The sequence below is a fragment of the Arachis hypogaea genome, chromosome 13 (genome assembly GCF_003086295.3).
Source record: "Arachis hypogaea cultivar Tifrunner chromosome 13, arahy.Tifrunner.gnm2.J5K5, whole genome shotgun sequence".
Classification (NCBI taxonomy): Eukaryota; Viridiplantae; Streptophyta; class Magnoliopsida; order Fabales; family Fabaceae; genus Arachis; species Arachis hypogaea.
The window spans coordinates 83,483,699-83,555,787 of NC_092048.1; the positions used below are offsets into that span (position 1 = coordinate 83,483,699).

The 72,089-nt window shown below is 39.7% G+C and overlaps 1 protein-coding gene and 4 non-coding genes across 5 annotated transcripts; 2 read left to right on the top strand and 3 right to left on the bottom strand.

Moving 5' to 3' along the window:
• Positions 1-8,308: 8,308 nt before the first annotated feature.
• Positions 8,309-8,416, bottom strand: LOC112738835 (small nucleolar RNA R71). Its single transcript, XR_003169790.1, has one exon. It is a non-coding gene; the product is annotated as a small nucleolar RNA R71 (small nucleolar RNA).
• An 11,006-nt stretch (positions 8,417-19,422) lies between these two features.
• On the top strand, positions 19,423-20,434 carry LOC112735076 (uncharacterized). The gene is made up of 2 exons (XM_025784646.1): positions 19,423-19,822; positions 20,169-20,434. Exons 1-2 carry the CDS (start codon positions 19,423-19,425, stop codon positions 20,432-20,434), a joined length of 666 nt encoding a protein of 221 aa, XP_025640431.1.
• Positions 20,435-29,819: 9,385 nt separating this feature from the next.
• LOC112739841 (small nucleolar RNA R71) lies at positions 29,820-29,926 on the top strand. Its single transcript, XR_003170777.1, has one exon. It is a non-coding gene; the product is annotated as a small nucleolar RNA R71 (small nucleolar RNA).
• A 7,969-nt stretch (positions 29,927-37,895) lies between these two features.
• On the bottom strand, positions 37,896-37,999 carry LOC112739554 (small nucleolar RNA R71). The gene has a single exon (XR_003170487.1). It is a non-coding gene; the product is annotated as a small nucleolar RNA R71 (small nucleolar RNA).
• An 8,990-nt stretch (positions 38,000-46,989) lies between these two features.
• On the bottom strand, positions 46,990-47,093 carry LOC112740045 (small nucleolar RNA R71). Its single transcript, XR_003170980.1, has one exon. It is a non-coding gene; the product is annotated as a small nucleolar RNA R71 (small nucleolar RNA).
• Between the last annotated feature and the right edge of the window lie 24,996 nt (positions 47,094-72,089).

Genomic DNA, 72,089 nt, shown 5'->3' on the forward strand with positions numbered 1-72,089 from the left:
CCATCTGTGGGTCTGGGAATTTCCTCAGAGAGATACCCTACTTGAGATTCCAACCTCTTGATTGTGTCTCCCTGGTTCTTGAAACTGGCTCGCACTTCCTCCTTGAACACCTTGTTGTCTTGAATCTCCTTGCCTATGCCTTCAAGTAGATTCTCAATCCTTGAGAGTCTGTCATCAAATGATTGTAGATCGTGATTAGAGGTGGAAGGATGAGGTAAGTTATTTTGGTTTTGATGTGGATATGGAGAGGTGTTGTTATTGGGGTGTTGATATGGTCTAGATGTGAAATGTTGGTGGCTTGCATTGTTGGGATTTGGGCGTCTTTGATCAAGGCTTTGGTCTTGTTGATTTCTCCTCCAAAAGTTTGGGTGATTCCTCCATCCAGGGTTGTAGGTCTTGGAGTATGGATCATGGTTTTGCCTAGGTGAATTCCCAATGTAGTTGGCTTGCTCCTGACTACCCTCTGCTTCTTCATTCACTCCCTATTGGGTTGTCGATGAAGTGGCGATTGCTGCTACTTGGTTCCTCTCTATCTTCTTGGTGAGGTCAGCCAGCTGCTGGGTAATGAGCTTGTTTTGGGCCAACAGAGCATCAACATTGTTTAGCTCCATTACTCCTCTTGTGTTCCCTCTTTCGGAAGCATAGAAGTAGTCATTCTTTGCTACAGTTTCAATGACATCTATGGCCTCCTCAATGGTCTTCTTCTTGTTCAAAGATCCTCCGGATGAATGGTCTACGGCCTTCTTTGACTCATAAGAGAGCCCTTCATAGAAAATGTGCAGCTGCACCCATTCATTGAACATATCTGGTGGGTACCTCCTTGTTAGGTCTTTAAACCTCTCCCATGCTTCATATAGAGTCTCACTATCTTGTTGCCTGAAAGTTTGGACCTCAGCTCTCAGCCTATTGATTCGTTGAGGGGGGTAAAATCTTGCTAAGAATTTGTTCACCACATCTTCCCAAGTTGTCAAGCTCTCCTTTGGAAAAGACTCCAGCCACATGGCTGCTTTATCCTTGAGTGAGAATGGAAATAAGAGCAGTCTATAGGCATCAAGATGAACACCATTAAACTTCACTGTGTCACATATTCTCAGGAAGGTGGTTAGATGTTGATTGGGGTCTTCTTGGACACTTCCTCCGAACGAACAGTTGTTCTGCACAAGGGTGATGAGCTGTGGTTTTAGTTCAAAATTGTTGGCATGGATGGTTGGCTTTTGAATGTTACTTCCACAGTTTCCTGGGTTTGGATTGATGTAAGAGCCTAAAACTCTTCTATCCTCCCCAGCATGATTTGCTCGTCCTCTTCTGCCATGGTTGTGAGCTTCTTCTTCACGATGGTTTTCCATGTTTTCTTCCTTGTTTGGTTCAAAGTATTTCTCAAAGTGTTCCTCCTCTTCTTCAACACCAACTACACGTTTTTCTCTTGCCTCCCTCCTTAGTCTAAGGAAGGTTCTCTCAGGTTCAGAATCAAAGGAAGTTGAAGCCCCGCTTCTTCTCCCTGTCATACAACCAACAAGGACAAGCAAAGAGGATAGGTGCAGAAAGTATATCTGTCAGAATTACTATTAGTGTGAGTAATGCAATATATCAAATAGTTAGTGGGTTAGTGAAATCAATGGTAAATAACAAAGAAAAAGTAGGGGGAGGGGAAGAAATTAACTAAAATAGAAAATAAATTACTCAAACAGAAAATTAAATCAAATAAAAATAAAATGCTCAATCTAGTTATACTCCAATTTAATCATTGTTGATGCACAATCAATCTCCGGCAACGGCGCCATAAACTTGATGCACGGAAAACTTGTCTCTCAACAAATTCCCCTTCGGCAAGTGTACCAAATTTGTTGTCAAGTAAAAACTCACAATAGAGTGAGGTCGAATCCCACAGGGATTGATTGATCAAGCAACTTTAATTAGAGGAATGTTCTAGTTGAGCGAATCCAGAATTTGAGTTGAGAATTGCAGAAAATTTAATGGCGGGAAAGTAAATAACAGAAAAGTAAATGCTAGAAATAAAAAGCTGAATGTAAATGACGAAAAGTAAATTGCAGAATCTTAAATGGGGATGGGGTAATTGCTCATAAAAGTAGATGACAGAAATTAAAGAAAATGGGTAAGATCAGAAATGGGGAGTTCATTGGGCTTAGGAGATGTTGCATTCTCCGGATCAATTTTATTTTCATCTCTTCCTCAATCAATGCACTCATTGATCTCCTTGGCAATCTTAAGTGATTGAATTACAAATTCTTGTAATTCAATCTCTCAAATCTTGATCAATAGCCAATTCCTTAGTCAATTGCTCATGAGAAGAGATGAAGTATGGTCACTGATTATACCACAAACATTTCCCAAATCAAGTGTTGAGAGGATTATAGTCACATATCCATCCAAACCCAATTTGGTCCAGCATGAGAAAGCATTTCTAGCATAATCTCTTCATTCCTCTTTCAAGGTTCAAAAGAGATCCAAGTATGAATAGCTTCTTTTCCAAGATAACTACCCAATTGGATGAAGATCGAAAGCTTTCAAGTAAAATCAAGAGAAAAGATAGAAGAAGAATAATGAAAACTAGTATTGATCCATCAAATTACAACAGAGTTCCCTAACCCAATGAAAGGGGTTTAGTTGATCATAGCTCTGGAAAATGAAAACAAAGATAGAGAATACATGATGAAACTAGAAGTGCAGAGAAAGTAAATACAGAGAGTAATTCTATGCCCTAGAGGCTCCCTATAATTTCTCCCTTTTCTATTTAATTCAAAGCTACTCCTATATATACTACTCTTCTGTTCTTCTAGTTGGCTCTTCAAGTCTTGGGTATGGGCCTTTGGATCTTGAGATTGAAGCAGTTCTCTTCTTCATTGGGCTTGGCTTTACTTGCAAAGAGAAAGTGTGAAGTGGGCAGAGACTTTAGCTCAGGACGTTAGTGGTGTTAACGTTCAGTGAAAATATGGGTTCGAGAACGTTAGTGACAATCACCTTTTTTACTAACGTTCCTCACCCAAGTAAGAGCCACGTTATCTTCAACGTTAGTGGCACAAACGTTGCCACTAACGTTGCCTCTTTGTCCTTCGCACACGTTATTGGGACTTGCCTTTCCCAATAACGTTGAGAAGTCTCCCCCTTCCCTACGTTAGAGTCCACGTTAACTTAGTTAACGTGGCTCTTTTAACGTAGGCTTGCCAACCTTCGAGAACGTTAGTGACACTTACCATTGTCACTAACGTTCCAATGTGCCCCTATTTCTCACGTTAGAGTCCACGTTAACTAGGTTAACGTGGCTTCTAATGTGGCCATGCTAGCCATCTCCAACGTTAGTGACAAAGTTGAGTGTCACTAATGTTGGCTCATCATTCCCTTATCCACGTTAGTTTCCACGTTAACTAAGTTAACGTGGGAGTTAACGTGGCTCATAGTGGCTTATGTGGGCTAATTCCAACGTTAGTGACAATGTTGGGTGTCACTAACGTTGGCGATCACCTCCCTTCTTCACGTTAACTTCCACGTTAACTAAGTTAACGTGGGAGTTAACGTGGCTTATTGGGGCTTGTGTGGGTTCCTTCCAACGTTTGTGACAATGTTTGGTGTCACTAACGTTGTCGACCACTTTGTCTCCTCACGTTAGCTTCCACGTTAACTAGGTTAACGTGGAAGTTAACGTGGCTTATTGTGACTTGGCCAAATTTAGTGACAAAGTTGAATGTCACTAACGTTGGCTTCCCCTTTACTTCTTAACGTTAGAGATCATGTTAACTAAGTTAACGTGGCAACTAACGTGGCCACTTATGAGCTTGGTCCAACGTTAGTGATAATGTTAAGTGTCACTAACGTTGGCTCCATTTCCTTTCTTCCACGTTAGAGTTCACGTTAACTTAGTTAGCGTGACTCTTAACGTGGGCAATGATGGCTTCGAGAGCATTATTGGCAATTACTTTTCTCATTAACTTTGCAAGTTACTCCCATTCCACGTTAGTGTTAACGTTAGTGTAACTAACGTAGCCACTAATGTGGTTCTTCTTTGCTTCCTTTGTCCTTAAATCAAGCAATAAAGTGCATCAAAGTTCTAGTCCAAGTCATGGGAAATGCAACATCCAATTTGTCATCAAATTCATACAAAATCCTTATAAAATCATGTAAAGTACACAATGTATGCTTGAATCAAGATGTAAGTGAATATCTATCCAAAACTAGCTTATTTCCTAAGGAAATGCATGAAATTACCCTAAAAACAGTAAAGAAAAGGTCAGTGAAACTGGCCAAAATGCCCTGGCATCAATGTGAGCCTTGGCTGAAGCAGTTGGATGAAGATAGGTGCCAATTGTGCATTCTGGGCTTAAAGTTGGAGTCAATATTTTTGGTTAAACATTGAGCCAAACGTTCCCTTGAGAAAATCAGTTCTGTTGCTGTCATTGGCGTTTGACTCAACGTTGGAGTGCCAACGTTTCCGTAATCACGCGTACACATGGCCCACGCGTACGTGTGAATGGTCAAATTTTCCAATCCACGCGTGCGCGTGTGATGAGCGGATAATTTATACGCTTTTTGATATTGTTTTTAGTATATTTTTAGTAGGATCTAGTTACTTTTAAGGATGTTTTCATTAGTTTTTATGTTAAATTCACATTTCTGGACTTTACTATGAGTTTGTGTGTTTTTCTGTGATTTCAGGTATTTTCTGGCTGAAATTGAGGGACTTGAGCAAAAATCAGATTCAGAGGTTGAAGAAGGACTGCTGATGCTGTTGGATTCTGACCTCCCTGCACTCAGGCTCAGTCCAAACACACACCAAGTGGGCCCAGGAAGTGGATTTATGCATCAATTACTTACTCATGTAAACCCTAGTAGCTAGTTTATTATAAATAGGACCTTTTACTATTGTATTAGGCATCTTTGGTCTCAGTTTTATTCCATAGTTCATCTTAGGAGACTATTGATCACGTTTTAGGGGGCTGGCCATCTCGGCCATGCCTGGACCTTTCACTTATGTATTTTCAACGGTAGAGTTTCTACACTCCATAGATTAAGGTGTGGAGCTCTGCTATTCCTCAAAGATTAATGCAAAGTACTTCTGTTTTCTATTCAATTCATCTTATTTCGCTTCTAAGATATCCATTCGCACCCAAGAACGTGATGAAGGTGATGATTATGTGTGACGCTCATCATCCTTCTCCCCTATGAACGCGTGCCTGACAAACTCGCGAGTCTGTGGTATTCTGAGTAGGATTCAATGATTGAATGACTGTGACGAGCTTCAAACTCGCGATTGTTGGGCGTTAGTGACAGACGCAAAAGGAGGGTGAATCCTATTCCAGCATGATCGAGAACCGACAGATGAATAGCCGTGCTGTGACAGGGTGCGTGAGCATATTATTCACTGATAGGAGGGGATGTAGCCACTGACAACGGTGATGCCCTTGCCTAAAGCCAGCCATGGAAAGGAGTAAGAATGATTGGATGAAGATAGCAGGAAAGCAGAGGTTCAGAGGAACGAAAGCATCTCCATTCGCTTATCTGAAACTCTCACCAATGAATTACATAAGTATTTCTATCCCTATTCTATTATTTAGTATTCGAAAACATCATTATCAATTTATATCTGCCTAACTGAGATTTGTAAGGTGACCATAGCTTGCTTCATACCAACAATCTCCGTGGGATTCGACCCTTACTCACGTAAGGTATTACTTGGACGACCCAGTGCACTTGCTGGTTAGTTGTATCGAAGTTGTGAACCGTGGTACTGGTACCAAGTTTTTGGCGCCGTTGCCGGGGACTTAATTGTTCCTGTTTGGCGCCAAGAATCGTCTGAGATCCCAATCCCGGCAACAACACCAAGTTTTTGGCGCCGTTGCCGGGGATTGTTCGAGTTTGGACAACTGACGGTTCATTTTGTTGCTCAGATTAGGTAATTTTCTTTTTGTTTTCTTTTCAAAAATTTTTCAAAAATATTTCTAAAAATTTTCTCATCTGTTTTCGAAAAAAAATAAAAATATTTTCAAAAATATATTTTTATTCAAAATTTTTAAAGAATGAATTCTAGTGTTTCATGAAGCATGTGAAGCCTGGCTGGCTGTAAAGCCATGTCTAAATTCTTTTGGACTGAAGCTTCCAAAAGATCAGTTCATGAAATTGGATGAGGAATCAACTGTTACATGTCTGAATTTACATGCTGAAGCTTGGCTGGCCATTGGCCATGTCTAGTGTTTTGGACCGGAGCTTTCATTGAAAGCTTGGCTGGCTAGTGAGCCATGTCTAATTCCTGGACTAAAGCTTTAGACTAACAATGCAAGATTCCTGGAATTCATGTTAAAAATTTTGGAATCCTTATTTTTTCTTTCATATAATTTTCGAAAAAAATCCAAAAAAATTTAGAAAATCATAAAAATCAAAAATATTTTTCTGTTTCTTGTTTGAGTCTTGAGTCATATCATAAGTTTGGTGTCAATTGCATATGCATCTTGCATTTTTCGAAAATTTCATGCATTCATGGTGTTCTTCATGATCTTCAAGTTGTTCTTGGTAAGTCTTCTTGTTTGATCTTGATGATTTTTTGTTTTGTGTCTTTTATTGTTTATCATATGCATTCTTGAATTCTTAGTGCTTAAGCATTAAAGAATTCTAAGTTTGGTGTCTTGCATGTTTTCTTTGCATTAAAAATTTTTCAAAATTGTGTCTATGATGTTCATCTTGACATTCATAGTGTTCTTGGTGTTCATCTTGACATTCATAGCATTCTTGCATGCATTCATTGTTTTGATCTAAAAATTTCATGCATTGCCTCATTTTTCTTGTTTTTCTCTTGCATCATAAAAATTCAAAAATCAAAAAAAAAAAAATATCTTTCCCTTTTTCTCTCATCAAATTTGAAAATTTGAGTTGACTTTTTCAAAAATTTTTGAAATCAAATTGTTTCTCATGAGTCAAATCAAATTTTCAATTTGAAAATCTTATCTTTTTTTAAAATCTTTTTCAAAAATCATACCTTTTTCATTATTTTCGAAAAATTCAAAAAAATCATTTTCAAAATATTTTTCAAAAATCTTTTTCTTATCTTTATCAAAATTTTCGAAAATAATATTAACAATTAATGTTTTGATTCAAAAATTTCAAGTTTGTTACTTGCTTGTTAAGAAAGATTCAAACTTTAAGTTCTAGAATCATATCTTGTGATTTCTTATGAATCAAGTCATTAATTGTGATTTTAAAAAAATCAAATCTTTTTCAAAACTAATTTCAATCATATCTTTTCAAAAATATCTTCTCATCTTATCTTTTTCAAAAATATCTTTTCAAAATATCTTTCCTAACCTCCTAACTTCTTATCTTTTCAAAATTTGTTTCAACTAACTAACTAACTTTTTGCTTGTTTCTTAACTTTTTCAAAACTACCTAACTAACTCTCTCTCTCTAATTTTCGAAAATATCTTCCCTCTTTTTCAAAAATTTCCTTTTAATTAACTAATTATTCTTATTTTTATTTTTAATTTTAAAAAAAAAAATTTTTTTTGAAAAAAAAATACTAACAATTTTCAAAAACCATTTTTCAAAAATCAGTAACTCCTTTTCAAAAATAATTTTCGAAAATTTCCTCCTTCTCTCTCATCTTATTCTATTTATTCATCTACTAACATCTCTTCCTCACATCATCACCAAATTCGAACCCCCTCCTCTATCTGTGTTCGAATTTCTTCTTCTTTTCTTCTACTAACAATAAGGAACCTCTTTACTGTGACATAGAGGATTCCTCTTCTTTTCTTTTTCTCTCCTCTTTCTTATGAGCAGGGACAGAGAAAAAGGCATTCTTGTTGAAGCTGATCCAGAACCTGAAAGGACTCTGAAGAGAAAATTAAGAGAAGCTAAATTACAACAATCCAGAGACAACTTGATTGAAAATTTCGAACAAGTAAAGGAGATGGCAGCCGAACCCAACAACAATGCAAGGAGAATGCTTGGTGACTTTACTGCACCTAATTCTAATTTACATGGAAGAAGCATCTCCATTCCTGCCATTGGAGCAAATAACTTTGAGCTGAAACCTCAATTAGTTTTTCTGATGCAGCAGAACTGCAAGTTTCATGGACTTCCATCTGAAGATCCTTTTCAGTTCTTAACTGAATTCTTGCAGATATGTGATACTGTTAAGACTAATGGAGTAGATCCTGAAGTCTACAGGCTCATGCTTTTCCCTTTTTCTGTAAGAGACAGAGCTAGATTATGGTTGGATTCTCAACCCAAAGACAGCCTGAACTCTTGGGATAAGCTGGTCACGGCTTTCTTAGCCAAGTACTTTCCTCCTCAAAAGCTGAGCAAGCTTAGAGCTGATGTTCAAACCTTCAGACAGAAAGAAGGTGAATCCCTCTATGAAGCTTGGGAAAGATACAAACAGTTGACCAAAAAGTGTCCTTCTGACATGCTTTCAGAATGGACCATCCTGGATATATTCTATGATGGTTTATCTGAGCTATCAAAGATGTCACTGGACACTTCTGCAGATGGATCCATTCACCTAAAGAAAATGCCTGCAGAAGCTCAAGAACTCATTGACATGGTTGCTAATAACCAGTTCATGTACACTTCTGAGAGGAATCCTGTGAATAATGGGACGCCTATGAAGAAGGGAGTTCTTGAAGTTGATACACTGAATGCCATATTGGCTCAGAATAAAATATTGACTCAGCAAGTCAATATGATCTCTCAGAGTCTGCATGGAATGCAAGCTGCATCCAACAGTACTCAAGAGGCTTCTTATGAAGAAGAAGCTTATGATCCTGAAAACCCTGCAATAGCAGAGGTAAATTACTTAGGTGAACCTTATGGAAACACCTATAACTCATCATGGAGAAATCATCCAAATTTCTCATGGAAGAATCAAAAGCCCCAACAAGGCTTTAATAATGGTGGAAGAAACAGGTTTAACAATAATAAACCTTATCCATCATCCACTCAGCAACAGACAGAGAACTCTAAATAAAATACTTCTAATTTAACAAACTTAGTCTCTGATCTGTCTAAGGCCACTGTAAGTTTCATGAATGAAACAAGATCTTCCATTAGAAATCTGGAAGCACAAGTGGGCCAGCTGAGTAAAAGGATCACTGAAATCCCTCCCACTACTCTCCCAAGCAATACAGAAGAGAACCCAAAAGGAGAGTGCAATGCCATTGACATAAGCACCATGGCCGAACCTGTGAGGAGAGGAGAGGACGTGAATCCCAAGGAGGAAGACCTCCTGGGACGTCCAGTGATCAATAAGGAGCTTCCCTCTGAGGAACCAAAGGACTCTGAGGCTCATCTAGAGACCATAGAGATTCCATGGAACCTCCTTATGCCCTTCCTGAGCTCTGATGAGTATTCCTCTTCTGAAGAGAATGAGGATGTTACTGAAGAGCAAACTGCCAAGTTTCTTGGTGCAATCATGAAGCTGAATGCCAAATTATTTAGCATTGATACTTGGGACGTTGAACCTCCCTTGTTCATCAATGAACTAAGTGATCTGGATCAACTGACATTGCCTCAGAAGAGACAGGATCCTGGAAAGTTCATAATACCTTGTACCATAGGCACCATGATCTTTAAGGCTCTGTGTGACCTTGGTTCAGGAATAAACCTCATGCCCCTCTCTGTAATAGAGAAACTGGGAATCTATGGGGTGCAAGCTGCTAAAATCTCATTAGAGATGGCAGACAGTTCAAGAAAATAGGCTTATGGACAAGTAGAGGACGTGTTAGTAAAGGTTGAAGGCCTTTACATCCCTACTGATTTCATAGTCCTGGATACTGGAAAGGAAGAGGATGAATCCATCATCCTAGGAAGACCTTTCCTGGCCACAGCAAGAGCTGTGATTGATGTTGACAGAGGTGAAATAGTCCTTCAATGGAATGAGGACTCCCTTGTGTTTAAAACTCAAGGATCTCCCTCTGCAACCATGGGGAGGAAGCAGAAAAAGCTTCTCTCAAAGCAGAGTCAACCAGAGCCCCCACAGTCAAACTCTAAGTTTGGTGTTGGAGAGTTTCAACAATGCTCTGAACATCTGTGAGGCTCCATGAGAGCCCACTGTCAAGCTATTGACATTAAAGAAGCACTTGTTGGGAGGCAACCCAATTTTTATTTATCTAACTATATTTTTCTTAGTTATATGTATTTATAGGTTCATGATCATGTGGAGTCACAAAATAAACAAAAAAATCAAAAACAGAATCAAAAACAGTAGAAGAAAAATCACACCCTGGAGGAGCATCTGTCTGGCATTCAAACACCAGAACAGAGCATGGTTCTGGCGCTGAACGCCCAGAACAAGCATGGTTCTGGCGTTCAACGCCAGAAATGGCAGCAAATGGGCGTTGAACGCCCAAAATGGGCACCAACCTGGCGCTGAACGCCCAGAGTTGTGTGCAAGGGCATTTTACATGCCTAATTTGGTGCAGGGATGTAAATGCCTTGACACCTCAGGATCTGTGGACCCCACAGGATCATCTCAGGATCTGTGGACCCCACAGGATCCCCACCTACCTCATCATCTCTCTTTCCATTCATGATCATCCCTTCTGTTTTCCATTCACCACTCACATCCATACACCCACTACCTTCAAAATTCAACATCTCTCTCCCACCCAATCCCACCCATATGGCCGAATACACACTCCCATCCATCTCCTCCATATCTTCTTCATTCTTTCTTCTTTTGCTCGAGGGCGAGCAACATTCTAAGTTTGGTGTGGTAAAAGCATAGCTTTTTTGTTTTTTCCATAACCATTGATGGCACCTAAGGCCAGAGAAACCTCTAGAAAGAGGAAAGGCAAGACAACAGCTTCCATCAAGGGTCTATAGCTCAGTGGTAGAACATTTGACTGCAATTCAAGAAATCCCTGAGATACCTCAGGGGATACATTTTCTTCCACACAATTATTGGAAGCAACTAAGGGTGGAACATCAAGAGCACTCCATCATCCTTCATGAAATCAGAGAAGATCTAAAAGCAATGAAGGAGGAGCAACAAAGGCAAGGAAGAGACATAGAAGAGCTCAAGGACATCATTGGTTCCTCAAGAAGGAAACGCCACCATCACTAAGGTGGATTCATTCCTTGCTCTTATTTCTTCTGTCTTTCGTTTTCTATGATATGTGCTTATCTATGTTTGTGTCTTCACTACATGATCATTAGTAGTTAGTAACTTTGTCTTAAAGTTATAAATGTCCTATGAATCCATCACCTCTCTTAAATGAAAAATGTTATAATTCAAAAGAACAAGAAGTACATGAGTTTCGAATTTATCCTTGAACTTAGCTTAATTATATTGATGTGGTGGCAATGCTTCTTGTTTTCTGAATGAATGCTTGAACAGTGCATATGTCTTTTGAAGTTGTTGTTTAAGAATGTTAAATATGTTGGCTCTTGAAAGAATGATGACTAGGAGACATGTTATTTGATAATCTGAAAAATCATAAAAATGATTCTTGAAGCAAGAAAAAGCAGCAAAGAACAAAGCTTGCAGAAAAAAAAAAGGGGCGAAAAAAAATAAAAAAAAAAATAGAAAGAAAAAGAAAAAGCAAGCAGAAAAAGCCAATAACCCTTAAAACCAAAAGGCAAGGGCAAATAAAAAGGATCCCAAGGCTTTGAGCATCAGTGGATAGGAGGGCCTAAAGGAATAAAATCCTGGTCTAAGCGGCTAAACCAAGCTGTCCCTAATCATGTGCTTGTGGCGTGTAGGTGTCAAGTGAAAACTTGAGACTGAGCGGTTAAAGTCAAGGTCCAAAGCAAAAAAAGAGTGTGCTTAAGAACCCTGGACACCTCTAATTGGGGACTTTAGCAAAGCTGAGTCACAATCTGAAAAGGTTCACCCAATTATGTGTCTGTGGCATTTATGTATCCGGTGGTAATACTGGAAAACAAAGTGCTTAGGGCCATGGCCAAGACTCATAAAGAAGCTGTGTTCAAGAATCATCATACTGAACTAGGAGAGTCAATAACACGATTCGAAATCTAAAGTTCCTATAGATGCCAATCATTCTGAACCTCAATGGATAATGTGAGATGCCAAAACTATTCAAGAGGCAAAAAGCTATAAGTCCCGCTCATATGATTGAAGCTCTGTTTCATTGATAGTTCGGAATTTATAGTATATTCTCTTCTTTTTATCCTATTTGATTTTTAGTTGCTCGGGGACAATCAACAATTTAAGTTTGGTGTTGTGATGAGCGGATAATTTATACGCTTTTTGACATTGTTTTTAGTATATTTTTAGTAGGATCTAGTTACTTTTAGGGATGTTTTCATTAGTTTTTATGTTAAATTCACATTTCTGGACTTTACTATGAGTTTGTGTGTTTTTCTGTGATTTCAGGTATTTTCTGGCTGAAATTGAGGGACTTGAGCAAAAATCAGATTCAGAGGTTGAAAAAGGACTGCTGATGCTGTTGGATTCTGACCTCCCTGCACTCAAAGTGGATTTTCTGGAGCTACAGAACTTGAAATGGCGCGTTTTCAATTGCGTTGGAAAGTAGACATCCAGGGCTTTCCAGAAATATATAGTAGTCCATACTTTGGCCAAGAATAGACGACGTAAACTGGCGTTTAACGCCAGCTTTCTACCCAAATCTGGCGTCCAACGCCAGAAAAGGATCCAAAACCAGAGTTGAATGCCCAAATTGGCACAGAAGCTGGCGTTCAACTCCACAAATGGCCTCTGCACGTGCAACACTCAGGCTCAGCCCAAACACACACCAAGTGGGCCCAGGAAGTGGATTTATGCATCAATTACTTACTCATGTAAACCCTAGTAGCTAGTTTATTATAAATAGGAACTTTTACTATTGTGTTAGGCATCTTTGGTCTCAGTTTTATTCCATAGTTCATCTTAGGAGACTATTGATCACGTTTTAGGGGGCTGGCCATCTCGGCCATGCCTGGACCTTTCACTTATGTATTTTCAACGGTAGAGTTTCTACACTCCATAGATTAAGGTGTGGAGCTCTGCTGTTCCTCAAAGATTAATGCAAAGTACTTCTGTTTTCAATTCAATTCATCTTATTTCGCTTCTAAGATATCCATTCGCACCCAAGAACGTGATGAAGGTGATGATTATGTGTGACGCTCATCATCCTTCTCCCTTATGAACGCGTGCCTGACAAACACTTCTGTTCTACATGAAATAAGCTAGAATGAATATCTCTTAGATCTCCTAACCAGAATCTTCGTGGCGTAAGCTAGAATGATGGCGGCATTCAAGAGAATCCAGAAAGTCTAAACCTTGTCTGTGGTATTCCGAGTAGGATTCAATGATTGAATGACTGTAACGAGCTTCAAACTCGCGATTGTTCGGCATTAGTGACAGACGCAAAAGGAGGGTGAATCCTATTCCAGCATGATCGAGAACCGACAGATGAATAGCCGTGCCGTGACAGGGTGCGTGAGCATATTATTCACTGAGAGGAGGGGATGTATCCACTGACAACGGTGATGCCCTTGCATAAAGCCAGCCATGGAAAGGAGTAAGACTGATTGGATGAAGATAGCAGGAAAGCAGAGGTTCAGAGGAACGAAAGCATCTCCATTCGCTTATCTGAAACTCTCACCAATGAATTACATAAGTATTTCTATCCCTATTCTATTATTTAGTATTCGAAAACATCATTATCAATTTATATCTGCCTAACTGAGATTTGCAAGGTGACCATAGCTTGCTTCATACCAACAATCTCCGTGGGATTCGACCCTTACTCACGTAAGGTATTACTTGGACGACCCAGTGCACTTGCTGGTTAGTTGTATTGAAGTTGTGAACCGTGGTACTGGTACCATGTTCTTGGCGCCATTGCCAAGGAAAGAGAGAGCCATGAATTCTACATAATTAAAGTGTAATCACGATTACGCGTACCAAGTTGCTCACATTGCCAGGGATTGTTCGAGCCTGGACATCACAATTTCATGCACCAGTGTGCCGTACGTGTGCGCGTGGTTGGGCTGAAAAAGTATATCCACGCATACGCGTCATTGACGCGTACACGTCGATGCAAAGTTCCCAACTCCAATTTTTGAAAGCTTATCGCAGATGTTGGCCTTAGCGTTGGACTACAAATTCTCCCTCCACGTTGGCATATCCACGCGTGCGCGTCACCTACACGTGCGTGTCACCTACGCATGCGCGTTGATGCCAAATTTTCAAATTCCAAAACTGAATGTTGCACATCAAGCCTTAGGATGTCACTTTGTCCTCTTGTCAACGTTGCCAATTTCATGCCCACTATAGACTATTATATATGGTTGGAAAGCTATGAATGTCAGCTTTCTAACCTAACTAGAATTACCTCAATTGAACATCTGCAACTCAAGTTATGCTCCTTTGAAGGGGACATGGTTGCTGGCATCGCTGTGCAACGTTGGAGGCAACGTTGGCACACCAACGTGGTCGAAATCGCCAGATTCTGGAGCTCAAATGCATTGTCCATCCCATACTATTATATATTGTTGGAAAGCCCTGAATGTCTACGTTCTAATTTCGTTGGGAGCGCGTAGTTTGGAGCTCTATAACTCGAGTTATAATCCATGGAAGATGTCGAGGACAGCTGGCCTTACTACATGTTGATACTATGTTCATCTTTGCACTTTCGGGGCAAGTTTTCTCCCTCAAATTAAGTACCCACCATGCAGTGCCATATATTCTTGGAAATCTCTAGATTCATACTTTTCGATGCTCTTAGAATCACCTCATTTGGAGCTCTGTAGCTCACGTTATTCTTGTTTGAAGTATACCCCTTCATGCTGTAAGAAACAACGTTTCCAGCAACGTTGGATCACCAACTATGGCTCCAACGTTGCTTCTCTTTGCTTCCTTTCATGGCTTTCTTGTTGCTTCTTTGCCTTCTATTTTCTTAGCTTCTTCTTACCTATCATCAACCAAACAAAATTCATCAAAGTATTGCCTTAATCACAAGATAATGCCTTATTCATAGCATTAAACAATTCTTTGCATAAATCTCATGAAAATGTACAAAATTAACAATGTTTGATTGAATCAAGACAAACATGAATTTCTCATCTAAATACTTACTTATTGCCTAAGAAATGCATAAAACTACTCTAAAACAAACTAAAAATGGCTTGTAAAACTAGCTGAGATGCCCTGGCATCAAATACCATGGAGTCAAATACTGCTACGACTCTGCAAGCTGTGCAGAGGTTAGGCCAATCGGCTGGAAACGGAAACGGAGATGGAAATAGGAATGATAATGCAGAAGGAAATGGTGATAACATGGGAGCTGCTCCGATGACCTTGGCTACTTTTCTCAAGGTTCATCTGCCAAGTTTCAGAGGTTCAATCAACCCTGCAGAAGCGGATAATTGGTTTCAGGCCATGGAGTGTGCTTTACAAGCACAACATGTTCTGAATAACCAGTATGTAGAGTTTTCTGCATATCAGCTTTTGGGAGAGGCCCAGCATTGGTGGCATGGAGAATGCTGCGTGTTACAACTTCAGAATGCCGACATCCCTTGGGATGTATTCCAAACAGCTTTTTATAAGAAGTACTTTCCTGAATCTGCAAGGGAAGCGAAGGAGATGGAACCTACGCAGCTGAAATAATATTCCTTGTTTGTGGCAGAATATACTAGCTGATTTGAGGAGCTCTGTAGGTTCTCTAGGGTGTGTCAAGGTGCCTCGAAAACCTACGAAAGCTGGAAGCACATCAAGCATCAAAGGGACTTGAAGGATAACATCATGACTGCTGTGGCTCCTTTGGAGATTCGTATTTTCTCCGATCTGGTGAACAACGCGAGAGTTGTTGAGGAATATGCAAAGACGGTAGCCTCGTCAAAGGACACTCATGGAGGAAACACTAGTCGGGGACGTGGCAAGTACTTTCAGCCAAGAGGTCAGAATTTCAAGAAAGGAGGACACGCACCTCAAGGTCAAGGAGGCTTCAGAAAGAACACTTATAATCAGTACTAACGTGGCAAAGGGGGGGGGGATTAGAGTAAGGTTTCTCCGGATTTAATTTGTGATCGTTGTGGACGTTTTCATCCATATGACTCTTGCAAGATTGGTATAGGTGCTTGCTTCAACTGTGGATTGCCTGGTCATATTGCGAGAGATTGTACTCATGGAAGGAACCCGAATGCGAGTCAGAGTCAACACGAAGGGCAAGTATTTACAGTGAACACCAAGGATACTGCTAAGGCGGATCCTCTGATGAAAGGTAACTGTTTAATTGGTGACAAGATCTTGGTTGCATTATATGATACTGGAGCTTAGTATTCCTTTATTTCATTTGCTAAAGTTGAGGAACTAGGCTTGAAAGTGTCCGAAATAGCATTTGAATTGCATGTACATACTCTGCATCAGACGGTGGTGACTAGGTCAGGTTGTAGGCAAGTAGGTTTCAAGCTAGAGGGTAGAGATTTTGTGCATTACTTGATTTGTTTACCAATAGTTGGGTTGGAGATGATTTTGGGATTTGATTGGTTGTCAAAGAACCAAGTTTTGTTGGATTGCTTTGAGCAGTCAATTCAGTTTATGCCGGAAGGAGAAAATGGAGTAGTGGTAGCTGAGGGTTATTACCTGAACTCTGTAATGGTGCACTGTAGTGGGGAAGAGTGTCAGAGTTACATACTGTTAGCTGCAAATGTGTTAGGTGATAATCAAAGGCTAGATTAAATCCCGGTAGTTAGAGACTTTTTGGAGGTTTTACCGGAAGATATTCCTGAGTTTTCACCTCAGAGGGAGATTGAATTTGCGATTGAATTGGTGCCGGGGGTGTCGATTGTGCCGTATCGAATGGCTCCGATAGAGTTGGCTGAACTAAAGGCTCAGTTGGAAGAGCTTATGAACAAAAGGTTCATTCGACCGAGTGTATCTCCGTGGGGAGCACCAGTTTTATTGGTGAAGAAGAAGGATGGAGGGATGCGACTTTGTGTGGATTACCGACAGTTGAACAAAGGGACTGTGAAGAACAAGTATCCGTTGCCTAGAATCGATGACTTAATGGATCAATTGCAAGGAGTTGGGGTGTTTTCAAAGATTGACTTAAGATCCAGTTATCATGAGATAAGGGTGAAAGAGGATGACAATCCGAAAACTGCATTTAGGATGACCTATGGACACTACGAGTTTGCGGTGATGTCCTTTGTGTTAACGAATGCACCTGCTGTGTTCATGGATTACATGAACAGAGTATTTTGTCCCTTTTTGGACAAATTCGTGGTGGTTTTCATAGACGACATCTTAGTTTATTCTAAGACAGTGAAGGAGCATGAGGAACACTTGAGAATTGTGTTGCAAATCTTAAAGGAGCGGAAATTGTATATTAAGTTGTCCAAGTGTGAGTTTTGGAAGGAGAAAGTGAAGTTCCTAGGTCACGTGGTGAGCAAATGATGAATAGCCATAGATCCTTCGAAAGTAGAGGCGGTGATGGAATGGGAAAGACCAACAACGGTGACGGAAGTTAGGAGTTTCTTGGGCTTAGCCGGGTATTACCGGAGATTTATTGAAGGATTTTTCCAGATTGCACTTCTGATGATTAAGTTGACAAGGAAGGAGGTGCCGTTTGTGTGGACGTCGGAGTGTGAAGAAAGTTTTCAGACCTTGAAACAAAAGTTAACTTCAGCACCTGTTTTGATTTTACCGGAACTGCATGAACCGTTTAAAGTATATTGTGATGCGTCACTGAAGGGTTTGGGTTGCGTGTTGATGCAACACCGGAATGTGGTGGCTTACGCATCGCGTCAGCTAAGACCGCATGAGGTAAATTACCCAACTCATGACTTATAATTAGTGGTGATTGTGTTTGCGTTGAAGATTTGGAGACACCACTTGTATGGAGTGAAGTTTAGCATCTTTTCTGATTATAAGAGTCTCAAGTACATCTTTGATCAGAAAGAGCTTAATATGCATCAAAAGAGGTTGATGGAGTTGCTAAAGGATTATGATTTTGAATTGAGTTACCACCCTAATAAACCCCATTTGTAGGGTTTATCTTGTGCTTGATTTAGGGGGTTTTATAACCTTTTACCCGCATTTATCCAATGAAATAGCATGTTTTATAACTTCTCCTTTAATTGTGCTTAAGAGTGAAAACATGTTTTGAGGACATAAAATAGCTAAATTTAATTCACCTTGATTCCATTAGATGCCTTGATATGTTTGTCAAGTGATTTCAGATTTAGGAGACAAAGATTGGATCAAGGGAATGAAGGAAAAGCATGTAAAAATGGAGAACTCATGAAGAAATGAAGGAATCGCAAAAGCTGTCAAGCCGACCTCTTCACACTTAAACGACCATAACTTGAGCTACAGAGGTCCAAATGATGCAGTTCTAGTTGTGTTGGAAAGCTTACATCCGGGGCTTCGAAATGATATAAGATTTTCCATAGTTGTATTCGCGAATAGGGGCGCGCACGGTGCGCGGACACGCCGATGGTGGCACATGCTTCACTTGATGCAACCCGTGGCCAGCGATTTTAGAAGCCTTGTGGGCCCAATCCAACTCATTTCTGATGCTATTTAAGCCAAGGATTGAAGGGGAATCAACATAATTTACGGACTTTAGATACTTTCACACATTAGTTTAGTTTAGTTTAATTTTTGGAGGGAAAGTTAGTTTTAGAGAGAGAAGCTCTCACTTCTCTCTAGGATTAGGAGTAGGTTAGATCTAGATTAGAATTTCTTAGATCTATGTTTAATTCATGCTTTGATTTACTTTTCCTTTACAATTTCTAGTTCCTCTTCTTCTCTTCTCTCTAATTTTGTATTTCATTCTTGTGATTCTCTACTTTTATGTTCATGCACTTTTGTTTCTTCTATTTTCATTTCAATGCAATTTATGTTTTCATGTTCCTTTATTGTTCATTTGATTTGTTGTTGCTTAATTTTTTGCAATTGAGTAGTGTAGATTTACTTTCCTTGCACTTTTTACTAATGCTAGATCTCACTAATTGATTTGGTGGAGAACTAGGACTTATGGTCTTGGATTGACATAGCTCACTTGACTTTCCTTTACTATTAGTTAGAGGTTAACTTAGTGGGGTTGATCCTTGCCAATTCTCATGTTGTAGTTAGTGATAAGGATAGAGATCCTTGACCACCAAACCTTGCCAAGACCTTTTGTTATTTGAATTTCATTTTCATTTACTTTTCATGTTTCTTATCCAAAAAAAACCCCAAAATACCTCATAACCAATAACAAGACACTACATTGTAATTCCTAGGGAGAACAACCCGAGGTTCAATACTTCGGTTTATAGATTTTAGGGGTTTGTTACTTGTGACAAACAAATTTTTGTATGAAAGGACTATTGTTTGGTTTAGAAACTATACTTGCAACGAGATTTCAATTGTGAATTCTAGACCATGCAAAAGTCTAATCATCACACCCTAGAAAGGCGAACGTGGTGGCGGATGCGTTAAGTCGAAAGTCTTTAACGATAGCTTGGATGAGAATAAAGGAAGAGGAGTTAGTGGATAAGTTTGTGGATATTAAATTAGATATTGGTGAAGTTGCCAGAAGAGCTTGTTTGAACCAGTTACAGATTTCAAGTACGTTTAAATCAGAGATACAGAGGGCTCAGCAAGATGAGCAAAAGCTTCAGCAATTATTTCAACCAGTTGGCAAGAAGAGGCATGGAGAGTTTACTAAGGATGATGAAGGGTTGTGGAGATATAAAGGGAGAATTTGTATGCCGAATGTCAGGGGTTTGAGACAAGACTTGTTGTCAGAAGCTCACAACAGTGGGTTTTCTATTCATCCCAGAAGTACGAAGATGTATTATGACTTAAAGAAGATGTTCTGGTGGCCTGGGATAAAGAATGATGTAGCTACAGTTGTATCCAACTGTTTGACATGCCATAAGGTGAAGATAGAGCATCAGAAACCATTGGGAATGTTACAGCCACTTGAGATTCCTCAGTGGAAGTGGGAAGGAATTGCAATGGACTTTGTGACCAGTTTGGGTGATCGTGGATCGCTTAACCAAGTTCGCTCATTTTCTACCTATCCGAGTAAACTATTCTATGGAAGAGTTGGCGAGGTTGTACATCAAGGAGATAGTAAGGTTGCACGGTGTACCATCAAGCATAGTGTTGGACCGTGATCCCTAATTCACATCAAGGTTTTGGGGAGCTTTCCAAAGAGCTTTCGGTACGAAGCTATGTCTCAATACCGCATATCATCCATAAACAGATGGACAGTCGGAAAGGACTATTCAGACGTTGGAAGATATGTTGAGGGCGTGTGTTTTGGATCAACCTGGAAGTTGGGACCGTTATATGCCATTGGTGGAGTTTGCGTACAACAACAGCTTTCATGCAAGCATTGGGACGGCTCCGTATGAGGCCCTGTATAGACGGAAGTGCCAATCTCCACTTTTTTGTTATGAGTCTGGTGAAGTAAGTGTATTGGGTCCTGACTTGGTAGCAGAGACTACTGAGAAGATTAAGAAGATTTGAGAGAGAATTCTAACTGCACAGAGTCGACAGAAGAGTTATGCGGATCAGAGAAGGAAATCGTTGGAATTTGAAGTGGGAGAACATGTATTCATTGGACCGTTTGAGATTCTGAGGCGATTCGGGCTGGTGGCGTATCAAGTAGCTTTGCCGCCTCACTTATCTAACTTGCATGACGTATTCTACGTGTCACAACTCCGTAAGTACACATCGGATGCGGCTTGTGTATTAGAGCTCGAGTAAGTCGAGTTGAGGGAGAACTTGATGTTTCAAGTATCACCAGTGCGAATTGATGACACTAGTGCGAGGAAGCTACGAGGAAAGGAAGTTCAGCTGGTCAAAGTAGCTTGGAAGAGAGCAGGAGTGGAAGAGCATACTTGGGAATTGGAGTCTGAGATGCGGAAGGAATACCCCGAGCTATTCTCAGGTAATCACTAAATTTTGAGGACAAAATTTCTTATTTGGTGGGGAGAATGTAAGAACCGAGACAAACTAATCGTCTAATTAAATAATTAATATTGCCCAAAATAGGATCCGAAAATTTAGAATGAGAATTTGAGGATTTAAATATGATTTTTAGACTCAGTAGATTTTTCTTAGTCAAAAAATGTATTTTCTGCAAACTGAACTGGTCGAACTGGTTTAAGTCTGTCCAGTACTGCGCGAGAATAATTAAAAACAATAGAAAACCATAGAAAAATATTAGAAGTAAAAAATCGGGCTATTATTTTAAAGGTTTGGCCCAAAGTTGGGCCAAACGGACTAAAAACACTAATGGGTTAGACCGGATCCAAGTTGGGCCCAAGCCCAACATATATAAACACTTAAATGCACCCCACTTCAGCTCATTACAAATTTCAAGAGAGGGAGAGCAGCTGAAGTGAGAAAAGAGTGAGGGTTTACAAGAAATACTATTCACCTCATCAATCAATTGACCATAACTCGAGCTACGGTACTCCGATTTATGTGCCGTCGGCGGCTACGCAAAGCTCTTGTCAAGCCCATCACTTCTAAACAAGCCTTGTGGTAAGTTTCTCGAAATTCCTTGCCCAGTTTCCTGCCCTAAGAAATTGGAGCTTTTGGGTTTTGTATTGAGTGAAATTTTATGATTTTAGGTGTTTAGGTACACTCTAGCACTTGATTACTATTGGGTTTTGCCCTAATCATCATTGGGTAAGGTGAGAAATTTAAATCTCTTGTGGTTTTGTGGATTGATGAATCCTAGGTTGAATTTGTTGTAAATTATGTGTATATAGATTGAGATTGTGATTTTTGGCACTTAATTGGAGCTTTGGAGTAATTGTTGATGCTTGTTGGAGTTGAAATGATGGCTTGATTGAGTTTGAGAACTTTTGGAAGCTTAGTTGAGGTCCAATTGGTGATTTAGTGCATATTGGGAATCGGCCAAGGTATGGTTTCGGTTTCCTCTATGTAATATATAATATTTCTGGACACTTAAGCTAGTGACTCATAAGATAGAATTGAACTAAATTGGTTGTTGGAATTGTTTAATGATTGATGCGGGTGGAAACTGTCTCTCAACAAATTTCCTTCGGCAAGTGTACCGAATTTGTCGTCAAGTAAAAACTCACAATAGAGTGAGGTCGAATCCCACAGGGATTGATTGATCAAGCAACTTTAATTAGAAGAATGTTCTAGTTGAGCGAATCCAGAATTTAGGTTGAGAGTTGCAGAAAATAAAATGGCGGGAATGTAAATAACAAAAAAGTAAATGCTAGAATTAAAGGACTGGAAGTAAATGACTGAAAGTAAATTGCAGAATTGTAAATGGGAGTGGGGGATTTGCTCATAAAAGTAAATGGCAGAAATTAAAGAGAATGGGTAAGATCAGAGATGGGGAGTTCATTGGGCTCAGGAGATGTTGCAATTCTCCGGATCAAGTTCATTTTCTCTCTTCCTCAATCAATGCACTCATTGATCTCCTTGGCAATCTTAATTGATTGAATTACAATTTCTTGCAATTCAATCTCTCAAATCTTGATCAATAGCCAATTCCTTAGTCAATTGCTCATGAGAAGATATGAAGTATGGTCACTGATTATACCACATGCATTTCCCAAATCAAGTATTGAGAGGGTTATAGTCACATACCCATCCAAACCCAATTTGGTCCAGCATGAGAAAGCATTTCTAGCTTGATCTCTTCATTCCTCTTTCAAGGTTCAGAAGAGATCCAAGTTTGAATAGCTTCTTTTCCAAGATAACTACCCAATTGGATGAAGATCGAAAGCTTTCAAGTAAAATCAAGAGAAAAGATAGAAGAAGAATAATGAAAATTAGTATTGATCCATCAAATTACAACAGAGCTCCCTAACCCAATGAAAGGGGTTTAGTTGTTCATAGCTCTAGAAAATGAAAACAAAGATGGAGAATACATAATAAAACTAGAAAAATGCAGAGAAGGTAAAATACAGAGAGTAGTTCTCTTTTCCAACCTCCAGAACTCCTAAACAATTCAAAGCTACTCCTATAAATACTACTTTTCTCAGCTTCTAGTTGGCTCTTCAAGTCTTGGGCCTTTGGATCTTGAGTTTGAAGCAGTTCTCTTCTTCATTTGGGCTTGGCTTTACTTGCAGAGAGAAAGTGTGAAGTGGGCAGAGACTTTAGCTCAGGACGTTAAGGGTGTTAACGTTTAGTGAAAATATGAGTTCGAGAACGTTAGTGACAATCAACTTTCTCACTAACGTTCCTAAGTAAAAGCCACGTTAACTTCAACGTTAGTGGCACAAACGTTGCCACTAACGTTGCCTCTAAGTCCTTCGCACACGTTATTGAGACTTAACATTCCCAATAAGTTTGAAAAGCCCCCTTTGTTCCCACGTTAGAGCCCACGTTAGCATAGTTAACGTGGCTCTTTAACGTGGGCTTGCCATCCTTCGAGAACGTTAGTGACACTCAACATTGTCACTAACGTTCCAAGGTGCCCCCATGTCTCACATTAGAGTTCACGTTAACTAGGTTAAAGTGGCTTCTAACGTGGCCATGCTTAGCCATCCTCAACGTTAGTGACAATGTTGAATGTCACTAATGTTGGCATTTCTTTCACTCATCAACGTTAGCTTCCACGTTAACTAAGTTAACGTGGAAGTTAACGTGGCTCCTTGGGGGGTTGTGTGGTTGCTTCCAACGTTAGTGACCATGTTGGGTGTCACTAACGTTGTCGACCACTCTTGCTTCTTACGTTAGCTCCCTCGTTAACCAAGTTAACGTGGGAGTTAACGTGGTATGTTTCTCCTTAGGCCAGCGTTAGTAACAATGTTGAGTGTCACTAACATTGGTGTTTCTTCCCCCTTTTTAACGTTAGAGGCCACGTTAACTAAGTTAACGTGGACTCTAACGTGGCCACTTATGAGCATTTGCTAACGTTAGTGACAATGTTAAGTGTCACTAACGTTGGCTCAACTTCCCCTCTCCACGTTAGATTTCACGTTAGCTTATTTAACGTGACTCTTAACGTGGTCAATGATGACTTCGAGAGCGTTATTGGCAATCACTTTTCTCATTAACTTTGCAAGTTACCTCCCATTCCTTGCTTCCTTTGGTCCTGCAATCAAGCAATAGAGCGCATCAAAGTTCTAGTCCGAGTCATGGGCAATGCAACATATAATTTGTCACTAAACTCATGCAAAATCCTCATGAAATAATGTAAAATGCACAATGTATGCTTGAATTAATGTGTAAGTGAATATCTACCCAAAACTAGCTTATTTCCTAAGGGAATGCATAAAACTAACCTAAAAACAGTAAAGAAAAGGTCAGTGAAACTGGCCAAGATGCCCTGGCATCACAACACCAAACTTAAAGCTTGCTTGTCCCTAAGCAAGTACTGGAACAAGAGAATGATGTATGGAATGCCAAGAGAGATGAGTCATTCTTGTGGAAGTCATATCACTGATTTTATGGTGGTTTCATGCATAGCAACTTAGGTTCATTCCTTTACTGGCTTTCAGACCTTTATCATGTCCTAAAACACTCACTTTGCTTACATCCCATGAGACTTTTATTCATTGATCCCTTTATTGTCTTTTCGGAGCTTATTGGTGTTCTTAGGCTAAGTGCTCTGTGAGGGGACAACTTTTTAAGGTAAGCTTTCAGCCAACACTCCCGAACCAGTTGGTTCAAGGTGTTAGGTGTTGAAGCACCCCTAAGGACTTACTCCCTCAAGTCTCTCCCCCATACATACACACCACAGGCATATAGTTCATTTATTTTCCTTCTTGAGACCTTGGTGTCCAGCACCTCTTTGGGTTACTAAATGCTCTGTGGTGAGGGTTACTCTTGATAATGGACTTTCAGCTGATAATCCCGGGTTAGTTAACCCAAGTTACCAAGTGATAAAGCACCCCTAAGAGCTTATTCATCCAAGTAGATCCCTCACACAGGAACACCACAGACACATATCTTAAGATCAAAACCATTGGTGCCTAGCCTTATTGCTTACTCTTTTTCTTTTGTTTTTCCACTTTCATTATTCTTTTCTCTTTCTCTTATTAGGGTCTTGTCATATACTTAGTCTCATGAGTATATTCAAAGCAAAGTATTCAGGCCAGATAGTTGTCATCCCACTTTATGGTTGAACCAACTTAGCTAACTTATGATCATACCACAAACTCATGAATGTACTCCATAGTATGAACTCCACTCTAGTCTTTTGAAACATAAACATTCTCTCTTCATTTGATTTAAAGAGACAAGCATACAAGTAAGTTAAGGAGGATGCAGTGACATAAAGACTAGCACACAGACACCTATTCAGAAAGAAAACTTAAAAGACAGAATTTAAAAAGATTCAAACTAATCATGGAAGCATGTTCTATTTCATACAAGATCTTCCTTATTTAAAGCATAAAAAAACGATGGACTAAAAAGAACTCCACCACCTGTCATTCATGTGGATGCCCATGCTCCCATCCTTGCTTGTCCTTATTGTGTCTCTCTTGAGTGCTTGTACTTCCACTTCCCTTGCCTTTTCCAAGCAGTTTCTTCCAGAAGCCAGTATCTTCCATCTTCTTCTTTAGTGCTTTTTCTGCTGTTTCACCTTCCCTTCTTCTTGCACTACCAATTCCTTTTGGACTTCATCATATGTGGGAATGGCATAGTGGAGATGATGCAAATGATTAGACATGTAATTCAACTTGGCTTGAGTGTTTACATAGAAATCCTTCCTATGTAGTTGTCTTCCTTCATTGAGTACACTGAACTCATTGAAAGTTTTCATTTAGGCTATTTACCACTGGTTGAGTTCTTGCAAGTGCTTCTCTTGAAGCTCTTGCCTCTCATTCACTTGGTTGATGGCTTGAGTGAGCTGGGAGTAGTGTTCCTGCTGCTGCTCCATTTGTTGTTTTTGCCATGCTTCCTGTTGGCTCAGCCAGTTGGTTTGAAGGTTCAGTATTTGCTCTTGTCCTTCCATATGTCTCATCCCCAGATTCTCAATGGCTCTTAGAAGGTGACTCATGTTCAAGTTGGCTGGATCATAATACTCTCCTTGTTGATATTCTTCCTGATAAGGTTCCTCTTGGTGAACTCTTTTTTTTGCTTTTGGTTTCCCTATTTGTGGCCTTCTTTGTTGCTGAGCAGGTGTAGTATAAACCAATCGCTCGAGTGTAACTGGCCTCCCTGGGTTCACCCAGTTTGGGTTGCTGTCCTCAAATACTACCTTGGCCTTGTTGCATAAGCGGAGAATGGTGCTGGGGTACCAAAACCTGGCACCTGAATCAACCTTCTCAGCCGAATCTTGAATCCCCTCGGCGATGAGCTCATTCACATTGATTTCCCCACCCCGTATTAAGCAATGCACCATAGTAGCTCGATTGATGTTTACCTCTGAATTATTTGCAGCTAGTAGAATGGACATCCTTACGAGTTCAAACCACCCCTTGGCTTCAGGGCTCAGGTCTCCCCTCTTGATGAACTTGGGTCTCCCATCTGTGTACCTCTCCCAGTCAGCTACTATAACACAGATGTCTGACACTATCTCTGAGAGCTCATCATTCTCAGGGCTTCTACTTATCCTTGCCTGATATCTATCCTCATCAAAATGAGGTGATTTCAGGTGAAGAGCTTTTGTTATGGCGTTTGGGATGAAGTCCACCTCCTTTCCTCTCACGTAACTTTTGAAGGTTGGGGCCTTGGTTTTATCTTCTCTTACTACATTCACATGAAATTCTTTGATGAGGTTTCCATTGATCTTCCCCTCTGGACTTGTGAGCAATTGCCACCACCTCTGTTCGATTTTCTCTAGAATTGTGGTGACTCATTTGCATTGATTTGGAAGATTAACTCTGGCAATATCTTTCTGGCCCTTATCCGTTCGAATTCACGTTCATGAAAGGTAGTTTTGAATCTCTTCTTATCGAAAAGAACACTCTCCATGGGTTCCTTCCTCTTTTGCCTCTTTGAGCTTGATGATACCATGAATTGAGTTGCTGTTTTGAGGGGGGGTTGGAGGATACGGATAGATGAGGAATAGGTTGGCTAGGACAGAGTGTGATGAAGGGGGTTGAGCAAGCCAAAAGTATGAAGTGTGGAGAGTGGGAGTTTGATTGTGAGGGATGAGCATGCACTAAAGTTCACTTATATAGGGAGATCATGAGTGGATGGAAGGTGTGGATTGCAAGGATTGTTGCTTGATGGTTGGTTGGGGTTGTGTATGAAGGAAGGAGAAGGATCATCACTTAATGAGAGTGATTGGTTCGGTCTTCAAGGGTCTTCCTTCTCCAATGTTGCATGGCAACGTTTCCCCATGCATTCCCTCTTGAGACATGTGTGTAGTGTTCTTCATTAAGTGGCGGAATCTCCCCCCATTTAATTGTCCAATCAATTCCCTTCAATGCTCTTTTCCTTTTTCCTATAAAGATTTAAAATAAGGAAATTAATATCATAAAAATCAAACTCTACGGCTAGAGTAATAAAGAGAAGAAAAAGAGTTTGTTTATTTATGAATTTCAACTAACTAACTACTTGTATATCCTTATAGGCAGATTGATAGCACCATGGGGTGACACCAAACTTAGTTTGGAGCACTGTGATGAAAAGTTTTATTCAAAGCTCCAAGATTTCTGCTTTGAATACCAAACTTGTTCTTCACTATATACTGCATGATAAAGATGTCACCAAGTGTTTGTCAAGTTTGGGTTGAAATTCATAAACATTGATTTTTTTCTCTATTTTCTAAAAACATATAAAACATGGGTTGTCTCCCATGAAGCGCTTCTTTAGCATCACTAGCTTGACGTTTTTCCCTCATCAGGGTGGTTGGTAGTGCTTAAAGTCCTCCCCTCTTGCTGTGGACTTATATCCATTGGTTGGATCAATGATCTCCACATGTTCCAAGGAAAGAACTCTGTTGATAGTGAAGACCTTAGGTAACTGAGATGGTACAGTGGGGAGATTAGGGGGAATATCTGGAAAGTAAGCTGAGACAACTCTATCCCCTGGAGAGAAGTCTTCCGTAGGGATCTTCTTGTTCCTCCACCTCCTTGGTACCTTCTTCTTTGTTTCTTTTGAGGTTGCCTTGCCCTCGGTGACCTCTTTTTCTAAAGGAGTTGTGATGCTGTCTTTACCTGCCTCTAGAGGTTTAGGTTCCTCCAACTTTTCCTTGAGCTGTGGCAATTGCTGTTTTCCTTGTTTATCAATTAAGGGGATCTCAGAATGAACTAGTTGTGCTTCAGTGCTTGTCTCCTCTTTCAGTGTCTCATTATCATCTGTGCTTAGTTCCTTGTCCTCTTGATCTGTTTCTTGTGAGAGTTTGAAAGCATTGAAGCTGAGTCGTTCATCATGGATTCTCAATATTAGCTCCCCTTTCTCTACATCGATAAGTGCTCTGGCCGTAGCTAGGAATGGTCTTCCCAATATGATTGGGTGAGTGTGACTCTCTTCCATGTCCAGGATGACAAAGTCTGTTGGGAGAAAGTATTTCTCTACCTTTAGCAACACATTTTTCACCACTCCTATTGCTTGCTTTTGAGTTTTGTCAGCCAGTCGGATGATTACATCTGTGGGCATTATCTCATTGATCTGCAGCCTCTTCACCAGGGATAATGGCAGTAAGTTGATGCTGGCCCCCAAATCACATAGTGCTCTATCGAACATAGTTTCACCTATGGCACAAGGGATGTGAAAACTCCCTGGGTCTCTTCTTTTTGTAGGTAACTCAGGTTGAATAAGGGCACTACATTCCTTGTTCATCACTATAGTCTGGCCTTCTTTGAGTGAGCTTTTCCTGGGAAGAAGTTCCTTCATATACTTGATGAATGCAGGAATTTGTTGAATTGCCTTGATGAATGGTATGTTTACATGCAGAGATGCAAACAAATCTAGGAATCTTGAGTATATTCTCTTTCCCACAGCACCATTGAGCAGTTGAGGGAAGGGTGCATAGAGATTTAGCAGCTCTTGTTGTGAGATTTCTGGTTTTTGGTGATCTCTATCCTCCTCCTTTGTTGAGTTGTCTTCAGGTTGTTCGAAAAGTTTGCCTTGCTTGTCTTCAGCCTCTTGATCACTTGTAGTGACCATTTTGCAATCTTCCCATCTTACTTTCTTTGCTTCTCCTTTGGGGTTTTTCTCCGTGTCACTTGGGAAGCTATCAGTAGGTTTGGGAATCTTCTCAGCTAAACATCCCACTTGGAATTCCAACTTCCTAATGGTCTCTCCCTGGTTCTTAATATTGGCTCGCACCTCCTCTTTGAACACCTTATTTTCTTGAATCTCTTGGCATATTCCTTCAAGTAAGGTTTCAATCTTAGAGAGCTTGTCATCAATTGATGGGTGATTCAGAGCAGATGTACTGTTTTGGTTTTGATAGGCGTGTGGAGAAGTGTTGTTGTGGGGGTGTTGAGATGTCCTCTGTATGAATTGTTGGTGAGCTGCATTGTTGTTGGAGTTGTAACGTCTCTGATCTTGGTTTTGATCTTGCTGACTTCCCCACCCAAAGTTAGGATGGTTTCTCCATCCAGGGTTGTAAGTCTTGGAGTATGGATCATAGTTTTGCCTTGGTGAATTCCCAATGTAGTTGGCTTGCTCTTGGCTACCCTCTGCTTCTTCATTCACTCCTTCTTGGGTTGTTGATGAAGTGGAGATTGCTGCTACTTGATTCCTCTCCATCTTCTTGGTGAGGTCAGCCAGCTGCTGGGTAATGAGCTTGTTTTGGGTCAACAGAGCATCTACATTGTTTAGCTCCATTACTCCTCTTGTGTTCCCTCTTTCAGAAGAATAGAAGTAGTCGTTCTCTGCTACTGTTTCAATAACATCTATGGCTTCCTCAATAGTCTTCTTCTTGTTCAAAAATCCTCCGGATGAATGGTCTACGACCTTCTTTGACTCATAAGAGAGCCCTTCATAGAAAATATGCAGCTGCACCCATTCGTTGAATATATCTGGTGGGCACCTCCTTGTGAGGTCCTTAAATCTCTCACATGCTTCATACAAAGTTTCACCATCTTGTTGCCTGAAAGTTTGGACCTCAGCTCTCAGCCTATTGATTCTTTGAGGAGGGTAAAATCTTGCTAAGAATTTATTCACAACGTCTTCCCGAGTTGTCAAGCTTTCCTTTGGGAAAGACTCCAGCCATTTGGCTGCTTTATCCTTAAGTGAGAATGGAAACAAGAGCAGTCTATAGGTGTCAGGATGAACACCATTAGACTTCACTGTGTCACATATCCTCAAGAAGGTGGTTAGATGTTGATTGGGATCTTCTTGGACACCTCCTCCAAACGAACAGTTGTTCTGAACAAGGGTGATGAGCTGTGGTTTAAGTTCAAAGTTGTTGGCATGGATTGTTGGCTTTTGGATGCTACTTCCATAATTGCCTGGGTTTGGATTGATGTAAGAGCCCAAAACTCTTCTATCCTCCCCAGCATGATATGCTCTACCTCCTCCCCCATGGTTGTGATCCTCTTCTTCATGATTGGTTTTCCATGTTGTCTTCCATGTTTGGTTCAAAGAATTCCTCTTCTTCCTTAGCACCAACCACTTTCTTTCCTTTTGCCTCCCTCCTTAATCTAAGGAAGGTCCTCTCAGGTTCAGAATCGAAGGAAGTTGAAGCCCCGCTTCTTCTCCCTGTCATACAACCATCAAGTGCAAGCAAGAAAAGATAGGTGCAGAAAGTATTTTTGTCAGAATTACTGTTAGTTGTGGGTGATGCAATATATCAAACAGTTAGTGGGTTAGCAAACAGAATTGAAAATAACAAAGAAAAACAAAAGAGTAGAGGAGGAAGGGAAGAAGTTTAACTAAAACAGAAAGTAAATCTCTCAAACAGAAAATGAAATTTACAAAATAAAAATGCTCAATCTAGTGATCTTCCAATTTAATCATTGTTGATGCACAATCAATCCCCGGCAACGGTGCCATAAACTTGATGCGGGTGGAAACTGTCTCCCAACAAATTTCCTTCGGCAAGTGTACCGAATTTGTCGTCAAGTAAAAACTCACAATAGAGTGAGGTCGAATCCCACAGGGATTGATTGATCAAGCAACTTTAATTAGAAGAATGTTCTAGTTGAGCGAATCCAGAATTTGGGTTGAGAGTTGCAGAAAATAAAATGGCAGAAATGTAAATAACAGAAAAGTAAATGCTAGAATTAAAGGACTGGAAGTAAATGACTGAAAGTAAATTGCAAAATTGTAAATGGGAGTGGGGGATTTGCTCATAAAAGTAAATGGCAGAAATTAAAGAGAATGGGTAAGATCAGAGATGGGGAGTTCATTGGGCTCAGGAGATGTTGCAATTCTCCGTATCAAGTTCATTTTTATCTCTTCCTCAATCAATGCACTCATTGATCTCCTTGGCAATCTTAATTGATTGAATTACAATTTCTTGCAATTCAATCTCTCAAATCTTGATCAATAGCCAATTCCTTGGTCAATTGCTCATGAGAAGAGATGAAGTATGGTCACTGATTATACCACATGCATTTCCCAAATCAAGTATTGAGAGGGTTATAGTCACATACCCATCCAAACCCAATTTGGTCCAGCATGAGAAAGCATTTCTAGCTTGATCTCTTCATTCCTCTTTCAAGGTTCAGAAGAGAGTTTGAATAGCTTCTTTTCCAAGATAACTACCCAATTGGATGAAGATCGAAAGCTTTCATGTAAAATCAAGAGAAAAGATAGAAGAAGAATAATGAAAATTAGTATTGATCCATCAAATTACAACAGAGCTCCCTAACCCAATGAAAGGGGTTTAGTTGTTCATAGCTCTAGAAAATGAAAACAAAGATGGATAATACATAATAAAACTAGAAAAATGCAGAGAAGGTAAAATACAGAGAGTAGTTCTCTTTTCCAACCTCCAGAACTCCTAAACAATTCAAAGCTACTCCTATATATACTACTTTTCTCAGCTTCTAGTTGGCTCTTCAAGTCTTGGGCCTTTGGATCTTGAGTTTGAAGCAGTTCTCTTCTTCATTTGGGCTTGGCTTTACTTGAAGAGAGAAAGTGTGAAGTGGGCAGAGACTTTAGCTCAGGACGTTAGGGGTGTTAACGTTTAGTGAAAATATGAGTTCGAGAACGTTAGTGACAATCAACTTTCTCACTAACGTTCCTAAGTAAAAGCCACGTTAAATTCAACGTTAGTGGCACAAACGTTGCCACTAACGTTGCCTCTAAGTCCTTCGCACACGTTATTGAGACTTAACATTCCCAATAACTTTGAAAAGCCCCCTTTGTTCCCACGTTAGAGCCCACGTTAGCATAGTTAACGTGGCTCTTTAACGTGGGCTTGCCATCCTTCGAGAACGTTAGTGACACTAAACATTGTCACTAACGTTCCAAGGTGCCCCTATGTCTCACGTTAGAGTTCACATTAACTAGGTTAAAGTGGCTTCTAACGTGGCCATGCTTATCCATCCTCAACGTTGGTCACAATGTTGAATGTCACTAACGTTGGCGTTTCTTTCACTCATCAACGTTAGCTTCCACGTTAACTAAGTTAACGTGGAAGTTAACGTGGCTCCTTGGGGGGTTGCGTGGTTGCTTCCAACGTTAGTGACCATGTTGGGTGTCACTAACGTTGTCGACCACTCTTGCTTCTTACGTTAGCTCCCTCGTAAACCAAGTTAACGTGGGAGTTAACGTGGTATGTTTCTCCTTAGGCCAACGTTAGTGACAATGTTGAATGTCACTAACGTTGGCGTTTCTTCCCCCTTTTTAACGTTAGAGGCCACGTTAACTAAGTTAACGTGGACTCTAACGTGGCCACTTATGAGCATTTGCCAACGTTAGTGACAATGTTAAGTGTCACTAACGTTGGCTCAACTTCCCCTCTCCACGTTAGAGTTCACGTTAACTTAGTTAACGTGACTCTTAACGTGGTCAATGATGGCTTCGAGAGCGTTATTGGCAATCACTTTTCTCATTAACTTTGCAAGTTACCTCCCATTCCTTGCTTCCTTTGATCCTGCAATCAAGCAATAGAGCGCATCAAAGTTCTAGTCCAAGTCATGCGCAATGCAACATATAATTTGTCACTAAACTCATGCAAAATCCTCATGAAATAATGTAAAATGCACAATGTATGCTTGAATCAAGGTGTAAGTGAATATCTACCCAAAACTAGCTTATTTCCTAAGGGAATGCATGAAACTAACCTAAAAATAGAAAAGAAAAGGTCAGTGAAATTGGCCAAGATGCCTTGGCATCAATGATGATGTATGATGAATTGATGATTTGGGTTGTTGATTAATTGAAATGTTGATGTTGATAGTATGGTATTGAAAATTAGGAATGGAATTGATTATGATGATTGTTGGTAATGGGGGAATGATAATTGATTTATGTATTGGTTGAAATATGAATGTATTATTATGTATTTGATAATGGGGATTGATGATTGCTTAAGGTGGAGTTATGAGTTAAGGTATGAAAAGTGTGAAATATGATGTGTTTTGGGAGTTGATGAGATGGTGGTTTAGTTTTGGTTCTGAAATTGGAAAATTGAAAACTTTGTGAATTTCGGTAAAAATGGAATTTTGGTGAAATTTGACAGATCATAACTTGAGCTTCAGTTCTCAAAAATTGTTGAAATTTGTTTTAAATTAAAGTTCATTGAAAAATCTTTAAATGGATATAAAGTTTGTAAAAAATGGATTTTTGTAGAGGAAGTTACGATCATTCAAAGTTTGGTGTCAAAATCTGAATTCTGTGAATGCTGCAGAATTTGTGAATTCTAGTTTGTGTACGCACGCACACCCCTGTGAGTTTTTGAACCTGTGCGCACGTACAGCCTTTTGCGTATGCGCACACAGGGGAAGGCTTGCTATTGAGAGCGCTAGCACGACCCATGTGCACACACAACCAACAAGGTTTCGCAAGCCGTGCGCACGCACAGCCCTGTGCGCACGCACACGTTGGAAAGTGCATTCTGTTGAGGGCTCGCATGCCTTCTGCGAGCAAACAGAATTGGAAAATTTTATACTTGTGCATATTCACACCTCTAAGCGTACGCACACATTTTGTAAATCTTCTTGGCCGTGCGCACACACCCCTGTGCGTACGCATGATGAGCGGATAATTCATACGCTTTTTGGCATTGTTTTTAGAATATTTTTAGTATGTTTTAGTTAGTTTTTATTATATTTTTATTAATTTTTAAATAAAAATCATATTTCTGGACTTTACTATAATTTTGTGTGTTTTTCTGTGATTTCAGGTATTTTCTGGCTGAAATTGAGGGACCTGAGCAAAAATCTGATTCATAGGTTGAAAAAGGACTGCAGATGCTGTTGGATTCTGACCTCCCTACACTCGAAGTAGATTTTCTGGAGATACAGAAGCCCAATTTGCGCGCTCTCAATTGCGTTGAAAAGTAGACATCCTGAGCTTTCCAGCAATATGTAATAGTTCATACTTTGCCCGAGTTTTGATGGCCCAAACTGGCGTCCCAAGTCAGCATAGAAATTTTGGCGTCAAAACGCCAGAACTGGCATAAAAGCTGGAGTTAAATGCCCAAATTGGCACAAAAGTCAAGAAAAGTCTCTACACGTGAAAGCTTCAATACTCAACCCAAGCACACACCAAGTGGGCCCAGAAGTGGATTCTGCATCATTTACTTATTTCTATAAACCCTAGGCTACTAGTCTCTATAAATAGGACTTTTTACTATTGTATTTTCATCCTTTTAATCATGTTTTGATGATTGAACCCTCTTTGGGAAGGCTGGCCATTCGGCCATGCCTGGACCTTTTGTTCTTATGTATTTTCAACGGTAGAGTTTCTACAGACCATAGATTAAGGTGTGGAGCTCTGCTGTTCTTCATGAATTAAAACAAAGTACTACTGTTTTTCTATTCAATTCACGCCTACTTCTTCTCTAAGATATACACTCGTTCTTCAACTTGATGAATGTGATGATCCGTGACACTCATCATCATTCTCACCTATGAATGCGTGCCTGACAACCACTTCCGTTCTATATGCAATCAAGCTTGAATGTGTATCTCTTGGGTTTCTAATCTAAGATTAAAACCTTCGTGGTATAGGCTAGAATTATTTGCGGCCATTCCTGAGATCCATAAAGTCTAAACCTTGTCTGTGGTATTCCGAGTAGGATCTGGGAAGGGATGACTGTGACGGGCTTCAAACTCGCGAGTGTTGGGCGTGTGACAGACGCAAAAGGATCAATGGATCCTATTCCAACATGATCGAGAACCGACAGATGATTAGCCGTGCGGTGACAGTGCATTTGGAACATTTTCACTGAGAGGACGGGAAGTAGCCATTGACAATGGTGATGCCCAACATAAAGTTTTCCATGGAAAGGAGTATGAATGATTGGATGAAGGCAATAGGAAAGCAGAAGTTTAAGAGGAACAAAGCATCTCGATACACTTATCTGAAATTCCTACCAATGAATTGCATAAGTATCTCTATCTTTATTTTATGTTTTATTCATATTTTAATTATCAATCTTCCATAAGCATTTGAATTTGCCTGACTGAGATTTACAAGATGACCATAGCTTGCTTCAAGCCGACAGTCTCCGTGGGATCGACCCTTACTCACGTAAGGTTTATTACTTGGACGACCCAGTGCACTTGCTGGTTAGTTGTGCAGAGTTGTGATAAAGAGTTAAGATTACAATTGTGTGTACCAAGTTGTTGGTGCCATTGATGATCACAATTTCGTGCACCAAGTTTTTGGCGCCGTTGCTGGGGATTGTTCGAGTTTGGACAACTGACGGTTCATCTTGTTGCTTAGATTAGGTAATTTTATTTTATGTTTAAGCTTTTATTTTTTTTATTTTTCGAAATAAAATAATATTTCTATTCTGTTCTTCATAGTTTTTAAGAATGAATTCTAGAGTTTCATGATGATTTGTTGAAGTCTGGCTGGTTGTGAAACCATGTCTAAACTTTTGGACCAAGGTTTCAACTTATCATCACAAGAGCTTGTTGATTTCTATCAATTTTGCTGTTGAAAGTAATGATCTGCTAAAGCTTGGCTGGCCATTGGCCATGTCTAGTGTTTTGGACCGAAGCTTTCACTGAAAGCTTGGCTGGCTAGTAAGCCATGTCTAATTCCTAGACCGGAGTTTTAGACTAACATTGCAATGATTCCTGGAATTCTCATTGAAAATTTTGAATCCCTTTATTTTCCTTTCCATATAATTTTAGAAAAATCACAAAAAATTTTTATAAAATCATAAAAATAAAAAATATTTTATGTATCTTAGTGTCAATTTTTAAAGTTTGGTGTCAATTGCATGGCTTTCTTCTTCTTGCATTTTTTCTAATATATGTAGTATGATCTTCATTGATCTTCAAGCTGTTCTTGATGATTCCATAGCTCTGATCTTTAATTTCTCTTATTTTGTGTCTTTTGTTGTTTCTCATATGCATTTTCAATTTGTTACGGTCCTTAGTATACAAACTTCCAAGTTTGGTGCCTTGCATGCATTGTTTATTTGATCTTAGTTGCATCCTTTTTATTATTGTATCTCATCATTAAAAATTCAAAAAAAATTTCAAAATTGTGTCTTTTCAAGTCAATAACACAGAGAATTGAAGATTCAGAACATGCAGCAGAGGAATTACAGGAAAAAGCTGGGCGTTCAAAACGCCCAGTGAAGAAGGAAAACTGGCGTTTAAACGCCAGCCAGGATAACTGGCTGGGTGTTAAACGCCCAAAAAGGTAGCATTTTGGGCGTTAAACGCCAGAATGGTTGCCATTCTAGGAGTTTAATGCCAGGAGGACACTAGATGGAAGATTTCGTTTTTAATTCAAATCTTTTTCAAATTTTCAAAATTTTTCAAAATCAAATCTTTTTCAAATCATATCTTTTCAATCATATCTTTTCAAAATCAATTTCTTTTCAATTTTTTATTTATTACTATTTTCGAAAATCCTTGCTACAATTAGTGATTTAATTCAAGATTTTCAAGTTATTACTTGCCTATTAAGAAAGAAGCAAAAGTTTTAATTCTAGAATCAGATCTTTTAATTTCTTGTTGGTCAAGTAATCAACTTTAATTTTAAAAACTTTCTTCTTTTAAATTTGATTCTCAGTCATATCTTCTCAATCATGTCTTTTCAATCACATATTTTTCAAAATTAAGTTTCAATCATATCTTTTTTATTTCTAATTTTAAAATCTTTTTCAAAAAACACTTAATTTCTTTCCCAATATTAGTTTTCGAAAATCATTTACCAAATTTTCAAAATTTCTGTTAATTATTTCAAAATCTTTTACTTTATTTTCGAAAATTCTTCCCCTCTTCTCACATCCTTCTATTTAAAAGACTAACACCTCTCCATTATCAACAATTCGAACTCTATCTCTCTTGATAAGTTCGAATTCTCTCTTCTCTACCTCATCCTTCTATTTTTTTTCCTCTGACACCTCAAGGAATCTCTATACTGTGACATAGAGGATTCCATATTTTCTTCTCCTCCCTTTTCATATGAGCAGGAGCAAGGACAAAGGCATTCTTGTTGAAGCTGATCCTGAACCTGAAAGGATCTTGAAGAGAAAGCTAAGAGAAGCTAAAGTACAACTCTCTATAGAGGACCTAAGAGAACTTTTCAAACAAGAAGAAGCCATGGCAGCCGAAAACAACAACAATGCCAACAATGCAAGGAAGGTGCTTGGTGACTTTACTGTACCTACTCCTGACTTCTATGGGAGAAGCATCTCAATCCCTGACATTGGAGCAAAAAACTTTGAGCTTAAGCCTCAATTAGTTTCTCTGATGCAACAGAATTGCAAGTTTCATGGACATCTATTGGAAGATCCTCATCAATTTTTAGCTGAATTCTTGCAAATCTGTGACACTGTCAAGACCAATGGGGTTGATCCTGAGGTCTATAGACTTATGCTTTTTCCCTTTGCTGTAAGAGACAGAGTTAGAACATGGTTGGATTCACAACCTAAAGAAAGCCTGAACTCTTGGGAAAAGCTAGTCAATGCCTTCTTGGCAAAATTCTTTCCACCTCAAAATTGAGTAAGCTTAGAGTGGAAGTCCAAACCTTCAGACAGAAAGAAGGTGAATCCCTCTATGAAGCTTGGGAAAGATACAAGCAATTGATCAGAAGGTGTCCTTCTGACATGCTCTCAGAATGGAGCATCATAGGTATCTTCTATGATGGTCTGTCTGAACTGTCTAAGATGTCATTGGATAGCTCTGCTGGAGGATCTCTTCATCTGAAGAAGATGCCTACAGAAGCTCAGGAACTCATTGAAATAGTTGCAAATAACCAATTCATGTACACCTTTGAAAGGAATCCTGTGAATAATGGGACAAGTCAGAAGAAAGGAGTTCTTGAGATTGATACTCTGAATGCCATATTGGCTCAGAACAAAATATTGACTCAACAAGTCAATATGATTTCTCAGAGTCTGTCTGGAATGCAAGCAGCAACAGGCAGTACCAAAGAAGCTTCATCTGAAGAAGAAGCTTATGATCCTGAGAACCCAACAATAGAAGAGGTAAATTACATGGGAGAATCCAATGGAAACACCTATAATCCTTCATGGAGAAATCATCCAAACCTCTCATGGAAGGATCAACAGAGGCCTCAACAAGGCTTCAACAACAATAATGGTGGAAGAAATAGGTTTAGCAATGGCAAGCCTTTTTCATCATCTTCTCAGCAACAGACAGAGAATTCTAAGGAGAGCCACTCTGACTTAGCAACTGTAGTCTCTGATCTAATTAAAACCACTCAAAGTTTCATGACTAAAACAAGGTCCTCCATTAGAAATTTGGAGGCACAAGTGGGTCAGCTGAGCAAGAAAGTTACTGAACTCCCTCCTAGTACTCTTCCAAGCAATACATAAGAGAATCCAAAAGGAGAATGCAAGGCCATTAACATGACCCACACGGCCGAACCTGGAGAGGAGAAAGAGGCAGTGATCTCCACTGAGGAAGACCTCAATGGACGTCCACTGGCCTCCAAGGAGTTCCCTAATGAGGAACCATGGGAATCTGAGGCTCACACTGAGACCATAGAGATTCCATTGAATTTACTTTTGCCATTCATGAGCTCTGATGAGTATTCTTCCTCTGAAGAAGATGAAGATGTTACTGAAGAACAAGTTACTAAGTACCTTGGAGCAATCATGAAGCTAAATGCCAAGCTATTTGGTAATGAGACTTGGGAGGATGAACCCCCATTGCTCACCAAAGAACTGGATGACTTGACTAGGCAAAAATTACCTCTGAAGAGATAAGATCCTGGAAAGTTCTCAATACCTTGTACCATAGGCACCATGACCCTTGAGAAGGCTCTGTGTGACCTAGGGTCAAGCATAAACCTCATGCCTCTCTCTGTAATGGAGAAGCTAGGAATCTTTGAGGTACAAGCTGTAAGAATCTCACTAGAGATGGTAGACAATTCAAGAAAATAGGCTTATAGACTTGTAGAGGATGTCTTGGTGAAGGTTGAAGGCCACTACATCCCTGCTGATTTCATAATCCTAGACACTGCGAAGTGTATGGATGAATCCATCATCCTTGGCAGACCCTTCCTAGCCACAACAAGAGCTGTGATTGATGTTGACAGAGGAGAATTGGTCCTTCAAGTGAATGAGGACTCCCTTGTGCTTAAAGCTCAAGGATCCCCCTCTGTAACCATGGAGAGGAAGCATGAAAAGCTTCTCTCAATGCAGAGTCAAACAAAATCCCCACCTTCAAACTCTAAGTTTGGTGTTGGGAGGCCACAACCAAACTCTAAGTTTGGTGTTAATAGGCCATCATCATGCTCTGAGTATCTGCGAGGCTCCATGAGAGCCCACTGTCAAGCTACTGACATTAAAGAAGTGCTTGTTAGGAGGCAACCCAATTTTACTTATCTATGTTAAATTTCTATTTTCCATTGTTATTTTCTATTTTCTATAGGTTGATGATCATGTGAAGTCACAAAACAATTGAAAAAGCAAAAACAAACTAAAAAACAGAATGAAAAATAGCACACCCTGGAGGAGAAGCCTACTGGCGTTTAAACGCCAGTAAGGGCAGCAGAATGGGCGTTAAACGCCCAGTCTGGCACCATTCTGGGTGTTTAACGCCAGAAATGAGCACCAGACTGGCGTTTAACGCCAGAAAAGGGCAAGAAGCTGGCGTTAAACACCAGAAATGTGCAGCAACCTAGCGTTTAACGCCAGGATTGGCAGCAGCAGGCGTTTTGCACGCCTAATTGGTGCAGGGATGAGAAATCCTTGACACCTCAAGATCTATGGACCCCACAGGATCCCCACCAACCTCAACTTACTCTCTTTCTTCTTTACACCTTTTCATAATACTCTTCCCCAAATACCCTTCACCAATCAACTCAATACCTCTTCCCAAAAAAACCCCTCACCTATCAAATCTTACCCTCTTCTCCATAAACCCTTCACCAATTTACATCCACCCATCATAAACCCCACCTACCTCACCATTCAAATTCAAAACACTTTCCCTCCCAAACCCACCCATACATGGCCGAACCAAACCGCCCTCTCCACTCCTATATAAACCCATCTTCACTCCTTCATTTTCATACATCTTAAACACTACTACTTCACCCCCTTGGCCGAAACACTACCCCCCTCCATCTCCTCTATTTCTTCTCCCTCTACTCTCTTCATTCTTCTTTTGCTCGAGGACCTAAGGCCGGAGAAACCTCTAGAAAGAGGAAAGGGAAGGCAAAAGCTTCCACCTCCGAGTCATGGAAGATGGAGAGATTCATCTCAAAGGTGCATCAAGACCACTTCTATGAAGTCGTGGCCAAGAAGAAAGTGATCCCTGAGGTCCCTTTCAAGCTCAAAAAGGGTGAATATCCAGAGATCCGACATGAGATTCGAAGAAGAGGTTGGAAAGTTCTCACCAACCCCATTCAACAAGTCGGAATCTTAATGTTTCAAGAGTTTTATGCCAATGCATGGATCACCAAGAACCATGATCAAAGTGTGAACCCGGATCCAAAGAATTGGATTACAATGGTTCGGGGGAAATACTTAGATTTCAGTCCGAAAAATGTAAGGTTGGCATTCAACTTGCCAATGATGCAAGGAGATGCACACCCCTACACTAGAAGGGTCAACACTTATCAAAGGTTGGACCAAGTCCTCATAGACAATTGTGAAGAGGGCACTCAATGGAAGAGAGATTCAAGAGGAAAGTTGGTTCAACTAAGAGGGCACTCAATCATTCCCACTAGCAACCAGTCTGAAGTTACTATAGACCGGGTTATCATGATCCACAGCATTATGATTGGAGAAGAAGTAGAAGTTCATGAGGTTATATCCCTAGAACTCTACAATGTGGCGGACAAGTCCTCTACTTTGTCAAGGTTAGCCTTCCCTCATCTTATTTGTCACCTTTGCAATTCAGCTGGAATTGACATAAAGGAAGACATCCTCATTGTTGAGGACAAGCCCATCACTAAGAAAAGGATAGAGCAAACAAGAGATCCCACTCATGGACAAGAGCATGAGGAAATTCCTCATCATGAAATCCCTGAGATGCCTCAAGGGATGCACTTTCCTCCACAAAATTATTGGGAGCAAATTAACACCTCCCTAGGAAAATTGAGTTCCAACATAGGACAACTAAGGGTGGAGCATAAAAAGCCTTCCATCCTCCTCCATGAAATTAGAGAAGACCAAAGAGTTATGAGAGAGGAGCAACAAAGGCAAGGAAGAGATATTGAGGAGCTCAAGCACTCCATAAGATCTTCAAGAGGAAGAACAAGCCGCCATCACTAAGGTGGACCCGTTCTTTAATTTCCTTGTTCTTTATTTTCTGTTTTTCGAATTTTTATGCTTTATATTTATTTATGTTTGTGTCTTTATTACATGATCACTAGTGCCTACGTGTCTATGCCTTAAAGCTATGAAAATGAGTCCATCACCTTAAATGAAAAATGTTTTTAATTGAAAAAGAAAAAGAAGTGCATGAATTTCGAATTTTAAAACAGTTTAGTTATTTTGATGTGGTGGCAATACTTTTGTCTTTCTGAATGAATTCTTCAACAGTGCATATTTTTTGAATTCGTTGTTCATGAATGTTAAAATTGTTGTCTCTTGAAAAAATGATGGAAAAGGAGAAATGTTATTTGATAATCTGAAAAATCATAAAATTGATTCTTGAAGCAAGAAAAAGCAGTGAAAAGCTTGTAGAAAAAAATATATATGCGAAAAAAAGAGAAAGAAAGAAAAAGAAAAAGAAAGCAGAAAAAGCCAATAGCCCTTTAAACCAAAAGGCAAGGGTAAAATAAAAAAGGATCCAAGGCTTTGAGCATCAGTGGATAGGAGGGCCCACAGGAATAAAATTCTGGCCTAAGCCGTGAAACCAAGCTGTCCCTAACCATGTGCTTGTGGCGTGAAGGTGTCAAGTGAAAACTTGAGACTGAGCGGTTAAAGTCGTGGTCCAAAAGCAAAAAGAGTGTGCTTAAGAGCTCTAGACACCTCTAATTGGGGACTCTAGCAAAGCTGAGTCACAATCTGAAAAGGTTCACCCAGTTATGAGTCTATGGCATTTATGTATCCGGTGGTAATACTGGAAAACAAAATGCTTAGGGTTATGGCCAAGACTCATAAAGTAAATGTGTTCAAGAATCAACATACTGAACTAGGAGAATCAATAACACTATTTGAATTCTGAGTTCTTATAGATGCCAATCATTCTAAACTTCAATGGATAAAGTGAGATGCCAAAACTGTTCGGAAGCAAAAAGCTAATAGCCCCGCTCATCTAGTTAAGACTGATCTTCATAGATGTTTTTGGGATTCATTGTATATTCTATTCTTTTTATCCTATTTGATTTTTAGTTGCTTGGGGACAAGCAACAATTTAAGTTTGGTGTTGTGATGAGCGAATAATTTATACGCTTTTTGGCATTGTTTTTAGTATATTTTAGTTAGTTTTTATTATATTTTTATTAGTTTTTAAATAAAAATTACATTTCTGGACTTTACTATGAGTTTTTGTGTTTTTCTATGATTTCAGATATTTTCTGGCTGAAATTGAGGGACCTGAGCAAAAATCTGATTCAGAGGCTGAAAAAGGACTGCAGATGCTGTTGGATTCTGACCTCCCTGCACTCAAAGTGGATTTTCTGGAGCTACAGAAGCCCAATTGGTGCGCTCTCAATTCGGTTGGAAAGTAGACATCCTGGGCTTTCCAGAAATATATAATAGTTCATACTTTGTCCGAGATTTAATGGCCCAAACCGGCGTTCCAATTCAGCATAGAAATTCTGGCGTCAAAATGCCAGAACTGGCATAAAAGCTGGAGTTAAACGCCCAAACTGGCACAAAAGCTGGCGTTTAACTCCAAGAAATGTCTCTACACACCATAGATTAAGGTGTGGAGCTCTGCTGTTTTTCATGAATTAATACAAAGTACTACTGTTTTTCTATTCAATTCACGCCTACTTCTTCTCTAAGATATACACTCGTTCTTCAACTTGATGAATGTGATGATCCGTGACACTCATCATCATTCTCACCTATGAACGCGTGCCTGACAACCACTTCCGTTCTACATACAATCAAGCTTGAATGTGTATCTCTTGGGTTTCTAATCTAAGATTAAAACCTTCGTGGTATAGGCTAGAATTATTGGTGGCCATTCCTGAGATCCGAAAAGTCTAAACCTTGTCTATGGTATTCTGAGTAGGATCTGGGAAGGGATGACTGTGACGAGCTTCAAACTCGCGAGTGTTGGGCATGTAACAGACGCAAAAGGATCAATGGATCCTATTCCAATATGATCGAGAACCGACAGATGATTAGCCGTGCGGTAATAGCGCATTTGGAACATTTTCACTGAGAGGACGGGAAGTAGCTGATGCCAAGGCATCTTAGGCTAGTTTCACTAGTATTTTTCTGTTAGTTTTAGTGGTTTTATGCATTTTCTTGAGCTTAAAGTAACCAAGAATGGTTAAAAGAATAACAAAGCAATGAACCATCCAAACAATATGATTTTGATGCAAATTCCATGAGTTTTAGTTATATTACTTGAATGCTATGAATGGAAGATTTCTCATGAAATTTTGCAAGACTTTGATGCATTTGATTGGATGATTTCAGGGAAGAAGAGGCTAAGCAAGGAAGCAACAAAATCAATAAAGGAAGCTTGAATATCACGTGTGGAGTTTAAGTTCCAGTTTAAGCCTAAACTGGAGCTTAAATGCCAGAATCATGAAGGCTAAGAAATGCTGGAATTGAAGTTTAACCTCCAGTTTAACCTTAAACTGGAGGTTAAACGCCAGAAGCGAGAAGGATACCAAGGGGGGCAGTTCCACGTTTAACCTCCAGTTTAACCTTAAACTGGAGGTTAAACGCCAGAAGTGGGAAGTGCACCAGGGAGCCATTCCACGTTTAAGCTCCAGTTTAACCTTAAACTGGAGCTTAAATGTGTTCGAGCAAGAACTCTCCTCCAGGGTTGCTTTCTCCATTTCCACGTTTAAGCTCCAGTTTAACCTTAAACTGGAGCTTAAACGTGTTCGACCTCCAGGGCTGCCTTTCTCCCCTTCCACGTTTAAGCTCCAGTTTAACCTTAAACTGGAGCTTAAACGTGTTCGACACCTCCAGGGCTACCCTTCTAAGCTTCCACGTTTAACCTCCAGTTTAACCTTAAACTGGAGGTTAAACGTGTTCGACCTCCAAGATGCCTCCTTCCATTTCCACGTTTAACCTCCAGTTTAACCTTAAACTGGAGGTTAAACGTGTTCGACCTCCAGGGCTGCCCTTCCTATCTCCACGTTTAAGCTTCAGTTTAACCTTAAACTGAAGCTTAAACGTGTTCGACTACATGACTCTCCAGGGCTGCCTTCTTCCATTTCCACGTTTAAGCTTCAGTTTAACCTTAAACTGAAGCTTAAACGTGCTTCTACAAAAGGCCTCACTGGAAGTGTCTGGCGTTTAAGCTGCAGTTTAAGCTTAAACTGCAACTTAAACGCCACTCTTGGAAAAGGTTTCTGGGCCAAAAATATTGCGGTTTAAGTTAGTATTTGAGCACAAACATTAACTTAAACTTACTCTGGTATGAAACCCAATTGAATATCATGGTTTATGGGATTGGGCCTGAAGGATTGATGAGTCTGAAATTTCAATTTATTGAGTCATGTGTCATTATTTGATTATCACTAAGTTGGCTCAATAAATGTTACAGAATTTGGATCAACAGCCTCATCAAGATTATGGATCATAAACCCAAGGCAAAAGGAAAGCATGGAGAGGCCTCAAAGCCCAAGAAACACAACAGAAGCTCAATATAGAAAGTGTATAAATAGGATAGAATTTAAGTTAGGAGGACTGGACCTTCACTTTTAGCTAGTTTTCATATCTTTGTAATTGAATTCAGAGCTATGACTCACTAAACCCCCTTTCATTGGGTTAGGGAGCTCTATTGTAATTCAATGAATCAATAATAGTTTATCTTCTTCTTCAATCTTTTCTCTTGAATTTTGTTAGAAAGCTTCTCGATCTAATTCCATTGGGTAGTTGTCTTGGGAAAGAAACTACCCATAATTGGAATCCTTCGGAACCTTGGGAAAGGAATGGAGGATTCATGCTAGAGAAGCTTTCTCACAGTGAATTGGATTGGGGTTTGGATGGATATTGTGACATGTAATCCTACCAAATTGTGGTTCATGAAACTGTGTGGTATAATCAGTGATCGAGCATCATCTCTTCTTATGAACATTTAAACCAAGGGATTGGGAATTTGTTCATTTTTAGAGAGAATTGGTGAGCCAAGGGATTGGGATCCAATCATATAAGATTGCCAAGCAAAATTCAATGAACGCACTGCTTGAGGAAGAGATAAACATGTTTTGATTCGGAGATCTCAATATCTCCTATAACCCAATGAATCCCCCAATTCTGATTTACATCTTCTCTTTACATTCTGCAACTCAATTCATGCAATCACCCCCATTCCCTTTTAATTTCAGCAATTTAGTTTCTGCTCTTTAATTCATGCAATTTAAGATTCCGCCATTTCAATTTCTTGTCATTTACTTTTCCCGCCAATTTTACATTCCGCAATTCTCATCTCAATCTTGATTCCGCTCAACTAGAACACACTTCTAATCCGAATTGCTCACTCAACCAATTCTTGTGGGATTCGACCTCACTCTATTGTGAGTTTTTACTTGACGATAACCGGTGCACTTGCCGGAAGGAATTTTGCCGATCGTGCAATTTCCTAAATCGTAGCATAACTAGTTTATGCGCATCAAGTTTATGGCGCCGTTGCCGGGGATTGGTTTTCGATTGACAATTCTCCAATTGGAAGCTAACTAGATTGAGCAATTTCTCTTGCTTTGTTAATTCTGTTCAAGTTACTTGTTGAATTTTAATTTCTGCACTCGGTTACATGCTTTCTTTCTTTATGCCTTTAAATTCAAGCAACTAACTCACTGACTCACTAACTGTTTGAATTAATTCCTCAATTGCTCTAACCATACTCTTCTATTAACCAAGAGTATTTCACTTGTTTGTGCCTGTGCTGTGTTCTTGTATGACAGGTAGGAGAGGAGAGACATCAACTCCTCCATATACCGAACCAGAGGGGACCCTTCATAGACTGAGAAGGGAAGCAAGAGGGAAGAGAGTAGTGGGAGAAGAGGAATCTGAAGGAGAATCTGAGGACAATTTTGAGGAAGCTTTAGATCTCAACATGGATAGAGAAGTTCACAACCATGAGAGAGCTGATGGAAACAATGCCATTCCTGAGAGGAGGGTTCTTAGTTCATACATAAACCCAACCTCTGGGAATTGTGGTAGCAGCATCCAGAAATCACCCATTCAGGCCAACAATTTTGAACTCAAACCACAGCTAATATCACTGGTGGAGAATCATTGTTCATTTGGTGGAAGTGCTAATGAAGATCCCAACCAACATCTCACAAAATTCCTGAGAATTTGTGACACTGTGAAGTCCAATGGAGTCCAGGAAGATGCCTATAAACTGCTTTTGTTCCCATTTTCACTTAGGGACAAAGCAGCTAAGTGGCTGGAATCATTCCCAAGGGGGAGTCTAACAACATGGGATGAGGTGGAAAGCAAGTTTCTGGCATGTTTCTACCCCCCACAAAAGGTCAATAGGCTTCGATCTGAGGTTCAAACTTTTAGACAACAAGATGGTGAAACTCTCTACGAGGCATGGGAGAGATTCAAGGATTTGACAAGGAAATGCCCACCAGACATGTTTCATGATTGGGTGCAATTGCATATTTTCTATGATGGACTCTCTTATGAATCAAGGAAGGCTGTAGACCATTCATCAGGAGGTTCATTGAACAGGAAAAAGACTGTGGAAGAGGCCATTGAAGTGATTGAGACAGTGGCTGAGAATGAGTACTACTATGCATCAGAAAGGCACAACACTAAGGGAGTCATGGAGCTGAACCATGTTGATACAATTCTAGCCCAAAACAAGGTGTTTGCCAAGCAACTAGCAGAGCTTACCAGGCAATTAGAAACAAAGCAAGTGGCTGCAATACACACACAAGATCAAGAGGAAGTAAGCATTGAAGGAGGTGATTGGGAAGAGGCCAACTATGTGGGAAACCAACAAAGGCAATCATATGATCCACACTCCAACACTTACAACCCAGGATGGAAAAATCACCCAAACTTTGGGTGGGGGAACCAACAAACCCAACCACAAAACCACAAACCTTACAACTACAACCAACATAACAATTCCACATACCAAAACTCCAACCAAAGATCATACCAAGCCACACAAAACACTTACTCCCAACCATCATATCATGGCCAAAATAATCAACCTACCCAACCTAATCCGAACCAACAATTTCAAGATCAATTAAACCGGATAGAAGGAATGCTTGCAACCATGAGTCAAGACATAACCGAATTGAAAGCTTTTAAGGAAGAAGTAAATTCTAACCTGCAAAACCAAGGAGCTGCCATCCAAAAGCTAGAAAATCAAATTTTGTATTTGTCTAAGCAAAACCCTGGGACAAGCGTTTCTCATGCTGCCAAGGCTAATGCAAGGGAAGAATGTAAGGCCATAACCCTCAGAAGTGGAAAGAATCTAAAGGAGATATCAAAGGAAACCACAGAGGATGAAGCAAGGGAACATGTGAGAGACAAGGAACAAGGACAATCTTTTACACCATCCGCAACAAAAGAAAAAGAAAAAGAGGTCCTGAAGCCTTATACACCTAAAGCACCATATCCTCAACGTTTGATGAAAAGTGAAAAGGATGGCCAATTCTCCAGGTTCTTGGAGATTTTCAAGAAGCTTCAAATCAATATTCCGTTTGCTGAGGCAATAGAGCAAATGCCACTCTATGCAAAATTCTTAAAAGAATTAATGACCAAGAAAAGAAGCTGGAGAAACGAGGAAACTGTGTTGTTAACTGAAGAATGCAGTGCCATCATCCAGCACAAATTGCCTCAGAAATTGAAGGATCCAGGCAGTTTCCAAATCCCCTGCATCATAGGAGAAGTCATGGTGGAGAAGGCCTTGTGTGACTTAGGGGCCAGTATCAATTTGATGTCTCTAACAATGATGAGAAGAATGAAGATTGAGGAAGCTAAACCAACAAGAATGGCCCTCCAATTGGCAGATCGAACTTTTAAATTCCCTCATGGGATAGTTGAGGATTTGTTGGTGAAAGTGGGAGATTTTATATTTCCTGCTGATTTTGTGGTGTTAGATATGGAGGAAGAAGCCAAAGCTTCAATAATTCTGGGAAGACCATTCCTGGCTACTGCTGGAGCCATCATAGATGTACAAAAGGGTGAACTCACTCTTAGACTACATGATGAGAAATTGGTGTTTAATGTATTCAAGGCAATGAGCTATCCATCAGAATCACTAAGGGAATGCATGAGGGTTGATGTAGTGGACATTGCAGTACAAGAAACTTTTGAGGAAACAATAAAGGAAGTGGCAGAGGAGGAGTTCACCAAGGATATTGAAGTTAGTGATATCAAGGGTGCTGAAACAACCATGCTAAGCATGCCAGAGAGAGTGAAAGAAGAGAAGGAAGCACCAAAACCTGAGCTCAAAGCATTGCCCCCTAATCTCAAGTATGCATACTTGGGTAGTGATGAGAGTCACCCTGTTATCATTAGCTCTGCCCTTAGCCAAGAACAGGAAGAAGAATTGATCAAGGTGCTGCAAACTCATCAAGATGCCATTGGATGGACCCTAGCTGATTTGAAGGGGATAAGTTCATCCATATGCATGCATAAAATCTTGTTAGAAGAGGATGCTAGACCCTCCATTCAAGCTCAGAGAAGATTGAATCCCGTCATGAAAGAAGTGGTACAAAAGGAAGTCATGAAGTTATGGCAGGCAGGGGTAATCTACCCCATTTCTGATAGCCCATGGGTTAGTCCCATCCATGTAGTTCCCAAGAAAGGTGGCATAATTGTGGTGCCAAATGAGAAGAACGAACTCATACCCACAAGAACCGTCACTGGGTGGAGGATGTGCATAGACTACAGGAAGCTCAATGAAGCCACCAGAAAGGATCATTTCCCACTCCCATTCATGGATCAGATGCTTGAAAGGCTTGCCGGACATGCTTACTATTGCTTCTTGGATGGATATTCAGGCTACAACCAAATAGTAGTTGATCCTAGTGATCAAGAGAAAACATCATTTGTTTGTCCATATGGAGTTTTTGCTTATAGACGCATGCCCTTTGGATTGTGCAATGCACCTGCCACTTTCCAAAGATGCATGCTGTCCATCTTTTCGGACATGATTGAAAAATTTATTGAGGTCTTCATGGACGATTTTTCTGTGTTTGGAGATTCTTTTCCCAGCTGCCTACACCACCTTGCCTTGGTGCTTAAGAGGTGCCAAGAGACTAACCTAGTATTAAACTGGGAAAAATGTCATTTCATGGTCACAGAAGGAATAGTCCTTGGCCACAAAATCTCTAATAGAGGCATGGAGGTGGACAGAGCTAAGGTGGAAATCATTGAAAAACTACCGCCACCAAGTAATGTCAAGGCAATTAGGAGTTTTTTGGGACACGCTGGGTTTTACAGAAGGTTTATTAGAGACTTTTCTAAAATAGCCAAACCTTTGAGTAACTTGCTTGTCTCTGATACACCCTTTGTATTTGATAAAAATTGCATGCTAGCCTATGAACTTTTGAAGCAAAAACTTTCCTCTGCACCTATCATTGCCCCACCGGATTGGAACTTACCTTTTGAACTGATGTGTGATGCATCAGACCTTGCTATTGGGGCAGTGTTAGGACAAAGGAAAGACAATTTGGTACATGTGATTTATTATGCCAGTAAAGTCTTGAATGCTAACCAAAGGAATTACACAACCACTGAAAAAGAACTCTTAGCAATAGTCTTTGCATTTGACAAATTTAGATCCTATCTCAATGGATCTAAAGTCATTGTCTTCACTGATCATTTAGCTTTAAAATACTTACTTGCTAAACAAGAATCCAAACCAAGACTTATTAGATGGGTTCTTTTGTTACAGGAATTTGACATTGAAATCAAAGACAAGAAGGGTGTAGAGAACAAGGTAGCAGACCATTTATCAAGGATACCATGTGAAGAAGGAAGAGCACAAAGCACACATATAAATGAGTGCTTCCCTGATGAACAACTCATGGTAATTCACAAAGCACCCTGGTTTGCAGACATAGCAAACTTCAAGGCTACTGGGAGTTGGCCGTTGGAATTTAACAAGCATCAAAGGAAGAAATTGGTAAATGATGCCAAATACTTCATCTGGGACGAACCATACTTGTTCAAAAAATGTTCCGATGGCATACTCAGAAGATGCATATCAGAGGAAGAAGGAAGGGAAGTCTTATGGGACTGCCATGGCTCCACTTATGGAGGACATTTTGCAGGAGAAAGAACAGCAGCTAAGGTGTTGCAGTGTGGTTTTTATTGGCCCACTATCTTCAAAGATGCAAAGGAACTAGTGAAGCACTGCCATGAATGCCAGAAAGCGAGGAACCTGCCAAGAAGAAATGAAATGCCACAACAATTCATTCTGGAACTTGAATTGTTTGATGTATGGGGGATAGATTTCATGGGACCCTTTCCCTCCTCATACTCAAATAATTACATTCTTGTGGCAGTAGACTATGTCTCCAAATGGGTTGAAGCAATAGCAACTCCAACCAATGATAATAAGGTAGTCATGAACTTCCTCAGAAAACACATTTTTTGCCGTTTTGGAGTTCCAAGAGCAATCATCAGTGATGGAGGAAGCCACTTCTGCAACAAACCATTAGAGGCATTGCTTCTAAAATATGGAGTCAAACACAAGGTAGCCACACCATACCATCCACAAACAAGTGGGCAAGCCGAAATATCTAACAGAGAACTAAAAAGGATCCTGGAAAAGACTGTGGGAACTTCAAGGAAGGACTGGTCGATTAAGCTAGATGATGCTCTTTGGGCATATAGGACAGCTTTCAAAACACCAATTGGAATGTCTCCTTACCAACTAGTATACGGAAAAGCTTGCCATTTGCCACTGGAGTTGGAGCACAAGGCATACTGGGCCTTGAAACTTTTGAACTTGGACAGCAAAGCTGCTGGAGAAAGAAGGATGTTGCAAATTCAAGAGTTGGAAGAATTCAGAGCTGAAGCTTATGAGAATGCCAAAATTTACAAAGAAAGAGCAAAGAAGAAGCATGACAGCAACATAGCCCCAAGGAAATTTGAAGAAGGACAAAAAGTATTGCTCTACAATTCTAGGCTGAAGCTATTTCCAGGGAAGCTAAAATCAAGGTGGTCTGGACCATTCCTTGTCACCAAGGTCTCCAAATATGGACAAGTAGAAATCATGGAAGAAAAGTCACAACGAACCTTCATTGTGAATGGTCAAAGACTCAAACATTACTTGGGAGATGTGGAGGAGAAGGACAAGGTTAAATATCACCTCAACTGAGGAAGGTGACCGTCAAGCTAATGACGTTAAAGAAGCGCTTGTTGGGAGGCAACCCAACCTGAGGTAATACCTGTTGCTGTTTCTTTTATTTGTTTCAATAAAAAGGGTGAAGTAGTTCTGTGCATTGCAAAGAAATAAGTTTGGTGTTTCACACCAAACAATGGATTCGTAGATCAATAATTCAAAGGGGAATGTGTGACTCTAAGTTTGGTGTTCCACCATAAAGATCAACTGAACACAACAACCTTTGAATTATGTGAAAGAAACAACAATTCTAAGCAGTCACAGAAATGCTTAAAACCCTTAGCAGCAACTTCATTCCAAAGAGAACTCAAGGATCCAAAGAACAGAGAAGTAAGTGGGAGACTAAGTTTGGTGTTCACACACCAACTTAAGACTCAGATACGTACCCACACATAGTTGAGCTAACCACTCAAGTGCTTGAGAAGCAAGCAACTTCATCACTCTTTGTAGGAAAGGAAACAAGGATCTTAAAGCATGAAGCAACAATTAGGAAAAGAAGGAGAAAGCAAATTGTTTCTTGGCAACAAAGAGAAAACAAGGAATTTCACAAGGTGGTATTGTTCTGTGATAATTCTTTAAAAAGGGCAAACAAAAGCATGCTTGTTCTAGTTTAAACTGTGAATGTTGAATCTTTCTGGAATGAGAAGTTTTTAGTATGAGTGTCGGTTTATTGCTTTGAATAAAGTGAATGCCTAGATGTTTGGATACAACTTCACCTTCTTAAACAAGTGCTTGCCATGCTTGTTCTGTTTCCAAAAATAAAAGAAAAGTTTGAACAAAAGTAACTTGGCTAAATTAGTGACAAATCAAGTAGAATTAAGTGGTGGTATGCATGCTTGATTGTTTAGTCAGATCACTGGAATTAGAGTGTAAAATTATCATTTTTTGTGTAGAAATTGAAAACTGTCTATGGATCTTGATGAATAAATGTCTTTGGCCATGAAAAAGAAAGAAAAAGAAGAAGAAAAAGCCACTAAAATAAGGGCAACCAAAAAGCAAGAAAATTGAGAAAATAAGCTAGGCACCAATGGTTCGAACTTCTGAGACAAATGCCTGTGGTGTTTATGTATTAAGGATATGCTTGGATGAATAGGTTCTGAGGAGTGTTTCAACACTTGGTAACTTGGGTTAACTAACCCGGGATTATCAACCAAAAGTCCATTATCAAGAGCAACCTAAATACAAAACATTTAGTCACACAAAGAGGTGCTGGGCACCAATGTCTCAAGAAGAAATGTGAACTAAAATGCCTAAAGTGGATATGTGTAGTGCACTGATAAGAAAAAGAAAATGCCAAAGGCTTGTGCAACACATGACACTAAGCAAACAAGGAGCAAAGAAGCTCTAAGAAAAAGAAAAGAAAAACAAAGAAGAGGAAAGTGCCAAGGACATAAGAATAACAAGAGGCCATAGCAGTGTTTGATGGATGCAATGAAAAAGTGATAATCTTACCTGATAAAAATGAAAAAGTGATGCTGCAACTTTCTGCATAAAACCCTTCTGAGGAACATCAAATGCTTGCTAATATAGCCAATGTAATTGCTTTCTGTTTCATACTTTCTTCTTAAATAACTCAGGACTTGCTTAGGGACAAGCAAGTATTAAGTTTGGTGTTGTGAAGCCAAGGCATCTTAGGCTAGTTTCACTAGTATTTTTCTGTTTGTTTTAGTGGTTTTATGCATTTTCTTGAGCTTAAAGTAACCAAGAATGGTTAAAAGAATAACAAAGCAATGAACCATCCAAACAATATGATTTTGATGCAAATTCCATGAGTTTTAGTTATATTACTTGAATGCTATGAATGGAAGATTTCTCATGAAATTTTGCAAGACTTTGATGCATTTGTTTGGATGATTTCAGGGAAGAAGAGGCTAAGCAAGGAAGCAAAAAAATCAATAAAGGAAGCTTGAATATCACGTGTGGAGTTTAAGTTCCAGTTTAAGCCTAAACTGGAGCTTAAACGCCAGAATCATGAAGGCTAAGAAATGCTGGAATTGAAGTTTAACCTCCAGTTTAACCTTAAACTGGAGGTTAAACGCCAGAAGCGAGAAGGATACCAAGGGGGGCAGTTCCACGTTTAACCTCCAGTTTAACCTTAAACTGGAGGTTAAACGCCAGAAGTGGGAAGTGCACCAGGGAGCCATTCCACGTTTAAGCTCCAGTTTAACCTTAAACTGGAGCTTAAACGTGTTCGACCAAGAACTCTCCTCCAGGGTTGCTTTCTCCATTTCCACGTTTAATCTCCAGTTTAACCTTAAACTGGAGCTTAAACGTGTTCGACCTCCAGGGCTGCCTTTCTCCCCTTCCACGTTTAAGCTCCAGTTTAACCTTAAACTGGAGCTTAAACGTGTTCGACACCTCCAGGGCTACCCTTCTAAGCTTCCACGTTTAACCTCCAGTTTAACCTTAAACTGGAGGTTAAACGTGTTCGACCTCCAAGATGCCTCCTTCCATTTCCACGTTTAACCTCCAGTTTAACCTTAAACTGGAGGTTAAACGTGTTCGACCTCCAGGGCTGCCCTTCCTATCTCCACGTTTAAGCTTCAGTTTAACCTTAAACTGAAGCTTAAACGTGTTCGACTACATGACTCTCCAGGGCTGCCTTCTTCCATTTCCACGTTTAAGCTTCAGTTTAACCTTAAACTGAAGCTTAAACGTGCTTCTACAAAAGGCCTCACTGGAAGTGTCTGGCGTTTAAGCTGCAGTTTAAGCTTAAACTGCAACTTAAACGCCACTCTTGGAAAAGGTTTCTGGGCCAAAAATATTGCGGTTTAAGTTAGTATTTGAGCACAAACATTAACTTAAACTTACTCTGGTATGAAACCCAATTGAATATCATGGTTTATGGGATTGGGCCTGAAGGATTGATGAGTCTGAAATTTCAATTTATTGAGTCATGTGTCATTATTTGATTATCACTAAGTTGGCTCAATAAATGTTACAGAATTTGGATCAACAGCCTCATCAAGATTATGGATCATAAACCCAAGGCAAAAGGAAAGCATGGAGAGGCCTCAAAGCCCAAGAAACACAACAGAAGCTCAATATAGAAAGTGTATAAATAGGATAGAATTTAAGTTAGGAGGACTGGACCTTCACTTTTAGCTAGTTTTCATATCTTTGTAATTGAATTCAGAGCTATGACTCACTAAACCCCCTTTCATTGGGTTAGGGAGCTCTATTGTAATTCAATGAATCAATAATAGTTTATCTTCTTCTTCAATCTTTTCTCTTGAATTTTGTTAGAAAGCTTCTCGATCTAATTCCATTGGGTAGTTGTCTTGGGAAAGAAACTACCCATAATTGGAATCCTTCGGAACCTTGGGAAAGGAATGGAGGATTCATGCTAGAGAAGCTTTCTCACAGTGAATTGGATTGGGGTTTGGATGGATATTGTGACATGTAATCCTACCAAATTGTGGTTCATGAAACTGTGTGGTATAATCAGTGATCGAGTATCATCTCTTCTTATGAACATTTAAACCAAGGGATTGGGAATTTGTTCATTTAGAGAGAGAATTGGTGAGCCAAGGGATTGGGATCCAATCATATAAGATTGCCAAGCAAAATTCAATGAACGCATTGCTTGAGGAAGAGATAAACATGTTTTGATTCGGAGATCTCAATATCTCCTATAACCCAATGAATCCCCCAATTCTGATTTACATCTTCTCTTTACATTCTGCAACTCAATTCATGCAATCACCCCCATTCCCTTTTAATTTCAGCAATTTAGTTTCTGCTCTTTAATTCATGCAATTTAAGATTCCGCCATTTCAATTTCTTGTCATTTACTTTTCCCGCCAATTTTACATTCCGCAATTCTCATCTCAATCTTGATTCCGCTCAACTAGAACACACTTCTAATCCGAATTGCTCACTCAACCAATCCTTGTGGGATTCGACCTCACTCTATTGTGAGTTTTTACTTGACGATAACCGGTGCACTTGCCGGAAGGAATTTTGCCGATCGTGCAATTTCCTAAATCGTAGCATAACTAGTTTATGCGCATCAGTAGCCATTGACAACGGTGATGCCTAACATAAAGCTTGCCATGGAAAGTAGTATGAACGATTGGATGAAGGCAATAGGAAAGCAAAAGTTTAGGAGGAACAAAGCATCTCCATACGCTTATCTGAAATTCCTATCAATGAATTGCATAAGTATCTCTATCTTTATTTTATGTTTTATTCATATTTTAATTATCAATCCTCCATAACCATTTGAATCTGCCTGACTGAGATTTACAAGATGACCATAGTTTGCTTCAAGCCGACAGTCTCCGTGGGATCGACCCTTACTCACGTAAGGTTTATTACTTGGACGACCCAGTGCACTTGCTGGTTAGTTGTGCGGAGTTGTGATAAAGAGTTGAGATTATAATTGTGCGTACCAAGTTGTTGGCGCCATTGATGATCACAATTTTGTGCACCAACGCACATGTCCTGTTTTTCAACTAAATTCTTGTTTTTAACTATTTCACCTTCCCAACAAGCTTGTAAACTTCTGTGACACCTAATCAAGACTCTTTGGCATATTTTCGGGTATCAAAACATGGGAATAGGTTCTAGGAGATTTAATTTGGTTATACCTTGAAAAGTTAGAGAACGGTGGCTTAGGTTTCTGGTGTACTGGGATGGGTTTGGAAAAGCGAAAAGGGAGAAAGATATATGAATTGAGAGCTGATGAACTAATGAGTTCGGAAAGGAAATTATGAATTGACAGTGGTTAAGTTGAGTCGAGGACTCAGAGTTTGAAAAGATGAATTATTGATATAATGAAATAATAATTTTTTCAAAACCTCTGATATAACATTTTTAAATTGTGATTGTTGAGACGCTATGCGCCCGGCAGGGACAGCGGTTGGATCCCGCCTGTCGAGGTAGCGGCAGCGGTGCAAGGGCGGTGGTTCATCCCACTTGCGTTGAGATATGGGGTCCGTGGCAAGAGTATCCCGCTCGCATCCCTTCGGATTACTAGAGTGTGCAGGCACAAAATCCTGGATGGTGTTCCGAGCACCATATCTTGGGGGTTCCCATTATGATTCCGAAGGGCGACATCTCCATGGAGATGTGTCGGGTTGGCAGTTGAACTGACAATGTGATATCACAGCCAGTAGGATAGGCATTCATCATATGCATCTTCTATCTGTTTGTATGCTTTGTCGACTTGAAATTGTTTGCCTAATTGTATAACATGCCTAATTGCCTATTTGAATTACTTGATATATATACCTATACTTGTGTTTTACTTGCATTATATTAATTGTGTATTCTACTGGGATTGAGGAGGTTCAGAAGGCGGTGGCGATGGGATCGCATGGAGGATAGGTTGGTGAAGGCTGTGGGACAGCGGAGACTTGTTAGTTAGAAAATCCACTAAGTTAGATTACCCTTCTAATATGTTAAGGTTTTAAGTTATGCTTTACTGTTTTAGTTATGCTTTAAGATGAATCTTGTGATGGATATGATGTTCTAGGATTGCTTCTGGCGTCCCGGAGTCTTATATCTTACATCATTGGGCACTGTTACCATACTGAGAACCTCCGATTCTCATACCATATTCTGTTGTTATTTTTTAGATGCAGGTTGCAACTACCTCAGTGAGTTGCTTCGATGGTGACAGAGCGGAGGATCCTGGATATATTTTGGAGTCTTTTTGCTTATTTTGTTTATATCTCTCACTTTTGTATTTATTTTCGCCTAGAGGCTTATTTTGAGAGAAAAACTTGTATAAGCTATTTTAACTTTCAGATTTCTTTATTGTCTGTATATAGCTACCCAGCCTAAACTCCGCGAGCCGTGGCTAGATCATTACATTATTATACTCTGATATTTTGTTATATTATATCTATATCTTGTGCGTTAAGTTTGTAGTTTCGTGTGTACGTTTTATGCTTTTCAAATCTTGTTTTTGAGCTGTATCCTTCATCGGGCTTCTAGAATGTATTTCTTCTTCTATATATAAATATGTATAAGCTTTAGAATTGTCGTAACCTTTGATTAACCTTTGCTTTATGACGCGAGGTAATGCATAGGCTAATTCGGGTGTTACACATATTATGTACATTATTTTGCTCATAGGTTACAATTAGTAGAGTTGGCAAGTTCAAGAGAGGTACTTTAGATTCATGAATTTTTTACTCAATTAAACTCTATTATCATTATTGTTAGTGCTTCTTCTAAAATACATGATCAATTACAAGAAGTTCAAGTAATTGAAAATGCAAACTAGGTTGCTCGAAATGAATTGAAACTAGGCAAATGTGCGAATCAAGTAAACACTTTACAAGGAGTTAGTGATACTCGATGAAGCTCTCACTTTAATTCTATTTGTAGCTAGGTAAAAATGTTCACTGCTACCAACATTATTCTCAATAATATCATTGAAGAAGGAACAACTTATGCACGAAGAGGTGAGGCTTATGGTATTAGTGAAATATTATTGTCATTTGAATTTTTTTTCACTTTTCACTTGATAAAGGAGATTATGGGAATCACTAATGATCTTTACCAAGCACTACAACAACAATCTCAAGATATTCTTAATGCAATGAATATTGTTTCTACATACAAATTACTTCTTCAACAATTAAGAAATGGTGGATGGTACAAATTTCTTGCAAATGTTAAAAGATTTATGTGAAAAACATGAAATTGAAGTCCCTAATATGAGTGCACATTATATTTTTTAATGAGCCAAAAGTCAATGTGTTCGGATATTAGCAAGTGCACTAAATCATTCAAGTAATACCACGGTGAGTGAATATCGTTCCCACAAGGATTAACGGATTGAGGCAAGCAACATCTAATTTAATCTCTAATTAGATCAATCAAAAAAAGATGAGAGAAAAGAAAGAATAGATAAGAGAAAAAATTAATAGTCAAGATGATTGTAGATTGTAAAACTAATAGTCAAGAGGATTGTAGAAGTAATCAATGAATGAGAATGTTAAAGACTTCGGAGATGTTTGATTCTTAGGAAGAATAGTGCTTGTGTTTTCTTACTTTAATTCTTGCAAAAATCTTTTCATAGCAAATTATTTATAATAAAATTCCAATTCCTTGGTAATTTAATTTCTCTTGAGTTAATTAATTGCCAAATCCTTGGTTAACTAATTAAGAGAAGAGATGAAAAATGGTTTCGATTTTAGGCCACACAATATTCAAAAACTATTCCTAGTTGAATTATATATCATGTATTGAAAGACTAGTTCTAAATAATTGAAGATGATTGATGGGTTGAACTCGAATTCCAACACCTAAACTCACCAGCAAGTGTACCGAGTCGCATCAAGTAGTAATTACTCACATGAGTGAGGTCGATCCCACAGGGATTGAAGAATTGAGCAATTTTAGTTAGATGGTTGATTTAGTTAAGCAAACAGTTGATGATTTGAGTGAATTATAACCAACAGAAGCTAAATTGCATGAAACTAAAAGGGAGAGGGAGAATTGACAGAAAACTAAAGTGCAGAAGAGTAAATTTGCATGAAACTTAAAGTTCAAGTAATGTAAATGACTAAAACTTAAATTGCAAGAAATATAAATAGCTGAAGCTTAGAGTGCAAGAAATGTAAATTGCTTGAATAGTAAAGGGATGTGGGATGCTGGGATGCAGAATTTAACAATAGAAAGTAAAGAAGATGAAGTAAGTGTAGTAGATCTAAACAGAAATGGCAAATTGCTAGAAGAACAACACAGAAAGTAAATTCAGCTCAATTGTAAAAGCTAGGAAAGAAATTCAAGATCTCAGGGGCTAAATGAGACTAGAAAACAGGTCTAGATCTCAATTTCTTTCTTGATCCAACAGAAAATAATTTGCAGAAGAAAAAAATAAAAGCAGTAAAGGAAACTCAGATTCAAATTTTTAATTCACTAAGATTATGTAGAAGAAGAACAAAGAGATTTCAGATCAAGATTTGAAACAGAATTCCTTCAATCTCAATCTAAAATTCCAAAACAGAAAGTAAGAAATGCAGAATTAAGAACAAGAGGAAGAGAACTCTGATCTCAATCCCAATTCCCCAATTCAAAGCTAAAATGTAAAAGTGAGCTAAAAATAAAACTAAAAATAAAAGAAAATTCAAAAGTGAAAGTAAAGGTCCTCTACAAATCAAACTAACTCCTATTTATATACTTCCTAATTTTTATCTTTAGAATTTGGAATGGGCTTTTCAAATTGGTGAAGAATTGGATCCAAAATTGGTTTCTGATTGAAATTGGGCTAATGAACTACCTCCAGTGGAGCGCTCAGTCATGTAAGGTAACTGAGCACTACATATGCTTCCTCCTAGGCTCATGCCAACCTTCTTGGCAAGGCCTTGCATAGCGCTAAGTTAAGAATCCAAACGTAGTGCCCCTTTGCTTGAATATGGGTTTCCAGCTTCGAACCATAGCTATCCCATTTGAGTCAATTCCCTTTGTGAAACATTGTAGCGCTTAGTTAAATCATTTCACGCAGCGCTTCAATCTTGTACAGGGTTCCAAATTCGAGCCTTGTTGAGACCAATTTTATGGCCAATTTCCTTGGCCCAAGCATTCTTCACAGTGCTACGTTAATGAAGAGAGCGCAGCGCCTTTGCTTTGTATGTGAGGTTCCCAATTCGAACCATGGTGAAGCCAATTTGGCTCACTTCCTTGTACTAGCGCTCAGTTAAGTAAGGGAACTGAGCGCCCTTACCTTTCTTGTGTAGCGTTTCTCTTGGCTCCCTGATGCGGCTCAAGAGACTATGTTGGTATAGAATTTATCAATAAAATCCCATTGCAAGTATAGCTCTTCCCAACAACAATCCTCGAGTATCAGATTTAGAAGGAATTTGGTTGTCACAAGTTCAACCCCAATAAAAGTAACCGAAGTATTCAAACCTCGGGTCGTCTCACAAAGAATGGGCAAACATGTACTTCAACATTGGTTAGAAATCCGGGGTTGCAAGTCATGAGCAAGAAATTAAACTAGGAATCTTAACAAGCAAGTAATCTTGGAATGCAAGAAACTAATGCAAATAATTAGAACAAGATGTGAATAATTCCAAACTCATCAAATAACATCAAATGTAATTCTATTCTAACTAAACAAGTAACTATAACTAAGACAAAGCAATCAAGATTTTTGGGTTTTTAAATAGGAATGATAAAAGTAACTCTTGGCTAGGCATGGGAATTGAGGTCACCATCCTTATCTAATAACCATATCTTGACAATTGGGAGGAATCGAACTCATTAAGTCTACTTCTATACTTGAAGTATGTTAAATGGTTTGGTCAACATCAAACCATAAGGTCCAACCTCACTACCAATTAACTTGGAAGTAGGCTAGTGTCAATGGCTATCAAATTGACGACTAAGGGTTCCCAAATCATCAAATCCATTAGACCCAATGACTCAAGTTTACCCAACTCCCTTAGCCTAGGCCAAGAGTAAAAAGGACTACTCCATAATTGATGCCAGGGCATTTTGGCCAGTTTCACTGACCTTTTTCTTTACTGTTTTAGGGTAGTTTCATGCATTTTCTTAATTAATAAGCAAGTTTTGGGTAGATAATTACTTACATCTTGATTCAAGCAAACATTGTGAATTTTATATGATTTTATGAGAATTATGCATGAATTGAGTGATAAAATAAATTATGCATGATCTCATGAGTTAGAACCTAGCTTTGATGCACTTTACTTGCTTGATTTCAGGACAAAGGAAGCAAGGAAGATGCCACGTTAATAGCCACGTTAGTCTAACTAACGTGACCATTAACGTGGAATGGGAGCTAGCTTGCAACGTTAATGAGAAAAGTGATCGCCAATAACGCCTTCGTGAGCCATCATAGTCCACGTTAGTTGCCACGTTAACTAGATTAACGTGGAAGCTAACGTGGAGGAGAAGTAAAGCTCCAACGTTAGTGGTAAAAGTGAATGCTACTAACGTTGGAAAAAGGGGCACACTTAGCCACGTTAAGAGTTACGTTAATTACATTAACGTGAACTCTAACGTGGAAGGAACAAAGAAGTGCCAACGTTAGTGACACTCACCTTTGTCACTAACGTTGGACCAAGCCACCATTAGCCATGTTAGTTGCCACGTTAGTTACATTAACATGGAAACTAACGTGGAGGAAAGAATTGATGAGCCAACGTTAGTGACACTCACCTTTGTCACTAACGTTGGAGATGGCAATCACCACCACGTTAGTGGCCACGTTAATACAATTAACGTGAGGCACTAACGTGAGGAGGGGCATTTGAGGCGTTAGTGACAAAGCTGAGCCCACTGAATACTGCAACTGCTTCAACTCAAAGATCCAAAGGCCCATATCCAAAACTTGAAGATCCAACTAGAAGATCAGAAGAGTATTATATATAGGAGTAGTTTTGAACTAGTAAAGAGAGCTTTTGGCATTTTGGAGAACTACACTCTGTATTTTTTACTTTCTCTGTAACTTCTAGTTTTAGTTTTCATAATGTACTTTACACTTACGCTTTCCATTCCCAGAGCTATGAACAACTAAACCCCTTTCATTGGGTTAGGGAGCTCTGTTGTAATTTGATGGATCAATAATAGTTTTCATTATTCTTCTTCTTTCTTTTCTCTTGATTTTACTAGAAAGCTTTCAATCTTCATCCTATTGAGTAGTTATCTTGGAAGAGAAGCTATTCATACTTGGATCTCTTCGGACCTTGGAAGAGGAATGAAGAGATCATGCTAGAAATGCTTTCTTATGTTTGACCAAATTGGGATTTGGATGGATATGGTGACATATAATCCTACCAATACTTTGATTTGGGAATACATGTGGTATAATAAGTGACCATACTTCATCCTTCTCATGAGCAATTAGACCAAGGAATTGGCTATTGATCAAGATTTGAGAGATTGGGTTGCCAAGGAATTGGAATCTAATCAGTTAAGATTGCCAAAGAGATCAATGAATGCATTGATTGAGGAAGAGATGAGAATGAACTTGATCCGGAGAATACAACATCTCCTGAGCCCAATGAATCCTCTATTTCTGATCTTACCCATTCTCTTTACTTTCTGCCTTCTACTTTTATGTTCATCTTCCCCATTCCCCATTTAAGATTCTGTAATTTACTTTCCGTCATTTACATTCAGTCCTTTATTTCCAGCAATTACATTTTCTGCCATTTACTTTCCCGCCATTTAATTTTCTGCAATTCCCCAATCAAATTCTGCTTAGCTCAACTAGAACATTCCTCCAATTAAAGTTACTTGACCAATCAATCCCTGTGGGATTCGACCTCACTCTATTGTGAGTTTTTTACTTGACGACAATTCGGTATACTTGCCGAGGGAAATCTGTTGAGAGACAAGTTTTCGTGCATCAATAATCAAAGGAAACATTTCATCAAACACATGGTAAGCATTAATAAAAGATCTAATTAAATTGCAATTAAATTGGATTTAACAAGTACCCACTAACAACTACCAACATACAATCACTCAAACAACACAATTAATCATGGAAATCATCAATGCAACAATAACAAATCAAAATCTATAAGATTCATGGAATGGGTATAAAATGACAAACAACAAGGAAACATAAAACTAACACAAGATCTAAGCAAAATTATACTAGAGAATTCAAATTAAACAAGTAAAACTAGTAATTAACAAAATCCAATTCAGAATTCAACAAGAGAAGATCAAATTAAAGCTAGATCTAGAGAGGAACAAAGGTTTCTCTCTCTAGAAGAACAAAGAACCCAAAAACTAACTAAAATTGTGTTTAAGTGTCAAATGATTGATCCCCCCCCCCTTTTCCCCTAGCATCCTTGGGTCTTTTCCATGCAGAAACAGCTTGAATTTGGGCCTGATGAGCCTCAGAAATTGCCAAGCACGATTTCCTTTAATGAGGTCACGTGCAGCTTCCCGCGTGTGCGCGCCGATTGCTTTTGTGATCCACGCATGCGTGCCATGTGCGCGTGCGCATCGATGGAAATTCTCTGATCCACGCGGATGCCTCCATCTTTGCGCGCCGCGTCCAGCTATATACTTCCACGCGTGCGTGCGAAGTGCGCGTGCGCGTGCGCGCCGATGCTGAAGTTCACAAAATCCAAATCTTCATGTTCCTTCCTTTTGTGCATGCTTTCTTTCTCTCTTCTAGGCCATTCTTGTCCTATAAATTCTGAAATCACTCAACAAATACATCACGACATCGAATGGCATTAAAATAGGATCAAAATATAGCAATTCTAAGGCAAAGTAAGCATGTTTTTCATCCTGGAGCAATATTAGGAAGAGAACACAAAACCATGCATTTCTTGTGAATAAGTGTGAGAAATATTGACAAAAACCCACGAATTCTACACAATATAAACCAAAAAATTGGAGTTTATCAAATCTCCCCACACTTAAACCAAGCATGTCCTCATGCTTAAAATAAAAAGACCAAAGATCATGGTAAGAAAGGGTTTATGAAATGCAAATTTCCTAAGTGAATGCATGCAACTAAAGTAAAATCATCTATCCACTTGGTCAAGGATAAATCTATCCTCCAAGAACACATATGAGCATACGGGGTGAAAATGCTATGTAGTTCATGAATCCTACCAATTTGAACATCAACATGAAGTGCATATAACTTGCTAGATGAACGCTTGTGAAAGCTGGAAACAAGGAGTTGAGCATCGAACCTTCACCGGAAGTGTATCTGCTCTATTCGCTCGAGTGTATGGGGTTCGTCACTCAATCCTCTTCTAATCATGCTTTCCAAGATTTGTCTTTCATCTAACAATCAACAATTACTTAATGCATGCTTACAAGTATCATGAGGTCTTATTCATGGGTTGTAATGAGGCTAGGGTGAAGGTAAGAATGTATATGGCCAAGTGAGCTTAAAATTTGAGTCTTTGATTAACCTAAGATCCCACTAGACACATAGGACAACCTATACAACTATAATATAATACCTAGCTACCCATGGGTTTCACTTTTTGCATACTCATGCATTTTTTCCAATTCACATTCCATATGCATTGTTATTATCACTTTGTCTTGGGGCATTTTTGTCCCCTTTCATTTCTTTCTCTTTTTCTATTTTTATTTTTCCTATTTTTCTATTTCTTTTTCTTACATTCTCATATATACACATGCAATTTTTTTTCTTTTTGGTCCCCTCTTTCTTGGGGTTTCATGTATAAAAGTTCCAATGCACATGGCTCAATCATCCAATACATGAGTATATTCCCACTTCCCAAAATTTCCAATTATAATTACAAATACACACCTTTATATCTACCCAAGTTTCCAAGTACACCCTCCCATTTGATGACACACACCCTAACTTACCTAAGCTAATCAAGGATCCAAATCCAGGGACATTCATTGTTTTTCACTTAGGGTTGTTGATGTGCTATATTTAGAACAAAAAGGGGTTTATCATGGGCTCAAAATTGGTTAGCAATGGTAGATAAAAGGGTTAAGGCCATTTGGGAAAAGTGACTATTGAAATGACGGCCTCAATCATGTAAATGCATTCATATACAAAGTAATGGACATATAGAATCAGACAAAGCAATGATTACAATTATAGAGAGAAAACAATGCACATAAGAAATTAATGGTTAGAAGATATAACCACACAATAGGCTCAAAACTTACATGCTTGTGTTCTTGGCTTAATCACTATGTTCCAAAATACATTCTTGAAGCAAGTTTTCCGCAAAAAATTTTGTCAAAATTGGTAGGGTACCCCGAAACACAGTTTCTTGGGGAAGAAGTTATTATTTTGACCAAGCAACTCTATAGAAACTAACTATCATGCAAGGAGTATTTACAAGCAAAACTAACTACACATGCAATGTACTAACTACTAAGCAAAAGATAAATCCATGGGTGTTGAAAGGAAGAGATTGTTACCCATGGAGATCGGTCGAACGACCTCCCCACACTTAGAATTTAGCACGGTCCTCCGTGCTACCAACAATGCGCAAAGGACAGTCGGGACCGAAACCTTCACTATCCCCTCCATCAGAGCTCCCATCACTTGGGTTTGAAGTGGATGTAAATATTTCGGGTTCCTCGATGCTAGGGGTAACACAATGCAGAAGCTTCTTGATATAAGTGTATCAGCGTTGATTGCGCCGCTCATATCTATCAATCTTCTGGTGTAGATCTTCTATCCTTTGATGTGTGGATCTTTGCTGTGGTGGTGATGATGAGGTGGAAGGAATAGTAGATGGAAGAGCTATGTCAAAGCTTGGGTTGTTCATGGGAAGATGTAAATATTTTCCGCTTGGGACCACATCGCCCTTAGCCGGAATTATAGCCTTCGTGTCCATGTCTGCCCAAGGAACACCCGCAGCAACAACTAAATCAGATACCAATGCTGGAAATGGCAAATTACCACGGCTGTGGACTTGTCCCATTGCTTGCTTGACAAGAAGTGGAATGTTCACCAGTCTCTCTATGAGAATACACCAAACAAGCAAAGCGAGATCCGCCATGAAGGATGACTTGTGAGTGCTAGGTAACATATAGTGGGATAGGATCTGGGCCCAAGCTCTAGCTTCTACAGTGAGGAAGCGAGCGTCAATGCACTTGGGCCTCATCCAGAATCAACCATGGGTCTAAAATGTCTCTGGTTCAGCAATGACTCGGAGGATCGAGTCCCAATCAAACCCAAATTTTTCACGCTGACGTAAGACCTTTTGGTAGCCATCCATGTCACTTGGTACCGGTAGGACATTAAGCACATGCCGAATAGCCTTTTCTGAAACTGAGACTTGCTTCTGGCGCACGTATACTGATTGAAGAGAGGGAGCTGGTTGGTATGCGAAATTGTTCCTCAGGTTGTGAATTATTGATCGAAATTGATTCCCTGGCGATGGCACCAAAAACGGATGCACAGAACCATGGTCTAAACATATCTTCACAACTTCGCATAACTAACCAGCAAGTGCACTGGGTCGTCCAAGTAATACCTTACGTGAGTAAGGGTCGAATCCCACAGAGATTGTTGGTATGAAGCAAGCTATGGTCACCTTGTAAATCTCATTTAGGCGGATATAAAATAGTTATGTAGTTTTCGAAATTAATACTAAAATAAGGATAGAAATACTTATGTAAATCATTGGTGAGAATTTCAGATAAGCGTATGGAGATGCATTTGTTCCTCTGAACCTCCGCTTTCCTGCTGTCTTCATCCAATCAGTCTTACTCCTTTCTATGGCTGGCTTTATGTAAGGATGTCACCGGTGCCAATGGCTACTTTCAATCCTCTCGGAAAAATGGTCCAAATGCTCTGTCACAGCACGGCTAATCGTCTGGAGGCATCACCCTTGTCGATGGTTGCATCCTATTCCTCTCTGTGAAAATGGTCCGATGCGCTGTCACTGCATGGCTAATCATCTTAGAGGTTCTCGATCATACTGGAATAGGATTTACTATCCTTTTGCGTCTGTCACTACGCCCAGCACTCGCGAGTTTGGAGTTTGTCACAGTCATTCAATCCCAGAGTCCTACTCGGAATACCACGAACAAGGTTTAGACTTTCTGGACTCTCATGAATGCCGCCATCAATCTAGCTTATACCACGAAGATTCTGATTAAGAGATCTAAGAGATACTCATTCAATCTAATGTAGAACGGAAGTGGTTGTCAGGCACGCGTTCATAGGGAATGATGATGATTGTCACATTCATCACATTCAGGTTGAAGTACGAATGAATATCTTAGAAGCGAAATAAGATGAATTGAATAGAAAACAGTAGTACTTTGCATTAATCTTTGAGGAATAGCAGAGCTCCACACCTTAATCTATGGAGTGCAGAAACTCTACCGTTGAAAATACATAAGTGATAATGGAGTTCATTGGTCTCGGCCCCAGAGGGGAACCGGAGTAACCAAGACTACGAATACAATGATAAAAAGTTCTATTTATAATAAACTAGTCACTAGGGTTTACAGAAGTAAGTAATTGATGCATAAATCCACTTCCGGGGCCCACTTGGTGTGTGCTTGGGCTGATCTTGAAGTCTACACGTGGAGAGGTCATTCTTGGAGTTGAACGCCAGCTTTTGTGCCAGTTTGGGCGTTGAACTCCACTTTGTAACTTGTTTCTGGCGCTGGACGCCAGAATTAGGCAGAGAGCTGGCGTTGAACGCCAGTTTGCGTCGTCTAAACTTGGACAAAGTATGGACTATTATATATTGCTGGAAATCCCTGGATGTCTACTTTCTAATGCAATTAGAAGTGCGCCATTTTGAGTTCTGTAGCTCCAGAAAATCCATTTTGAGTGCAGGGAGGTCAGAATCCAACAGCATCAGCAGTCCTTCTTCAACCTCTGAATCTGATTTTTGCTCAAGTCCCTCAATTTCAGCCAGAAAATACCTGAAATTACAGAAAAACACACAAACTCATAGTAAAGTCCAGAAATGTGAATTTAACATAAAAACTAATGAAAACATCCCTAAAAGTAACTAGATTCTACTAAAAACATACTAAAAATAATGCCAAAAAGCGTATAAATTATCCGCTCATCACTGGTAGTTAGTGTAGAACTCTACCACCAATGAGAGGTTGTCCTCTTGTGGTTTTCTCAGAAGGAACTCCCATCCTCGCCATTCAATGCGGGGTAAAATACAAGGAGCAACCTTGTCCGGCGGAGCGAGTAGATGCTCGGCATGATAGTTCCTCTCAACCATGGCGGGGAACTCAAGTTCACAGAAGCGGTTAGAGAATTTTGAAGAATCCTTTGCCGGTTTGCTCTTCTCATTTTCATCAATAGAAGCGGGTTCCTTCGCTTTCTTAGATAGCGGTTTAGCTCCTAATGAAGAGTGCAGCTTAGAGTTTGACCTTTGGGGTGCCCTCTTTGCGGCCGGTTTCCTTGAAGCTTTCTCCTTGCCTTTCTTGGTGGCCATCCTGAAAAAGGAAGGGAAAAAGGAAAGCATTAAACCCAAAGAATCATCTCAACAAAAACATGCAAGCAAAAGATATTGCCCATAAGAAACAATGCAACAAAGTAATCATAGAGACATGGGTCAGAACGCTTGGCATGGGATGCAAGAGGGAGTGAAGCATGCAAATTGGCATGAGAGGAATAATCTCAAGCATCCATAACAACAAGCAAGTCATGTTCAACGAGTATCTAATTAGCAAGTGATAATAAAAGTGGACTCAATGCATTTAGAAGAGAGCAAGTGAGTGAGGAGGAAGCACCAAAGTGAAGATACATGATTAAAATAAACCAAAATGGAATTTGTGCATTCCCTCGAACACTTGGTGTGCAATTATCAAGCAATAAGCAATTATGAGATACTCAACCAATTTGAATTCCAAAATGAAGGAACAATCATCACATAACATCACTTACATGACAAAGACAATGATAGACAACAAGAAAATCTATCAAAGCAAATTCAAATTCAAATTCAACATCCATGGAAGAACAAGAAAAAGGAAAAGTAAACAAATAAAAAAACAAGTAATGCAATCATGTAACTAAAATAGAAAATAAGTAAACAAACAAGAAAAATCTAACTAGAAGAAGAGATTATGCAACGAAAGTAATAGATGAGATATGGAAGAAGTAGAACCTTGAGAAGGAGAAAAGAAGAAAGTGAGGTTCTCTTCTTGTGAGAATGAGAAGGAGAGAAGAAGTGTAGAGCCACCGGAAGTGGTGGTGGTCGCCAGTAAGTAACCAGAGATAGTGATGGTGGATTGTGGAAGAAGAAGAGAAGAAAAGAGAGATGATGGAGAAATAATAAGAAAGAAAGAAATAAGAAAGAAAGTGGGATAGAAGCAGGGCGCGCAGCTTTAAAACTGACTCGCGCGACCGGCGCACGCGCACAGTGCGCTGGCGCGTCGGTGAGGGTCGGACAAGGTACGCGCACGCGTCAATGGCGATGACGCGCGAGTATAGCTGTGCCCCTGGCACAGGATTGGCACAAAGTTGGCCCAAGTCTCGGGTAATATGTACTAGAGTTAGCATTCAGTACAGGCGTGCGGACGCACACAGTGCGCTGACGCGTGCCTGAGTAGATTGGAGACCGGCGCGGACGCGCGCAGTGCATGGACGCGTCGGTGTGGGCACAGGCTAGGCACAAGTGTGGCACAACTCTCTGGTTTTTGTACCAGGGAGTTTATGTAGCACCATCGGCGCGCGCATGCACAGTGCGCTTGCGCGTCAATGGTTAAATTGCAAGGTGCGCGCGTGCGGCACGTACGCTGACGCATGGGTGCCTAGCACGAAATGGGCACAAAGTGGGCATGAGTCTCGGGTTTTTGGCCCAAGTGTTTGAAATACACCTCCAGCGCGTGCGCGCACAGTGCGCTCGTGCGCAGATGCCCTTTTTTCCTTGCTTCTCTCTTTCTTTTTTTGAATACAACATAGGGAAAAGCTATTCTACACATTCTTGGCAGGTGGTTAAGCTAGTAGGCAAGAAAACACTTATAAATTCATGCACCATTTAAGACAAAGCATTTTCTCTAACTTCAATAATTCATCCATACCAAAATGAGGGAAAACTATATCAACATCCTATCTATCCAACATGATCAACAAGACTAGCAATCCTATGCAATCAACAACATCAAGAAGTCATAAAATTCACAAGAATCTAAAGCTAAAAACAAGATGGTATACACAAGGAACATCTTACCACGGTGGGGTGCCTCCCACCAAGCACTTTTCTTTAACGTCCTTAAGTTGGACGCTCAGTTGCTTAAGCTTCTCCTCCTTTAGGTGCATCCGTTAACAGGAACACCTCTAGCTCTTTTGGGAGCTTGTAGCCATGGTACTTCTTCACTCTATGTCCATTCACCTTGAAAGTTGCTTCACTTTTAGGATCAAACAATTCTACCACTCCATAGGGCTTTATCTTCTTCACTTTAAAAGGTCCTTCCCATCTAGAACGGAGCTTGCCAGGCATGAATCTAAGCCTTGAGTTGTAGAGGAGAACCTCATCACCTTCATGGAAATCCTTCTTCCAGATGTGATGGTCATGAAATGCTTTAGTCTTTTCCTTGTAAATTCGGGCATTCTCATACCCTTCGTTCCTCAAGCACTCGAGCTCCTCTAGCTGTAATTTTCTGGCCACTCCCGCCTTGGTTGGATCCATGTTGCACTGCTTTACTGCCCAATAGGCTCTATACTCAATTTCCACCGAGAGGTGGCATGCCTTACCATAGACGATCCGGAAGGGGCTCATCCCTAACGGAGTCTTGTAGGCCGTCTTATACGCCCATAGTGCATCTCCTAACCAAAAACTCCAATCCTTCTTTTGTGGATTGACCACTTTCTCCAAGATTCTCTTGATCTCCCGATTGGACACTTTCGGTTGTCCATTGATTTGTGGATGATAAGCAGTGGCAACCTTATGCAACACCCCATAGCGCTTGAGCAGTGCCTCTACTCTCCTGTTACAAAAGTGGGATCCTTGGTCGCTCACGATTGCTCGTGGCGAACCATAACGGCATACAATGTGATTTCTAATAAAAGAAACAACGGTATTAGCGTCGTTGATAAACCCATATTTTATGATATATTTTGTGCCTAATTTAAGTGATTTATTCAATCCTTCACTCACTTATTCATATAAATTGCATGGTTTTACTTTCCTTTCCTTATTATGTGATGTATGTGGAAAACATGTTTCCTACGCTTTAAAAGTAATTATTTTAATTACCCTTTATTTCCATTCGATGCCGTGATTCGTGTGTTGAGTAGTTTCAGATCTTCTAAGGCAGAAATGACTTAAAGGATGGAAAGGGAACATACAAAAATGGAAGGAAAGCATAAAACGGAGTTTTTTAAAGAAACTGACAGTGACGTGATCGCATCGACGACGCGGCCGCATGCCAGCGCAAAATGGCAGTGACGCAACCGTGTGATTGACGCGACCGCGTGACCCACGCGGATGCGTGACAGAGGCTACGCACCAGAAATTATAGAAAACGCTCCCAGCGATTTCTGAAGCTCTTTTTGGCCCAAATCCAAGACCAGAAGGCACAGATAAGAGGTTATGAAGTGAGGGAATGCATCCATTCAGAGGAGAGTCTCCAATTAGTTACTTTTCATGATTTAGATGTAGTTTTAAGGGAGAGGTTCTCTCCTCTCTCTTTAGGATTAGGATTTAGATTTAGGATTTTATTCGCTTTCAGGACTATCTCGTTTTATCAGGTTCAACATTCCTTTTTAATTACTTGTCCTCTCAATTTAGTTTATAAATTTTTTTATGTTACAGATTACTCTTTGAATTTAATGTTAATTGAGGTATTTCAGTTTATGATTGCTTTCT

Coding starts and splice junctions, on each gene's coding strand:
- LOC112735076 (XM_025784646.1), top strand. CDS start 19,423: ATGAGAATAAAGGAAGAGGAGTTAGTGGATAAGTTTGTGGATATTAAA. Junction 19,823..20,168: donor AGCTACAGTTGTATCCAACT/GTTTGACATGCC, acceptor ATCCATAAACAG/ATGGACAGTCGGAAAGGACT.